The 72,089-nt window shown below is 37.4% G+C and overlaps 1 pseudogene; it reads left to right on the top strand.

The window, feature by feature from the left end:
* Positions 1 to 61,104: 61,104 nt before the first annotated feature.
* LOC122709775 lies at positions 61,105 to 61,220 on the top strand (annotated as a pseudogene).
* The last annotated feature ends 10,869 nt before the right edge of the window (positions 61,221 to 72,089 follow it).

Raw genomic sequence — 72,089 nt, 5'->3', positions numbered from 1 at the left:
GAAGCTGAACAAGCTAAAATTCAGTAAATATTCTCAAGCCCATCTTCTTGAACTGAAGACACAGGGAAATCTGCCATCTCCAAATCAGGAGACATAAGTGAATCTAGAGAGCCACAGCTGTGCTTGGAGTAAAAGCCACAGGAGCACTAAGCAGGTGGGAACAGTTAAATGGTAATTTTAAGATTACTAGAGGCTGAGTGATAACTAGTTGAAGAGAGAAAGTTCTGGGAACTACAGTTTTAGGGGTTCCCCACAATATTGGGGATTTTGCCTCAAGGAAACCATCAAATTCTCAAAGTGATGATCCAAAAAAGATCATCTAATAGGTCTGGGAGAGGGAGAAGAAAATTAATCATCTGAAGTGTAACCAAAGTGTTTTTTAGAACAGAAGGCTATTTGCCAATAAATAATGAGACCTAACTATAAGATCTAATCATAGGATACTTTGGCCACCTAATGCAAAGAGCCAACTCATTGGAAAAGATCCTGATGCTAGGAAAGATTGAAGGCAAAAGAACAAGAGAGCAGTGGAGGATGAGATGGTTGGATAGCATCACCCATTCAACGGACATGAAATTGGGCAAACTCCAGGAGATAGTGAGGGACAGGGAGGCCTGGTATGCTACTGCCCATGGGATCGCAAAGAGTTGTACATGACTTAGCAACTGAACAACAACAATCATAAGATGACAGGTTGCTTCCCTTTCTTCACTCCTTAACATTATAGTGTAGTAACTGTGTATTACAGCAGAAGGAATACTGAGGCAAAGACTTTACTAATGAGGAGATCATAGGGAAGTTTAAAGATAACTTGCCACGCTTCTCTGTCCATGGAATTCTCCAGGCAAGAATGCCGGAGTGGGTAGCCATTCCCTTCTCCAGGGGGTCAGGGATATTCCCAGCCCAGGTGTCGAGCCCAGGTCTCCCTCAGTGCAGGCAGATTCTTCACCATCTAAGCCACCAGGGAAGCCCCTTAAAGATAACAGAGGGGTACAAATAAAGATATTAGAGGAATATGAAGCCTCTGGAATTTACATTAGAGAAAATACTGAGCATAGCCCAATAAGTATCCACATGTACATAAAATCTCACAATAAAAACCTATTTTCCACATTTCCTATTTCTGAATACATCATAGTAAGCTTCCAACAACAACAAAATCACAAGGTTTGTGAAAGGCAGGAATAATTGTTGTCTGAAGAGATAGTGCAAGCATCTAACCCAGACTCAGATACGACCCAGACTGACTGGAAATATCAGGAAACAAGATAAAATAACTAAGATTAATAGGTTCAGGTTTCTAATGAAAAAAAGTAGGAACATGAAAGAAAAGTTAAGTAATATAAGATGAGAAATGTAAAATCTAAGAAAACAAATAAAATGAAAATCCAAGACATCAATAAATGATAATGGAAACAAAGAATATTTCTGATTGACTTACCAATAAATTAAACAAGACCAATGAAAGAATTGTTGAGCTTGACTGAGGTAAACAGATACCTCTCAAACTGAATGAAAATAGAGCAAAGTATCTCAAAACACAAAGACTATTTCAAACGGTGTTAGGATACATAATTGGATATTAGAAGAAGAAGAAAGTACAATGGTGCAGAAAACATTAGAAATAAAGATAGCCAAGAATACTTTAAGGTTAATGACAGACACAAAATCACAATACAGGAAGCTTAGAGAATTCAAAGCAGGATAAATTACCAAAAATACCACATCTAGCCATATTATATATTTAAAATGAAAAAAACTGAAGACAAATACAAAACTATGGAAGAATAAAAGGGGGAAAGTATGTTATCTTATTGGAACAAGAGCAAGAATTACAGTAGACATCTAGCCAGAAATTGTCAACAAAGGACAATAGAGTGACATATTAAAAGTGTTGAAAGAACATTTTATCAACCTAGACTCCTATATCCAGTGAAATTATCCTTCAAAATACAGGGTATATAAATAGTTTCAGAAACAAATAAATTAAGACAATGTATATCTAGGACACCCTTCAAGAAATGTTAAAAGAAGTTTTCAGAAAAAAAAAAGGGAAGAGTATGTAGAAAAGATGCCTAGGTCTATATAGGAAAAATAAGAGCACTGGAGAAGGAATAAATAAAAGTAAAGGATTTTTTAGTTCGCTGATTCCTAGAATTTTGATGTTCACTCGTGCCATCTTCTGTTTGACCACTTCCAATTTGCCTTGATTCATGGACCTAACATTCCAGGTTCCTATGCAATATTGCTCTTTACAGCATCGGATCTTGCTTTTATTACCAGTCACATCCACAACTGCGTATTGTTTTTGCTTTGGCTCCATCTCTTCATTCTTTCTGGAGTTATTTCTCCACTGATCTCCAGTAGCATATTGGGCACCTACCAACCTGAGGAGTTCCTCTTTCAGTATCTTATCATTTTGCCTTCTCATACTGTTCATGGGGTTCTTAAGGTAAGAATACTGAAGTGGTTTGCCATTCCCTTCTCCAGTGGACCATATTCTGTCAGACCTCTCCACCATGACCCGACCATCTTGGGTGGCCCCACAAGGCATGCCTTAGTTTCATTGAGTTAGACAAGACTGTGGTCCTGTGATCAGATTGGCTAGTTTTCTGTGATTATGGTTTTAGTGTGTCTGCCCTCTGGTGCCCTCTTGCAACATCTACCGTCTTACTTGTGTTTCTCTTACCTTGGACGTGGGCTATCTCTTCATGGCTGCTCCAGCAAAGCACAGCCGCTGCTCCTTACCTTGGCTGAGGTCACCCCTCCTGACCTTGAACATGGAGTAGCTCCTCTCTGGCCTCCTGCGAGGCCCAGCCGCCACTCCTTGGACGTGGGGTTGCTCCTCTCAGCCGCTGCCCCTGACCTTGGATGAGGGGTAGCTTCTCTTGGCCGCAGCCGCGACACAGAAAGTGAAGAGGAACTAAAAAGCCTCTTGATGAAAGTGAAAGAGGAGAGTGAAAAAGTCGGCTTAAAGCTCAACATTCAGAAAACTAAGATCATGGCATCTGGTCCCATCACTTCATGGCAAATAGATGGGGAAACAGTGGAAACAGTGTCAGACTTTATTTTGGGGGGCTCCAAAATCACTGCAGAAGGTGATTGCATCCACAAAATTAAAAGACGCTTACTCCTTGGAAGAAAAGTTATGACCAACCTAGATAGCATATTAAAAAGCAGAGACATTATTTTGCCAACAAAGGTCCATCTAGTCAAGGCTGTGGTTTTTCCAGTGGTCATGTATGGATGTGAGAGTTGGACTGTGAAGAAAGCTGAGCAACAAAGAATTGATGCTTTTGAACTGTGAGGTTGGAGAAAACTTTCGAGAGTCCCTTGGACTGCAAGGAGATCCAACCAGTCCATCCTAAAGGAGATCAGTCCTGGGTGTTCATTGGGAGGACTGATGCTAAAGTTGAAACTCCAATACTTTGGCCACCTCATGAGAAGAGTTGACTCATTGTAAAAGACCCTGATGCTGGGAGGGATTGTGGGCAGGAGGAGAAGGGGATGACAGAGGATGAGATGGCTGAATGGCATCACCAACTGTATGGACATGAGTTTGGGTAAACTCCGGGAGTTGGTGATGGACACGGAGTCCTAGCATGCTGTGGTTCATGGGGTCGCAAAGAGTCAGACACGACTGAGTGACTGAACTGAGCTGAACTGAAAGGTTTTTTTATAATTAATATAGTGGTTATATTATCACCATCTACATATAAAATGTATACATTTTCATACAATGTATATATACATGATATAGTCTCAATTAAAATAACAGAGAACAGTTTAAGGTAATAATAGTAGGAATGCATTGGCGACTATCACATGGATAAGTCAAGTGAATGACATCACTGTCATAAGGCACACAAGTGAGATACCAAAAATATACTAATATACCATTCAACTACCGATGAATTGTGATTTGAAAGTGAATTTGCAGGGACTTCTCTGGCAGTCCAGTGGTTAAGACTTCACACTCCAATGAAGGGATATGGATTAAATCCCTGGTCAGGGAGCTAAGCTCCCACATGACTCATGAACAAAAAAACCAAAGCATAAAATAGAAGCAATAGTACAGCAAATTTAATACAGATTTTTAAAAACAGTCCACATCCAGAAAAAAAAAAATCTGAAAAAAAAAAAAGAAAGAAAGTGAATTTACACCTGTTTTATATGTATATAAGACTCTAGGAAAAACACAATTACTTTAAAGAATTTTAATTAATTTGCTAAGTGAGAAGATAAAAGAATCACAGAAAGCTTTCAGTTAACATAAGAGTTGTTGGGAAAAAAAGCAAGGGGAAGAAAGAAACAGAGATAGCAACTAGAAAAAAGATACAAATATTGTAAATACTAAGATTCCCTTGAGAAGGGAATGGCAACACACTCCAATATTCTTTCCTGGAGCATTCCATGGACAGAGGAGCCTGGCCGGCTACAGTTCATGGGGTAGCAAAGAGTCAGACATGACTGAGTGACTAACACACAACACAGTCCAATTTGACTAATAAACACTTTAATTGAAAATCATCTAAATATACCAGTTTGAGAGTTTCAGAATGGGTAAAAACAAAGACTAAACCTTGCTTCATCTACAAAAATAAAAATAGAACATTTTAAATACAAAGACTCAGCTTAAAAATTAGGCTAATGCCCAGAATATCTAAAACCATATTGAAAAGAACAAATTTGGTAGATTGACAATACCTCACTTCAAGACTTACAATAAAGCTGCAGTCATCAAAACAGTGTGCTAGTGGTAAAAACACAAACAGAATAGTGGAATAGAATAGAAAGCCCAGAAATAGACCCAAATAAATATAGTCAACTAATCTTTGTAAAAGGAATAAAGTCAATACAATTGAAAAGATAGCCTTTTAAACAAATGGTACTGAGACAGTTGGACATTCACATGCAAAACAATAAATCTAGACACAGACCTTACACCATTCACAAAAATTGATGCAAAATGGATTATACACCTAAATGTAAAATGCAAAATTGCCAAAATCCTAGATATTAAGCGATGAGAAAGCCTTGGGTATAGTGATGACTTCTTAGCTACAACACCAAAGGCATGATCCATAAAAGAAAAACTGGATAAGCTGGGCTTCTTTAAAATGTAAAATTTCTGCTCTCAAAAGACAATGTTAAGGAAATGAGAAAACAAGCCACAGACTAGGAGAAAATATTTTCCAAAAACATAGCTGATAAAGGACCATCATTACAAAAAATGCAAGAAGAATTCTTAAAACTCAGTACTAAGAAAACAAACAATTCCATTAAAAATAGGCTAAGGATCTGGACCTGGAAGAAGATACAGAGATAGCAAATGAGTATATGAAAAGATGCTCCACATTATATCATTAAGAAATTGCAATTAAACAATGATACCACTATATACCAAATAGAGTGGCTAGAATCTAAAACACTGACATTACCAAATGCAGAAGAGTTGGGGAGAAATAAAAACTCTCATTCATTGTTAGTGGGGATGCAAAATGGAACAGTCCTTTAGGAAGATGGTTTAACAGTTTCTTATAGAACTAAACATACATTTAGCATGCAACTCAAAAAATGTAGTTGAAAACTAACTTCCACATAAGAATCTAAAGACAGATATTTATAATACTTTGTTCTTAACTACCAAAGCTTGAGTGCACCCAAGATGCCCCTTCAGTAGGTGAATAGATAAATAAACCGTGGTACATCCAAACAACTGAATGTTTTTAACACTAAAAAGTAATGAATGAAAAAAATAAAAAAAAAAAAAAAAGTAATGAATGATCAAGCCATGAAAAGGCATAGTGTAAGGCGAGCAAAAGTAACGCAGCTTAGATTAGGAGTAGGCCTTCCTACTTGGTAAGATTATCAGGCCACCTGGATACAACCAATTAGCCAATTAGGACCAATTAGCTTTCACTTAATACTGACCGCTGGTTGCCAATTAGGAAATTAGGAACGGGGTGGAAACCCCCAGGAAAGTCCCGCAAGCAAGAAAGTATTGACCAATGAAATTGCTTTGCAAACGTGTAACCAATCCGCTTCTCACCCTATAAATTTGTGTAACAGCTTGGGCTCGGGGCTCTCTGACTGGCACCACTGCGTTGGTTGCGGGCGGAGAGTCCTGGCTCGAGTCAGTAATAAACTTCCCTTCCTGCGAGTTGCATTGTCTTGGAGACCTTCTCTCTTCCCGCTCGGGGATTCGGACATCGGGCATAACAATAGAACTTAAATGCTTATTACTAAATGAAAGAAGCCAATCTGAAAAGGCTACATACTGTATGATTCTAACTATATGATATTTTGAAAAAGGCAAAGCTATTCTCAAAGCCAGGCTTCAGTAGTATGTGAACCATGAACTTCCAGATGTTCAAGCTGTATTTAGAAAAGGCAGAGGAACCAGAGATCAAACTGTCAACATCTGTTGGATCATCAAAAAAGCAAGAGAGTTCCAGAAAAACATCTGCTGCTACTGCTGCTAAGTCGCTTCAGTCATGTCCAACTCTGTGCAACCCCAGAGATGGCAGCCCACCAGGCTCCCCCGTCCCTGGGATTCTCCAGGCAAGAACACTGGAGTGGGTTGCCATTGCCTTCTCTGCCAGAAAAACATCTACTTTTGCTTTATTGAACTATGCCAAAGCCTTTGCCTGTGTGGATCACAACCAACTGTGGAAAATTCTTAGAGAGATGAATACCAGACCACCTGACCTACCTCCTGAGAAATCTGTATGCAGGTCAAGAAGCAACAGTTAGAACTGGTCATGGAACTATAAACTGATTCCAAATCAGGAAAGGAGCATGCAAGGCTGTATATTGTCACCTGGCTTATTTAACTTATATGCAGTGTATGTCATGCAAAATGCCAGGCTGGATGAAGCACAAGTGGAATCAAGATTGCTGGGAGAAATATCAATAGCCTCAGATACACAGATGACACCACACTTACGTCACAAGGTGAAGAAGAACTAAAGAGCCTCTTGATGGAAGTGAAAGAGGGAAGTGAAAAAGTTGGCTTAAAAGTCAACATTCAGAAAACTAAGGTCCCATCACTTCGTTGCAAATAGATGTGGAAACAATGGAAACAGAGACAGACAGTATTTTCTTGGGCTCCAAAATCACTGCAGATGGTGACACCAGCCATGAAATTAAAAGATGTTTGCTCCTTGGAAGAAAAGCTATAATCAACCTAAACAGCATATAAAAAACAGAGACATTACTTGACCAACAAAGGTCTCTCTAGTCAAAGATATGGTTTTTCCAGTAGTCATGTATGGATATGAGAGTTGGACTATAAAGAAAGCTGAGTGCCAAAGAATTGCTGCTTTTGAACTGTGGTGTTGGAGAAGACTCTTGAGAGTCCCTGCAAGGAGATCCAACCAGTCCATCCTAAAGGAAATCAGTCCTGAATATTAGTTGGAAGGACTTGATATTGAAGTTGAAACTCCAATACTTTGGCCACCTGATGTGAAGAACCAACTCATTGGAAAAGACCCTGATGCTGGGAAAGTTTGAAGGCAGGAGGAGAAGGGGACAACAGAGGATGAGATTGTTGGATGGCATCACCGACTCAATGGACATGAGTTTAGGTAAACTCCAGGAGTAGTTGATGGACAGGGACAGCCTGGTGTGCTGCAGTCCATGGGATCACAAAGAGTTGGACATGACTGAGTGACTGAACTGAACTGATGAGGACACTAATCTTTTAGTGTCCATTGCTGGATGTTGGGTAAAGGGGGTAGGAGGATCAATGAATGAATCATGGAGGGTTGTTATAGCAGTGAAAATACTCTTCATGATACTGTAATGATGGATATATGTAAACACACTCTTGTCAAAACCCATAGAAGAAGCATCAAGATTGAATCATATTTTTAACTATAGATTTTGGATGATTATGATGTGTTAATATAGATTTATAAATTGTACCACTCTGGTCAGGCCTGCTGATAGTGGGAGAGGCTGTTCATGTTGAGGAGATGAAGAACTTGGAAACTCTTTTTACTCACTGCTGAGCTTTCCTGGATCCCAAAATCACACCAAAAATAAAGTTTATTAAAAAAAAAAGGCGGGGGGGGGGGAGGTGGAAACTGGTTTAAACTCAGAACTGAAGAAGTTGTTTGGCTTCTGAAATTTGTAGCTGTAGAAGAGACTGTGTTCTATCCTCTCCACATAGTTTCAATGCCCTGAGTTATCTTTTCTGCCTCCACATTATTGGTCCTCCATTCTCAGGTCAGAAATTCTTTTAAAATTGTTGGAGGCACAATTAGTGATTTGAAATTTTCTCTTCCTGCAGAAGGTTATGCAGTTTGAATACTATCAAGTTTTAACTCTGTATAGCATTTCCCATGGAACTGTAGGTAGTATAGAATAATTAGCATAAGGCTAGACTTCAGTTATATTTTGGAGAAAGCATAAGTTTGAGATTTTGCTCTAAAACTTAACAACAAAAAAAACATATTTTCTCCCATGATTGAATATATTACATGTTAAAAGCTTTTTTAAAAGTTCAATTTGTATGCTATCTTTGATCATATTTAAGTAGTTATCTAGACTTCATGAGGGTTTTTTTTTTTAATTTGAGCTTTAATTTTCTCACCTAAGAAGTTGGAATCAATTAAAATTCCCTAATGATATTTAAGTAAAAAAATAAATAATATATGCACAAGCAACAAATGCAAGACTAAAATTCAATGGCATTTGTGTATTTTATTCTGAAGAACTATTTAAGTACATTCTTTCAAACCCAAATATTTGTATTTTAAACAGGATTGGACAATCCTTAGGGCAAGAACTATTACTTAAGTTTTCTTACACAAGGTATGTTTTCAGTTCTTATTCATTTTATTATTTTGTTCACACTACTTTTATTTAACCAACATCTTTCCCTACTCTTTCTTTCCTCCCTTCATGCCATTTCTGTTTAATAAAAAATTACCACTACACCTATGGAGATGTTCTAGAGGTAAATACATACAAAAGATAAAGTGTTAAACCGATAAATACCAAAGATACACATCAAAATTAGTTATCCTACAAGGATCACAAGTCGGTAGAGTATATCAACCTTCTTTATCTTATTTTTATGACTTGAGTTCTCTTGTTTTCCAATTTATAGCACAAATGAGTGATCAAGGATCAAAATATTCAGTTCTATTGAGTATACTTCACATGTTCAGTTTACTAGGTCTACTTTATAATAATTGTTAAAAAACACAGACCACAGCAATATTAATTACACTAAGTCAAATAAAAAAACAATGAATTGCTTGAAATAATGGTTAAATTATATGGAAATGGTGTGTACAAGTTTTTGATTATCTTAATCAAGACACTTTTTCTAAATATTATAGATATATTAAAAATCATATAACATTTATTTTACATATGCTTTTTTCAAATTATACAACCTTGAATGTGAAAACAGATATGATTTAAAATATCATATATTATTTTGTGATTTTTTAATAGGCTACTAGTCAGAGCATATTAGTCAAGGATTCCTTGGTGGCTCAGATGGTAAAGAATCCATTTGCAATGTGGGAGACCTGGATTTGATTCCTGGGTCGGGAAGTTCCCCTGGAGGAGGGGATGACAACACACTTCAGTACTCTTGCTTGGAGAACCGCATGGACAGAGGAGCCTGGTTGTGTAGAGTCCATGGGGTTGCAAAAGGTTGGACATGACTGAGAGACTAAGCACAGCACAGTCAGAGCATATAAAATTTTGTGATTTTGTAATAGGCTACTAGTCAGACCATTAGCTGGAGAAGGCAATGGCAACCTACTCCAGTACTCTTGCCTGGAAAATCCCATGCATGGAGGATCCTGGTTGTCTGTAGTCCATGGGGTCGCGAGGAGTCAGAAATGACTGAGCGACTTCACTTTCACTTTTCACTTTCATGCATTGAAGAAGGAAATGGCACCCACTCCAATGTTCTTGCCTGGAGAATCCCAGGGACGGTGGAGCCTGGTGGGCTGCCATCTCTGGGGTCCCACAGAGTCGGACACGACTGAAGCAGCTTAGCAGCAGCAGCAGCAGACCATTAGCATAAAGTTTATATTCATTTTATTATAAGATATATAATTTTGCAATAAGAAGTTCATGATCTGAGCCACAGTCATGAAGGTGTGATCACTCACCTAGAGCCAGACATCCTGGAGTGTGAAGTCAAGTGGGCTTTAGGAAGCATTACTATGAACAAAGTTAGTGGGGGTGATGGAATTCTAGCTGATCTATTTCAAATCCTGAAAGATGGTGCTGTTAAAGTGCTACACTCAATAGGTCAGCAAATTTGGAAAATTCAGCAGTGGCTACTAGACTGGAAAAGGTCAGTTTTCATTCCAATCCCAAAGAAGTGCAATGGTAAAGAATGTTCTAACTACCACACAATTTCACTCATTTCACATGCTAGCAAAGTAATGCTCAAACTACAAACTACTTCAAACTAGGCTTCAACAATATGTGAACCAAGAACTTTCAGATGTACAATCTGCATTTAGAAAAGAGAGAAGAACCAGAGATCAAATTGCCAACATCTGTTTTATCATAGAGGAAGCAAGGGGATTACAGAAAAACATCTACTTCTCCTTCATTGACTACGGTAAAGTCTTTGACTCTGTGGATCACAACAAACTGTGGAAAATTCTTCAAGAGATGGGAATACCATCTGATTCCTGAGAAACCTGTATGTAGGTCAAGAAGAAACAGTTAGAACTGGATATGGAACAAGTGACTGATTCAAAACTGGGAAATGAGTATGTCAAGGCTGTATATTGTCACCCTGCATATTTAACTTATATGCAGAGTATGTCATGTGAAATGCCGGGCTGGATGAAGCACAAGCTGGAATCAAGACTGCCAGGAGAAATATCAACAACCTCAGACATGCATATGACAACACTCTAAGGTCAGAAAGTGAAGGGGAACTGGTGTGCCTCTTGATGAATGTGAAAGAGGAGAGTGTAAAAGCTGGCTTAAAACCCAACATTCAAAAACCTAAAATCATGGCAGCCAGTCCCATCATTTCATGACAAATAGATGGGAAAACAATGGAAATAGTGACAGACTGTATTTTCTTAAGCTCCAAAACCACTGAGGACAGTGACTGCAGACATGAAATTAAAAGATGCTTGTTCTTTGGAAGAAAAGCTATGACAAACCTAGAAAGTATATTAAAAGGCTAAGATATCACTTTGCTGACAAAGGTTTGCATAGTCAAAGTTATGGTTTTTCCAGTAATTATGTATGGATGTGCAAGCTGGACCATAAAGAAGGCTGAGTGCTGAAGAATTGTTGCTTTCAAATTATGGTACTGCAAAAGACTCTTGAGAATCCCTTGGACATCAAGGGAATCAAACCAGTAAATCCTAAGAAAATCAACCCTGAGTATTCACTGGATGCTAAAGCTGAAGCTCCAATCCTTTGGCCACCTGATACATAGAGCCAACTCACTGGAAAAGTCCCTGATGCTGGGAAAGATTGAGGACAGAAGGAATGGAGGATGACAGAGGGTGAGACGGTTGGATGTCATAATCTTCTCAATGGACATGAGTTTGAACAAACTCTGGCAGATAGTGAAGGACAGGGAAGCCTGGTGTGCTGCAGTCCATGGGGTCACAAAAGGTTGGATAGGACTGAGCAACTGAACAGCAACAAATGTACATTCTAAATTTTTACAAAATGTAGAAAAGCATTATGACTCCCTTAGGTCAGTCTTTAGTCCCTCATTATCTATCCAGTAGCCACTAGTCAGATGTGGGTATTGAACACTTGAAATACATCTAGTCACAATTGACATAGGCTGTGAGTACGAATAGACGACAAAGATTTAGTTTGAAAATATGTAAAATGGACATTTATTTTATATTGGTTACATGTTGAAAAAATGATATTTTGGATTAACAATCAACCCTCAGTATCCACAGGTCTCTCATCAGTGGATTCAACTAGCCATAGATGGAAGTCAAGATCTTCCTTTGATTGAATCCATGAATGAGAACCTGTGAATATTTAGGACTAACTGTACCTTGAAAACAGCGCAAAAGCGCGCCGGCTACGACAGACCGCGCAGAAGCGTGGCGGTGAGGAGCTACCCCTCGCCCAAGGTCAGGGGTAGCGACCCAGAGCGAGCGCAGGAGCAGCGGCCGAGAGGAGCTTCCCCAAGTCCGAGGTCAGGGGCGGCAGCCAAGAGGAACTACCCCACCCCGGAAGTCAGGAGCCCCCGCCGAGAGGAGCTACCCAACGCCCAAGGTCAGGGGCGGAGGCCGAGAGGAGCAACCCCGCCTCCAAGGAGCAGCTGCTGCGCAGGCGCAGGAGGGCCGAGAGGAGCTACTCCACGTTCAAGGTCAGGAGGGGCGGCCGTGAGAAGATACCCCTCGTCCACGGTGAGGAGCAGCGGCTGCGCTTGGCTGGAGCAGCCATGAAGAGAGACCCCACGTGCCATGTGGGGCCACCCAAGATGGTCGGGTCATGGTGGAGAGGTCTGACAGAATATGGTCCACTGGAGAAGGGAATGGCAAAACACTTCAGAATTCTTGCCTTGACAACCCCACGAACAGTATGAGAAGGCAAAATGATACGATACTGAAAGAGGAACTCCCCAGGTTGGTAGGTGCCCAATATAATACTGGAGATCAGTGGAGAAATAACTCCAGAAAGAATGAAAGGATGGAGAGAAAGCAAAAACAATACCCAGTTGTGGTTATGACTGGTGATAGAAGCAAGATCCGATGGTGTAAAGAGCAATATTGCATAGGAACCTGGAATGTTAGGTCCATGAATCAAGGCAAATTGGAAGTGGTCAAACAGGAGATGGCAAGGGTGATTGTTGACATTCTAGGAATCAGGGAACTAAAATGGACTGGAATGGGTGAAAGTAACTCAGATGACCATTATATCTACTACTGTAGGCAGGAATCCCTTATAAGAAATGGAGTAGCCATCATAGTTAACAAGAGTCCAAAATGCGGTACTTGAATGCAATCTTAAAAATGACAGAATGATCTCTGTTCGTTTCCAAGGAAAACCATTCAATATCCTGGTAATCCAAGCCTATGCCCAGCCAGTAATGGCGAAGAAGCTGAAGTCGAACGGTTCTATGAAGACCTATAAGACCTTTTAGAACTAACACCTGAAAAAGATTTTGTTTTTATTATAGGGGACTGGAATGCAAAAGTAGGAAGTCAAGAAACACCTGGAGGAACAGACAAATTTGGCCTTGGAGTACGGAATGAAGTACGGCAAAGGCTAATAGAGTTTTGCCAAGAGAATGCACTGGTCATAGCAAACACCCTCTTCCAACAACACAAGAGAAAACTCTACACATGGACATCACCAGATGGTCAAAACGAAATCAGATTGATTATATTCTTTGCAGCCAAAGATGGAGAAGCTCTAAACAGTCAGAAAAAACAAGACCTAGAGCTCACTGTGACTCAGATCATGAACTTATTGACAAATTCAGACTTAAATTGAAAAAAGCAGGGAAAACCACCAGACCTTTCAGGTATGACCTAAATCAAACCCCTTATGAATATACAGTAGAAGTGAGAAATAGTTTTAAGGGACCAGATCTGACAGTCAGAGCTCCTGATGAACTATGGATGGAGGTTCATGACATTGTACAGGAGACAGGGATCAAGACCATCCCCATGGAAAAGAAACCCCAAAAGGCAAAATGGTTGTTTGAGGAGGGCTTACAAATAGCTGATAAAGAAGAGAAGTGAAATTAAAGGAGAAAAGGAAAGATATTCCCATTTGAATGCAGAGTTCCAAAGAATAGCAAGGGGAGATATGAAAGCCTTCCTCAGAGATCAATGCAAAGAAATAGAAGAAAACAACAGAATGGGAAATACTAGAGAGCTCTTCAAGAAAAATAGAGATACCAAGGGAACATTTCATGCAAAGATGGGTTCGATAAAGGACAGAAATGGTATGGACCTAACAGAAGCAGAAGATATTAAGAAGAAGTGACAAGAATACACAGAAGAACTGTATATAAAAGATCTTCACGACCCAGATAATCACAATGGTGTAATCACTCACCTAGAGCCAGACATCCTGGAATGTGAAGTCAAGTGGGACTTAGAAAGCATCACTACAAACAAAGCTAGTGGAGGTGATGGAATTCCAGTTGAGCTATTTCAAATCCTGAAAGATGATGCTGTTACCAAAGTGCTGCACTCAATATGCCAGCACATTTGGAAAACTCAGCAGTGGTCACAGGACTGGAAAAGTCAGTTTTCATTCCAGTCCCAAAGAAAGGCAATCCCAAAGAATGCTCAAACTACCACACAATTGCACTCATCTCACACGCTAGTAAAGTAATGCTCAAAATTCTCCAAGCCAGGCTTCAGAAATATGTGAACTGTGAACTTCCAGATGTTCAAGCTGGATTTGGAATAAGGCAGAGGAACCAGAGATCAAACTGCCAACATCCACTGGATCATCAAACAAGCAAGAGAGTTCCAGAAAAACATCTACTTCTGCTTTATTGGCTATGCCAAAGCCTTTGACTGTGTGGATCACAATAAACTGTGGAAAATTCTGATGGGAATACCAGAACACCTGACCTGCCTCTTGAGAAACCTGTATGCAGGTCAGGAAGGAACAGTTAGAACCGGACATATAACAACAGACTGGTTCCAAATAGGAAAAGGAGTACGTCAAGGCTGTATATTGTCACCCTGCTTATTTAACTTATATGCAGAGTACATCATGAGAAACGCTGGGCTGGAAGAAGCACAAGCGGGAAACAAGATTGCCGGGAGAAACATCAATAACCTCAGATATGCCTCAGATGACACCACCCTTATGGCAGAAAGTGAAGAGGAACTAAAAAGCCTCTTGATGAAAGTGAAAGAGGAGAGTGAAAAAGTTGGCTTAAAACTCAACATTCAGAAAACTAAGATCATGTCTTCTGGTCCCATCACTTCATGGCAAATAGACGGGGAAACAGTGGAAACCATGTCAGACTTTATTTTTTTGGGCTCCAAAATCACTGCAGATGGTGATTGCAGCCATGAAATTTAAAGACGCTTACTTCTTGGAAGGAAAGTTATGACCAACCTAGACAGCATTATAAAAAGCAGAGACATTACTTTTCCAACAAAGGTCCATCTAGTCAAGGCTATGATTTTTCCAGTGGTCATGTATGGATGTGAGAGTTGGACGGTGAAGAAAGTTGAGTGCCGAAGAATTGATGCTTTTGAACTGTGGTGTTGGAGAAGACTCTTGAGAGTCCCTTGGACTGCAAGGGGATCCAACTAGTCCATCCTAAAGGAGATCAGTCCTGGGTGTTCACTGGAAGGACTGATGCTGAAGCTGAAACTCCAATAATTTGGCCACCTCATTCAAAGAGTTCACGCATTGGAAAAGACCCTGATGCTGGGAGGGATTGTTGGCAGGAGGAGAAGGGGATGACAAAGTATGACATGGCTGGATGGCATCACTGACTCGATAGGCATGAGTTTGAGTAAACTCCGGGAGTTGGTGATGGACAGGGAGACCTGGCGTGCTGCAATTCATGGGGTCGCAAAGAGTTGGACACGACTGGGCGACTGAATTGAACTGAACTGAACTGAACTGGTGAACACTCTCACAAAATCCTCAAGGACATAGCACATTAATCTTCTGACCCTTGAGTTAATACCATACAATGCACTTAATTGTATTATGCCAATGCATTGAATACAATGCTACTAATTATTTCTCTTGGAATCAAAAACCATTGATGGTCTGGTTGTTTTTGTTGTTCAGTCATTAAGTCATGTCCAACTCTTTTGCATCCCCATGGACTGTAGCCCACCAGGCTCCTCTATCGATGGGATTTCCCAGGCAAGCGCTCTGGAGTGGGCTGTCATTTCCGACTCCAGATGATCCATTATGTTCAGCTTAAAGCTGAGGTGTCTAATATGTTCTCAGGGGTAAGTATATTTTTTGTATCATTTATAAAATGTTGAAAAATATAAACTTAAGTAATTGAATAATTTTTCAAACTAAAAATAGACCATCTAGAATGTTTCATTTATTGTTTTATAAAAGTTATAGATGACCAAAAAAGTCCAAACTTTATAAAAAAAAAAAAAATCAAACCTGTGTTGATGAAGAATGAATTGTACTGCTAATTTAAATTATAATATTAAATTACTATCATGAGCTTCCTTTTATTTTTAATGTGACTATTAGAATATTGAAAAGTACATATATGGCTTTCATTATATCTCTTATGAATAGCTTCTCTTGAAGAAAAAAAATCACAAAACTCGTAATCAGTCAAACTTTTATCAGCACTGCAGTAATGGCTCAGCTGATGCCTCATAAGATTCGATAAATTCACCCAAAGTTTATTTTTTTTAATCTTAGTGATATGATTTGGCTGTTTTTTGACAAAGTGAATTTGTCTTTGAGCTTTGGCATTGAGAAGACATGAGTCAGAAAGCCTCATTGTGAACCTGTCAAAACTTTAATTCAAAAACAGCATGCATGAGAGTTGTCTGAGTAATAGTTTTTGGTATTTTCAGCTTTGGCTACAAGAATAGATAACAATCATTAACTGTAAAAGACTGAAACATTTATCAAATTAGTACAGCTACTTATTTCCATTTAATTAAAATTCATGGGTTTTCATTTGTAAATTTTCTTAAACTATCTGAGATCCATAAAATCTTTCAAAGTTCAAAGATAGATGTCATGAATTCAGTAAAAATTTATGAAACATTTTGTGGATTTGCTCACTTTTCTTTCTTAAAGAGAGGAGTTAAAGACCTCATCATTTTCCTGAAGAACATGAGATAAAAAAATTTAATTTCCTACTTTAGAACTAACTTAATTTCTTTCCAATACTGTGACTTCTCTTTGCTTGAGATAAAGACTGTGCATAAATTTCTCAAATTTAGCCTGTGCTAAATTATTTTTGTTTCTGAGTTTTACGAAATTGACCGTAAATGTTGAAAGTTCATAAATCGTCAATGCAGGGAGTAGAATGTAAGGGATTGGTTTCTTTTCTTTTCTTTTTTTTCGGGGGGGAGGGGTTGGTTTCTGAATGAAAATTATAGCAATTTTTATGACTTAAGGGATTCCCAGTTGGTACTAGTGGTAAAGAATCCACCTACCAAAGCAGAAGATGTAAGAAACACAGTTTCCATTCCTGAGTCGGGAAGATCCCCTAGAGAAGGAAATGGCATCCCACTCCAGTATTCTTGCTAAGAGAATTCCATGAATGGAGTCAAATAACTAACTAAACAATATTTTTTAAAAAGAAGAGTCACTATGTCTAAGTGGGGCTTCCCTTGTAGCTCAGTTGGTAAAGAATCTGCCTGCAGTGCAGAGGACCCGGGTTTGATCACTGAATTGGGAAGATTCCCTGGAGAAGGAAATGGTGACCAACTCCAGTATTCTTGCCTGGAAAAATCTCATGGACCGAGGAGCCTGGTGGGCTGCAGTCCATGAGGTTGCAAAGAGTCGGGCATGACTGAGCGACTAACACTAACACACTTATTCAAGACTTAGCTAAATTAATTTCATATGATGGCATTCACCAAGTTTTATCTAAAGGAAACTTCCTTTTTTGGTATTCTTAGACATCTTCAACTTCAGACACATAAGCTAATACAGAGCAAAGCTTCCCTTAGGATCAAAAATAAAATAAAATCTAAATTAAAAATAAAATTAAATTATCTAATTTAATTTTAGATAAATTAGATAAATAATTTAGATAAATTAGATTTAGATAAACTTAGATAATTTTAGATAAATTAGATAAATAATTTAAATCTAAATTTAAAATAAAAACAAACAATTTCCTGCTGCCATTGCAGACTTTAGCATGTGAAACAGTGATTTTTCCTATCACAGGAGCCATATTCGCTTTAGGGAGCACTTATTTCACAAATTTACCCCCAAACTCAGTATAGTTAAACACACAACACTTCAACAGAAAAAAAGGCCCATAGTCTTAGAAAAACTGAGCCATTTTTGAAAATAAAACTCATGGTTTTATTTCTGTTTATGTCTATGCAGCATAGTAAAACAGTCAATGGTCAATCCAACAATTTCAAAAATTTGAATTCCAGATATGTATTTATTAGTAAATAATGGGTTGTTTGGGTTTCCAAATTGTTCCTCTCATGTAACAATAGCTCAGATTATAGTGGGATTAGAGAAAAGCAGCCATTGCTACACAGGTGGTGGGATATGCAGAATCATCTGAGTCTCATGGTGCGAATAACTCAGAAAGGCACCAGCCTGGGCTGCAGTGGAGTCCTAGAGAGCAATGACTAGGAGATGCCACTTAGATAGTGTATCACCTGTCAATAACAGGAGTACAGAGACAAGAGTTTGGTCTGGAAAATGGGGTGGATACCAAGAGTCTTGCTTTTGATATTTAACTAATCTCTACAGTAAAGCCATAAACCCTATCCATATAACATAGTTTGAGACCACTTCAATGGCTCAGGGATATCACAACTATTTTCATAATAATACCAAGACTTCGTACTTTTTTGTTTCACTGCCTTTTTTTTTTTTTTTTTTTTTTACGAGTGTGGAGTGGAGTTTTCAGAGGTTATATGAAATATAAAAGGTAAATACACATAAAAAGTAAATGAAATACAGAAAGTGTGGGCTTCGCTGGTGGTTCAGTAGTAAAGAATCCACCTGCCAATACAGAAGAATTCAGATTTGATCTCTGGGTCTGGAAGATCCCCTGGAGAAATAAACGGCAACCCAGTCTAATATTCTTGCCTGGGAAATTCCATGGACAGAAGAGCCTAGTGGGCTACAGCCCATGGGGTTGCAAAAGTCGGACATAACAACTAAACAACATAAAAAACAACATAAAGTGTGATAAGTGAATTCAAGAGCAAATATAAAAATACAGCCAGATATTAACATTTGCAGCAACGTGAAGGAGTGTCATTCCCTCACAATTTTTTTTTTGTTTTCTAAAATACAGTTATTTATTTTTAATTGTTTTAATTTTTACTTTTTTCCTTCCAGTTTGTTGAGCTATATATAGAATAAAAGTTTAATGTATACAGCATAATGATTTGGTGGCACTAGTGGTAAAGAGGCTTCTCTGGTAGCTCAGATGGTAAAGCATCTGCCTACAATGAGGGAGACCTGGGTTCAATCCCTGGGTCGGGAAGATCCCCTGGAGAAGGAAATGGCAACCCACTCCAGTACTCTTGCCTGGAAAATCCCATGGACAGAGGAGCCTAGTGGGCTACAGCCCATGGGGTCGCAAAGAGTCAGACACAACTGACGTGATTTAGTATGCATGCACATGACAAGTTTATCATGATAAATTTAGTGGATATCCACCATCTCATATAGATGCAAAATTAAAGAAACAGAAAAAAAATTTTTTTCCTTGTGATAAGAACTCTTAGGATTTACTTTCTAAACAACTTCCAATATAACATACAGCATTATATGTATCATGTTATATATTACATACCTAGTACTTATTTACCTTATAACTGGAAGTTTGTACATTTTGACCACTTTCCTCCAATCCTCCTTCCCCCTGTCTCTGGTAAGTTCCCCTCAGTTCAGTTTGGTCGCTCAGTCATGTCCGACTCTTTGTGAACCCATGAATCGCAGCACTCCAGGCCTCCCTATCCATCACCAACTCCTGGAGTTTACTCAAACTCCGTCAAGTTTGAGTCCATTGAGTCAGTGATGCCATCCAGCAATCTCATCCTTTGTCGTCCCCTTCTTCTCCTGCCCCCAATCCCTCCCAGCATCAGGGTCTTTTCCAATGAATCAACACTTCGCGTGAAGTGGCCAAAGTATTGGAATTTCAGCTTCAGCATCAGCCCTTCCAATGAACACCCAGGACTGATCTCTTTAGGATGGACTGGTTGGATCTCCTTGCAGTCCAAGGGACTCTCAAGAGTCTTCTCCAACACCACAGTTCAAAAGCATCAATTATTCTGTGCTCAGCTTTCTTCACAGTACAACTCTCACATCCATACATGACCACTGGAAAAACCACAGCCTTGACTAGATGGACCTTTGTTGGAAAAGTAATGTCTCTGCTTTTTATAATGCTGTCTAGGTTGGTCATAACTTTCCTTCCAAGAAGTAAGCGTCTTTAAATTTCATGGCTGCAATCACCATCTGCAGTGATTTTGGAGCCCAAAAAAATAAAGTCTGACATGGTTTCCACTGTTTCCCCATCTATTTGCCATGAAGTGATGGAACCAGAAGACATGATCTTAGTTTTCTGAATGATGAGCTTTAAGCCAACTTTTTCACTCTCCTCTTTCACTTTCATCAAGAGGCTTTTTAGTTCCTCTTCACTTTCTGCCATAAGGGTGGTGTCATCTGAGGCATATCTGAGGTTATTGATATTTCTCCCAGCAATCTTGATTCCAGCGAGTGCTTCTTCCAGCTCAGCGTTTCTCATGATGTACTCTGCATATAAGTTAAATAAGCAGGGTGACAATATACAGCCTTGACATACTCCTTTTCCTATTTGGTTTTTTTTTTTTTTTTTTCCCTTTTTTTTCTTTCTTTTTTTTTTTTTAATTTTTTTATTAGTTGGATCCTTTTCCTATTTGGAGCCAGTCTATTGTATCATGTCCGGTTCTAGCTGTTGCTTCCTGACCTGCATACAGGTTTCTCAAGAGGCAGGTCAGGTGTTCTGGTATTCCCATCAGAATTTTCCACAGTTTATTGTGATCCACACAGTCAAAGGCTTTGGCATAGTCAATAAAGCAGAAGTAGATGTTTTTCTGGAACTCTCTTGCTTGTTTGATGATCCAGTGGATGTTGGCAATTTGATCTCTGGTTCCTCTGCCTTATTCCAAATCCAGCTTGAACATCTGGAAGTTCACAGTTCACATATTTCTGAAGCCTGGCTTGGAGAATTTTGAGCATTACTTTACTAGCGTGTGAGATGAGTGCAATTGTGTGGTAGTTTGAGCATTCTTTGGGATTGCCTTTCTTTGGGACTGGAATGAAAACTGACCTTTTCCAGTCCTGTGACCACTGCTGAGTTTTCCAAATGTGCTGGCATATTGAGTGCAGCACTTTGGTAACAGCATCATCTTTCAGGATTTGAAATAGCTCAACTGGAATTCCATCACCTTCACTAGCTTTGTTTGTAGTGATGCTTTCTAAGTCCCACTTGACTTCATATTCCAGGATGTCTGGCTCTAGGTGAGTGATTACACCATCGTGATTATCTGGGTCGTGAAGATCTTTTATATACAGTTCTTCTGTGTATTCTTGCCACTTCTTCTTAATATCTTCTGCTTCTGTTAGGTCCATACCATTTCTGCCCTAGATCAAACCAGTCTTTGCATGAAATGTTCCCTTGTTATCTCTAATTTTCTTGAAGAGCTCTCTAGTATTTCCCATTCTGTTGTTTTCTTCTTTTTCTTTGCACTGATCACTGAGGAAGGCTTTCATATCTCTCCTTGCTATTCTTTGGAACTCTGAATTCAGATGGGTATATCTTTCCTTTTCTCCTTTGCTTTTTGCTTCTCTTCTTTTCACAGCTTTTTGTAATGCATCCTCAGGCAGCCATTGTGCTTTTTTGCATTTCTTTTCCATGTGTATCATCTTAATCCTTGTCTCCTGTGCAATGTCATGAACCTCCATCCATAGTTCATCAGACACTCTTTCTATCAGCTCTAGTCCCTTAAATCTATTTCTCACTTCCACTATATCATCATAAGGGATTTGATTTAGGTCATACCTGAGTGGTCTAGTGGTTTTCCCTACTTTCTTCAACTTAAGTCTGAATTTGACAATAAGGAGTTCATGATCTGAGCCACAGTCAGCTCCCGGTCTTGTTTTTGTTGACTATATAGAACTTCTCCATCTTTGGCTGCAAGGATTATAATCAATCTGATTTCGGTGTTGACCATCTGGTGATGTCCATGTGTAGAGTCTTCTCTTGTGTTGTTGGAAGAGGGTGTTTGCTATGACCAGTGCATTCTCTTGGCAAAACTCTATTAGCCTTTGCCGTACTTCATTCCATACTCCAAGGCCAAATTTGCCTGTTACTCCAGGTGTTTCTTGACTTCCTACTTTTGCATTCCAGTCCCCTATAATGAAAAGGAAATATTTTTCGGGTGTTAGTTCTAAAAGGTCTTGTAGGTCTTCATAGAACCGTTCAACTTCAGCTTCTTCAGCATTATTGGTAGGGGCATAGGCTTGGATTACTGGGATATTGAATGGTTTTCCTTGGAAATGAACAGAGATCATTCTGAACTCAGTGAAACTAAGCCGTGCCATGTGGGCCCACCCAAGTTGTATGGGTCATGGTGGAGAGGTCTGACAGAATGTGGTCCACTGTAGAAGGGAATCACAAACCACTTTGGTATTCTTGCCTTGAGAACCCCATGAACAGTATGAGAAGGCAAAATGATAGGATATTGAAAGAGGAACTCCCCAGGTCGGCAGGTGCCCAATATGCTACTGGAGATCAGTGGAGAAATAACTCCAGAAAGAATGAAGGGATGGAGCCAAAGCAAAAACAATACCCAGTTGTGGATGGGACTGGTGATAGAAGGAAGGTCTGATGCTGTAAAGAGCAATACTGCATAGGAACCTGGAATGTTAGGTTCATGAATCAAGACAAATTGGAAGTGGTCAAACAGGAGATGGCAAGAGTGAACGTCAACATTCTAGGAATCAACAAACTAAAATGGACTGGAATGGGTGAATTTAACTCAAATGACCATTATATTTACTACTGTGGGCAGGAATCCCTTAGAAGAAATCGAGTAGTCATCATGGTCAACAAAAGAGTCTGAAATGCAGTACTTGGATGCAGTCTCAAAAATGAAGAATGATCTCTGTTAGTTTCCAAGGCAAACCATTCACTGCCTCTGATAAGCATAAATCTTATTTCTTTTCTTATGAGTTTGTTTGTTTGTTTTTGAAGTTTAACTGGCCCACAACACCATGTTAGTTTCAGTTACACACATAGTGATTTGATATTTCTATACATTTCAAAATGATCACTGTGATAGTCTAGTTAGCATCTATCAGCATACAGGGATATTACATAATGATTGACCATATTCCTCACACTGAACATTTTATACCTGTGACATTTATTTTGTAACTGGAAGCTTGCACCTCTTAACTTCCCACACCTATTTTTCTCCTCCCAGTTCTCCTCCCTTCAGGCAACCATCTGTTTATTCTCTGTATCTGTGACTCTGTTTCTGTTTCTTTATGTTTGTTCTTATTTTTTCTTTTTGATTTCATACGTATGCTAATTGTCTTTTTCTATCCAACTTACTTTAAGTAGCACAATAATTTTTAGGTCCAACAACACATTGTTGCAAACATCAAGATTGCACTGTGTTTTACGGCTGAGTGGCACTCCATAAATATATACCACTTAATATTTATCCATTTATCTATTGATGGGTACATAGGTTGTTCCTGCATCTTGGGTATTGTAAATACAGCTACAATGAACATACACGTGTGTGTATCTTTAGGAATTGGAGTTTTCATTTTATTCAGATAAATAAATACTCAGGAGTGGAGTTGCTGGATTGTATAGTAGTTCTATTTTTAAATGTTTGAGGAATTTTCATACTGTTTTCCATAGTGGATGTACAAATTTGCGTTCCCACCTACAGGGTTCCCTTTGCTCCAAATCCTAACCAGCAGTTGTTTCTTGCTGTCTTGAAAATAACCATCCTGAGAGATGTGAGATATTTCACTGTGGTTTTGATTTGTATTCCCCTGATATTAGTGATGCTCAGCATCTTTTATATATATATATATATATATATATATATATATATATATATTTATATATATATATATATATATATATATATATATATATACACGTATATATGTATATATATATAACCATCTCAAAATACAGTTATTTAAAAATATATTAACATATAATGGATGTATTAATACTATTGTAAGTGAATTAATAAATACTTAAAATTTTTCTTAGATTAAATTTGGAATGTGGTAAATATTAATAGAAATAACCCATATAAACAAGTCTATGAAATGCTCAATAACTTTTAAAATTACAAAGGATTCACGAGTCAAAAAGTTGGGGAATCATCATTTTCCATTAACAGATAAAAACTGAAAATTAATATTCTCAAAAGATATAGAAAATACATATTATAAAACTAAACATATTTTCTGATAAATAAATGAGCAGGAATTATTCTTATCATCTTCATCACAGTTTTATTCAAACTATATTCAGATGTATAAAGGACAGCTTTTACCTAGCTGAAAATTTACACTTTCAAATAATTAATAATTTGGACTTTTCAAATTTAATGACCCTTTTTATTTTTTAAAGACAGTCAATATATGTAATATCCAAGGTTTGGATTCCTACTGGTTACTGGATTTGAAAGACTTTTTAGAGACTCTCTCTCCTGAATTAAATGTTTTCAGAATACCACTTCTTTCTTCTCTTCAAAGATCATCTGGGATATGAGGATGTCCACTCTCTCTTTATGAAAGCAGAGAAGATCTGTGCTTGTATCCAGATGGTGTCTTACAAATTCACTATCTACTACAGTTCCCATCTGGACTGTTATCTGGGTTGGCAGCTCGCAAGTGTGATATTCATAGCTTCCACTGGGAATTTTGAGTTATATTGGGATACAGTATCTGAGTGAATGTTCGGCTATTTTCACTTGCTTTCTGCATCCTCTTCTCTCTGATTAGTTCTTGGGGTGTCCACAGACTCTTTCAGAGCTTGCACATTTTTTCATTAGGGACAGAAATGAATCCCCTCACACTAGGGGCAGTGTTTGCTGTTGGATTCTACAATATTCTTCAACATTTTTACAGGAGTTTTTGTTTTGTTTTAATTTTTATTGGAGTATAGTTGATTTACAGTGATGCATTATTTTAGGTGTACAGAAAAGTGAGCCAGTTTTATATATATATATATATATATATATATATATATATATATATACATATACATATATTCATTCATTTTTAGATTCTTTTTTCCCTTTTAGATCATTACAGAGTACTGAGTAGAGTTTCCTGCACTATAAAGCAGGTCCTCATTAGTTATCAATTTTATATGTAGCAGTGTGCATATGTCAGCCCCAACCTCCCAAATTATCCTTGCTCCCCTTATCCCTTGATGTTCAAGAGTTCTGAAAACAACACTTTCTCAATGATCAGTTTGAAGGGGTGGATGCAAGAAACCAAAACCTGGTATGTTAATCACTGTCCTACTGTTATCTTCCTTCTATACCCACTCCCCATCTGTGCATACAGAGAGACAAGCTTTACTGCCCCTCCAGTTTTATGGGACCACATTTGACTCCCTCCTTTTCTTTCTTAATTCCATTTTTCCTGATAAGCTCTCATACTAATAAGAGAAGACAAATCATAATATAATATTTCAAAAATTGTATATTATGTTTAGATTTTTATATAATCTGAGAAGAGATGAAAAATATATTCTAAAATCTATAGAACACTTTATACCAAATAATACCAACCATTATACCAAATAAAAAAACACTGAAAGCTTTTATAAGAATGTGAAGAACAAAACATGGATGTTAACTATCTGTAATATTAAATGTTTGCCTGCTGGTCTTATGTAACACATTAAAAAAAAAAAAGAGGTGTAAATAGGATGGAAGAGACTTAACGGATATATTTATACTGATGTTATAGTTCTGACAAAATGTGGTCCACTGGAGAAGGGGATGGAAAAGCACTTAAGTATTCTTGCCTTGAGAACCCCATGAAGAGTATGAAAAAGCAAAATGAGGACACTGAAAGATGATCTCCCCTGGTCCGTGGGTGCCCAATATGCTACTGGAGAAGAGTGGAGAAATAACTACAGAAAGAATGAAGAGATGGAGCCAAGGCAAAAACAACACCCGGTTGTGGATGTGCCTGGTGATGGAAGTAATATCTGATGCTGTAAAGAACAGTATCACATAAGAACTTGGAATGTTAGGTCCATGAATCAACTCAGATTGGAAGTGGTCAAATAAAAGATGGCAACAGTAAAATCAACATTTTAGAAATCAGCTAATTTATATTATATTTATAAGTAAAAGGGACTGGAATGGGTGAATTAACTCAGATGACCATTATATCTACTACTGTGGGCAAGAGCCCTTAGAAGAGACGGAGTAGCCATCATAGTCAACAAAAGAATCCAAAATGCAGTACTCGGATGCAATCTCAAAAATGACAGAATGAACTATGCTTGTTTCCAAGGCAAACCAGTCAGTATCACAGTAATCCAAGTCTATGTCCTGATCAATAATGCTGAAGAAGCTGAAGTTGAATGGTTCTATGAAGACCTACAAGACCATCTAGAACTAACATCCCCCCCCCCCCCCCCCCGCCTCCAGAAAACAAAAGTGCTTTTCATTATAGGGGACTGGAATGCAAAAGTAGGAAGTGAAGAGATACCTGGAGTAATGGGCAAATTTGGCCTTTGAGTGCAAAATGAATCAGGGAAAAGGCTAATAGAGTTTTACAAAGATAATGCATTGGTCATAGCAAATACACTCTTCCAACAATACAAGAGGAGACTCTACACATGGACATCACCAGATGGTGAATACCAAAATCAGATTTATTATATTCTTTGCAACCAAAGTTGGAGAAGCTCTATACAGTCAGCAAAAACAAGACCAGGAGCTGACTGTGGCTCAGATCATGAACTTCTTATTGCAAATTACAGAGTAAAATTGAAGAAAGTAGGGAAAACCAGTAGACCATTGAGGTATGACCTAAATCAAATCCCTTATGATTATAAGGTGGAAGTGAAAACTAGATTCAAGGGATTAGATTTGACAGACAGAGTGCCTGAAGAACTATGGGAGGAGGTTGGTGAGATACACAGGAGGTAGTGATCAAGACCATCTCCAAGAAAAAGAAATGCAAAAAGGCAAAATGGTTGTCTTAGGAGGCCTTGTATAACCATGAAAAGAATAGAAGCTAAAGGTTAAGGTTAAAGGGAAAGATATACCCATTTGAAAGCAGAATTCCAAAGAATAGCAAGGAGAGATAAGAAAGCCTTACTCAGTGATCAATGCAAAGAAATAGAGGAAAACAATACAATGGGAAAGACTAGAGATCTATTCAAGAAAACTAGAGATATCAAGGGAATACTTCATGCAAAGATGGGCACAATAAAGGACAGAAATGGTATGAACCTAGCAGAAGCAGAAGATATTAAGAAGAGGTGGCAACAATAACAGAACTATACAAAAAAGTCTTCATGACCCAGATAACCACCATGGTGTGATCACTCACCTAGAGCCAGACATCTTGTAATGCAAAGTCAAGTGGGCCTTAGGGAGCATCACTAGGAACAAAGCTAGTAGAAGTGATGGAATTCAGTTGAGCTATTTCAAATCCTGAAATATGATGCTGTGAAAGTGCTGCACTCAAATGTCAGCAAATTTCGAAAACTCAGCAGAGGCCACAGGACTGGAAAAGGTCAGTTTTCATTTCAATCTCAAAGAAAGGCAATGCCAATTACTGTCCAAACTATCACACAGTTGCACTCATCTCACACCCTAGCAAAGAAATGCTCAAAATTCTCTAAGCCAGGCTTCAAAAGTACATGAACTGTGAACTTCCGGATGTTCAAGCTGGATTTAGAAAAGGCAGAGGAACCAGAGATCAAATTGTCAGCATCTGTTGGATCATCAAAAAAGCAAGAAAGTTCCAGAAAAACATTTCCTTCTGCTTTATTGGCTACACCAAAGACTTTGACTATGTGGATCACAACAAATTGTGGAAAATTCTTAAAGAGATCGGCATACTTGACCACCTAACCTGCCTCCTGAGAAATATGAATGCAGGTCAAGGAGTAACAGTTAAAACTGGACATGGAAAAACAGACTGGTTCCAAATTGGAAAGGAGCATATTGAAACTGTACATTGTCACCCTGCTTATTCAACTTGTATGCAGAGTATATCATGCAATATGCTGGGCTGGGTGAAGCATAAACTGGAAATAAGAATGCCAGGAGAAGTATCAATAACCACAGATATGCAGATGACACCACTCTTACGGCAGAAAGCCAAGAAGAACTAAAGAGCTTCTTGATGAAAGTGAAAAGAGCAGAGTGAAAAAGCTGGCTTAAAACTTAACATTCAGAAAACTAAGATCATGGTATCTGGTCGCATCATTTTATAGAAAATAGATGGGGAAACAATGGAAACATGGACAGACTTTCTTTTTTAGGGCTTCAAAATCACTGCAGATGGTGACACCAGCCAGAAAATTAAAAGACCCTTGCTCCTTGGAAAAAAAAGCTGTGACCAACATAGATAACATATTAAAAAGCAGAGACAGTACTTTGCCAACAAAGGTCCATCTAGTAAAAGCTTTGGTTTTTCCAGTAGTCAGGTATGGATGTAAGAGTTGAACTATAAAGAAAGCTGAGTGCCAAAGAATTGATGCTTTTGAGAGTCCCTTGGACTGCAAGGAGACCCAACCAGTCCATCCTACACGAAATCAGTCCTGAATATTCATTGGAAGGACTGATGCTGAAGCTGAAGCTACAGCATTTTGGCTACCTAACATGAAGTACTGACTATTTGAAAAGACCCTGATCCTGCCAGAGACTGAAGGTAGAAGGAGAAGAGGATGACAGAGGATGAGATGGTTGGATGGCATCACAGACTGGATGGACATGAGTTTGAGTAGGCTCCAGGAGTTGGTCATGGACAGGGCAGCGTGCTGCAGTCCATGGGGTTGTAAAGAGTTGGATATGACTGAGCAACTAACCTTAATTGAACTGAATGTTATCGCCAATTTGGAATGACCAAGAGAATTTTTGTTTACATTGATAGATGTGTAAAATATTTTAGTAAGATAGTCTGCTATAAAATAAATATGAGAATGTCAGAGCTTCAGAATGCCTTTAAAAAAGCAAGTAAATTAAAAATAAAGCTCAGGGTAGCAATTAAAGATCAGTGCAGGTAATAATTTTCCTGGTCCCTCTTTAATTTCCCCCTTCCCTCTCCTTTCTCAGAATCTAGAGTTAACAAGCTAGAGAGGAAAAACAAGTAAACAAAGAAGAAGCCAGAAGTTTAAGAGGAGACCTTTGTTGACCAAATAATTCCTTCCTGCAGTACCTATCTGCAGAAGGCAGATATACCTAAAATCAATTTCACAGCTTTCATTACATAATGGTGCCAGACAATTTAATTTGTGAAATGAGATGATGTCTTTGTTTATAATGTAAAAACATGATATGTGATTGCAAAAATCCTGACACCACCTGAATTTTCATGAAAGGCACTGGGAAAATAATTCTACTCAATGTGCTTTAAAGATACATGGAAGTCAAAACTAAGTTGCTTTGTAATCTCATCTATGAGTAATACTAGTTTAATTTACTTTTTATATTATTGTATAAAAGTATATGGCTTTTACTGTCTGACTTTTTTAAGTCATAAAAAAGTTTACATATTTTACATAAATGATCAAATTATGGATCTTTGGCAAATGTTAGGAAAATTTGGAAGTAATCTTTAAAAACTTTTAACTTTTGATATCAAAATACACGTGTGTATGTATATTAACTAGAAGGAATTTCAGGTACTTTTGCAATGTAGTACAGGTTATTTTAAATAATGAAAAAAGTAGTTACAATAGGAAAACATAAACTTTTACATCTTTAAGATATTTACACTCTTTATTATATATGCCTACAAAATCTTATCTCATAACATGGAGCCCAATGGCCATGAACTCTGTCAAACCTTTTTCCTAAGCTTCAAAATAGAATTAAATGCCTCCTCTTTGTGTTCCCTTTGCTCCCCTTAAATAATGTCTGTGTTTTGTGGTACTGCAGTGGGATCATCTGCCTCTTCTGTTAGATAAGGCTCCCTAAGAATAGAACTAATTTCCTTTTAATTTTTGTATTCCCTGTGTTTCATATATTCTAGATATCAATTAGAAAAACAAGCATAATAATTCTGTTGAAAAAAATACTAATATATAACTTAGAATTCTTAGTCATCAATTTTTTACTATTAATGTTTGATGTTTTTTTCTAAATTTACTACATTCCTTTTGCTATTTATTACATCATTTAGCATTGCTTCATTACATGGTTATACATTATCGATGCTTAAAAATCTTCAAGACTGATCCCTTTGGCTTCTATTTTCAAAGGGTTAAATTTATATAAACCAAGAAAACTACTATAAGATGTATATTAAAATTATGATACATTTGAGTGACATTGATATTATATGTTTTATAACAAAGTATACTGTAATTTTATTTTCTGACATTAAATAATGGAAACTTTAAAATATTTGCCTGTCACCCTGTGAAAAATGAGAATATATTTCCTTTGAAAAAGTAAAACAGCCATAAATCTGTGTAATGGTTGATAATAGAGCCAATATTTTAAAGAAAACAAGATAGTGGCTTAATATATTCCAAGTGAACTTTAAATTTTATAAATAAAATATAGCTAAGAAATAGAGTCATATTTCAAAGGGAGAATAAAACATAGTACACATAAAACAGATGCAAACTAAAAAAACATGATGAAGATCTCTGGAAGATATTTTACAATATCATAGTATACCTTGATATGATCTACATACAATATGTCTGATAATGACATTTATTGCCCCAATTTAGCAAATGTAAGAAATACACTTGGTGCATTTACCCTATTTTTCTCTTTTTAAAAATGTCTATGTCTTCTTGGAGTTTACAATATGTGAAATTTATAATACATATAATGTACTGTATCTATGACCTTACCTTCCCCCTCCTTTTCACTTCCTTCCTTCTACTTTTCACCCACCTATTTTTTCTCTTTCTTTTCTTTTTTAAACTTCTGTCTTTTTCTAAATGAAACCCAGTTTCTTGCCTCCTTTGACCTTACAATGCACAGTAGACACACCTACTTCAAGTCCAAGAATAGGTTTTGATTGACTGAAGTCAATCATTATGGTTCTATACCCTTTATCAGTGATGGTTTAAATGCTACTAAAGGTTACAATTTTGGCTAATGAGAACAAAGGGAAAGTTCTGGAGGGCTTCTGGGAAACGTGTCCTTTCTCCTATTCATTATGGGAGAGTGCCTTTTATAACCTTGGCTTACAGGGACAAAATGAGATGTTTGGACAAAGATGAACCAGACTAGGATAATATAACACAAGCTACCAAAGCAAAATGATTGTGAAAATCTGGGTCCCTGAAGCCATTATTGAGCCATGATGTCTCAGTCAGATTGAGCTGCTCTAACAGGATACTCAGAGAAGGCAATGGCAATCCACTCCAGTCCTCTTGCCTGGAAAATCCCATGGACGCAGGAGCCTTGCAGGCTGCAGTCCATGGGGTGGCGAAGAGCCGGAAATGACTGAGCGACTTCACTTTCACTTTTCACTTTCAAGCATTGGAGAAGAAAGTGGCAACCCACTCCAGTGTTCTTGCCTGGAGAATTTCAGGGACGGCGGAGCCTGGTGGGCTGCCGTCTCTGGGGTCGCACAGAGTCGGACACGACTGAAGCGACTTAGCAGCAGCAGCAGCAACGGAATACTAGGCTTCACAGTTGGCTCAGTGGGTAAAGAATCAATTTTTGGTTCAATTTTTGGGTGGGGAAGATCCCTGGAGGAGGGCATGGCAACCCACTGCAGTATTCTTGCCTGGAGAATCCCATGGACAAGAGGAGCCTGGGGAATTACAGTCCATAGCGTTGCAAATAGTTGATCACGACTGAAACAACAGCATGCACAGCAGAATACCATGGACTAGTTGATAACAAACATTTATTTCTCAGAGTTCTAAAGGCGACAAAACTGGTGAGGGCCTTCTTCCTGACTTGCAAACAGCTGTGTTCCTGTTGTATCTTCCCAAGGTAAAGAAAGAGAGAAGGGGTGGAAACAAGCTCTCTCATGTCTCTTCCTATAAGGACACTACCCCCATCAAGAGTGCTCCAATCTCCTGTCCTAATCACCTCCAAATGTCTGTCCCTAAATACCATTACATTAGGGATTAGGGTTTCAACATACGAATTTTAGGGAAAGACTTTAATTTTAGGGAAACAGAAACATGCAGTCCATAGCACATGGGTTCAACATGTCCTGGAGCTCCCCAACCTGGACTTCTTTTATAAAACAATAGTTTCTTTGCTGTTCAGATAAATTTGAATCTCACTTTTTAACATGTAACTGAAAAAATTCTATTGGAAATAAAACAGTTGTACAGCAACATCACAGGTAATAACATTGGAGATCGATGTAGTAATTCTCTGAATGTGTTGTCTTTTTTTTGGTAACTTTCTTCATTGAGACTCCTTTGAAATCCTCATGCATTAAGAATGCCTTTTCTTTTCTTGGTAATTGTCATATTTTCTTGGTGAAATTAACATTTCCTATTTTTAACCTTTTCTTAAAGATGAAGCATAGTGTACATTCTGTGCCTTAAACATAAGTACAGACAGCACACTTGCACAACAAACAAAGCACACGATAATTAAAATGCAAGGGACATCAAATACGAGAAAATTTTCAGAACCCTGGAAGCCTCTTTCATACGTCTGTCCAATCTATTTTTATAGGTTATTTCTTTTATATACGGCATGTTTCTAAAACCATACATTTTTGTAAGTAGCCACCAATTACTCATTTTTTTGCTGTATGACATTCTCTTTTATGCATATACCATCATTTATCATCAATTTTATTATTATTCATATATATATATGTTATTCATATTATTATTCATATATATATGTTAAATATATAATTATTATGATTAATTTATTAAAAGTTATCATCAAAAATATGAAAATGCAAGTTACAAACCATAGAAGATACTTGAAATATATAAAACTCACAGAGATCTCACATCCAGAATACATAAAGAATTCCTATAATTCTTTAAGATAGAGACAGATAAAATGATAACCTTTCAAGTGCTGTACAATGGGAGATACCTAAGTTTTCAATAAAATCCTATTAAAATTATTTTTCTTCATAGCAATCAGGAAAATGCATATAAAAATATAATTAAATACCTAAGTTTTCAATAAAATCCTATTAAAATTATTTTTCTTCATAGCAATCAGGAAAATGCATATAAAAACATAATTAAATTCCACTATATACTACATTCCCAAGAACTCCCAAAAGAAGTAACAATGTAAGTATTAGCAAACAAGTAGAACAATAGGAAGTTTTAAACTGTGCCACTGGGATTGGGAAATAGAATGGTATTTTAGAAAATATTTTCCTTGCTCTTACAAATCTGACCATATGCATTTTCTGACTGGAAAATTTCATTCCTAGGTATATCCTCACCTGGTGGCCATTTGGTTCAAGGGACATGTGCATGAATATTTTTAGTAGAATAAATTTGATTGGCCCATAAAACTAGAAAGTACTTTTTTAAAATAATCTGAATGTATGCTTTAAAATCATTCAAATTTCTGTATCAGTTCAGTAGTATGGGTGGTGTAATAATTTAGAAAAGACAAAACTCTAAAGGATGGAGAAAAATAAGGATTAAGAGTTTAATGTTGAACCTTTACTGAAATTCCCAGAAAGTATTATGTTCAAAAACAAAGAACATGAAACCTAGCTTTGGCAATCATAGAATCCATGATTATGTTTATTGAGCCACCTCTCATTCTCCACAACAACAATTTTTCACACTTTCAACTATTCTCATGCCTAATGTAGCAGTCATGGATGTGTATTGCTCAGATCTCCCTTCAAGAGAAATGCACTGGGAGCAATGTGTTGGTTTACTGACCTCAGCTGCCAAAATTTTGAATCCATCACAGCATTCACATACAGGATATATTTCTCCCTGGGCTGCTCCTAGACAATGATTTTGCATGGCAGAGAAAAGAGAGCACTGTTTCTGTCTGACAAAGGAGTTTTCAAATATGCACTCCTTGCCCTGGGACTTGCCATCAAGACTGATTGAGAATTTCTTAGAATTGTGCTGCAGTCTGCAACTCCTCCTATTCAATCATCCTTCTTTCTTGTCTCCTTCAATATTTAGTTGTCAGACCTGCATTTGGTCTAAAAACTGTCCTTGCTTACTGCTACTACTTCTGTCCTTTCCCCCTTCATTGGTTTTTCCTCGAATAAATCTTTTGCACATCCAAGTCCATCTTGGTGTTTATAAGAGGACTTGAACAAGTATGTGTAACCAATGTCTTCCCCCCAAATTCTGAAAAATAGTGTCTCACAGTCTTACCTTACAGAATCAACAGAAATTAATACTTTTTCCCCAGAGATTCAAAAAGCAAACATTTTTATCGATTAGTTCCTTCAAGATTATTTTAAAAAGTCAATCTGCTTTAGATTAAAGGCGATGGAAAATTATTTGCCACACATTTCAGTGAGTGTTTAAATCTAATTTTTATGCCCTTAAATTTGAGCTAGAGCTTCTGAGGCTAGATCACATGAAGCCTTGCAGATTTCAACCAAGTCTCTTACAACACTCTTTCAGGGGAGGCGTGGGGCACTGTAAGAAGTTAGTTTACCCTGACACTAGAAAGAAATCACATACTGGCCCTTGATCCATAATCCCAGCTAAATCTGGCCTTCTGGATAGATTTCCAACAATGCACACGACATGAAGGAAGTGATCTTGGAAGGTCTGGACCCACCCATCTACCAACAATCTCTCGGTGGCACATGGTGCAGAAGAATTGCACTTTTAAACTGACCCTAAATTCCAGACCTTCAAAATCTTAAGTTATAAGAATATAGAGTGAAATTATTATTGATTTAAGTTTTTACGTTTCAGAACAGTTGGATGACATGAACACTCTTCCTGTCTACGGGCCATTTCTTAGTCTTGTATTCTGTCCTTAACCCTATTGCTTTCTAAAGAATAATGTCTCCTTTGTCTCTAATTATCTAAATTCACACTCTCTTCTGATACAATATACTTAAATCTTAATAACACAGACCCTGTGAACTAGAATTGTTGATCTAACAAACAGACTTCAATATTTCAGTGACTTAATAACATAAAGATACACGTCTTGCTGTTCTTTGAGTTCTGGGGGAGAGTTAAGACTGTCAGAGGAGCTCTACTATATGATCATTTAAAGACTTGTACGCCTCTCATCTTGTGTCTGCATCCTCTAGAGATTTTCACAGTCTACATCTATCATACAGAAGAGGGAAGAGACAGAAAGAGGGGAAGGTGGCAAAGAAGATTTTACACACCAGGCATGATAGAGGGACACTTCATAATCTACTGCTTATAACAGAGTCAAATGGCCACACCTACATGCAAGGGATCCTAAAACACAGTCAACTTGCAAAACCAAGAACACGAAAAAATGGTTCTTGAAAAACAGATTCTATCTGCAAGATTAAGCAAGTTATTTGTTAAAATGCCCTAAATAACTGTGAAACCTGAACATTTTGTAATGCTCATTTAAAAGTTAGTAAATAATTTACAAATTTTTGGTTGAGCAGTGTAACATGTGGGACCTTAGTTCCCTGACCAGGTATTGAACCTATGCCACCTGCATTGGAAGATGAAGTCTTAACCACTGAATCACTGGGGAAGTCCCAAGAATTAGTAAATAATTTTATGAATTCCCACTATCAGATAACTCTACGAGATCAGGTATATAAATGTTCTCTTCCTCCTTTTCCCTTCATTTCCTTCACCCTCAAGGTATCCCTGGAACTACTCATAGAACATAGACCACTATAACAAATGATGTACATTTATTGAAAGCATGATTTAATCAATTAGTATGATTTCTTTCAAAAGTATTCAAAGTCATTATTTTTACTGTAAGATCAGTTGTCCTGTGGCATTGATTGAGCAGTCTAACCTTTTCTTACTAATAAGGGATGCCAGAATTTTAATATGTTGTACATGAATGGATGCATTTCAGGTATCTCTATTCCATCTACATGTTCACTCACTATCCTTTTTATACTATTTCAATTTCCATAACTATATAATATTTCTTTATATGACAAAGAACAAGTGCCACACACCCAAATTATTCTTCTACAAAACCATATTGGTTGTGTTTGATCTTATTACTACATTTTACATCCAACTTGGTAAATCAAAACTCTTTGAGCTAAAATGACAACGTGAGGGGTTCTGTGTACCTCTCTTCATAAAACACCTCTAAGTGGTTAAGGTCTCTGGAAATTGTCTTAAGGGCAGATAGAAAAAAGAAGAATTAGTTATTCAAAAAATTCTGTTAATCTTATTAAAAGCAGCAAGAGTCTGTGGCACTTGAGCAATAAACTTTCCCCTCTCACTCATCACTTATGCAGCAGGTGTGGCCAAGGAAATAGGGCTCTTTCTCCTCTCATTTCTTGGCTAATGGGTGGATAACATGGATAAATGTTAACTCTAACTGTCTCTTGTTGTTCAGTCTCTCAGTTGTGTCCGACTCTGCTGCCCTATGGCCGCATGAAAGGTTTCACTGTCCTTCACTATCTACTAAAGTTTATTCAAACTCATGTTCATTGAGTTGCTGATGCCATCCATCCAGCTTGTCCTCTGTCATCCCCTTCTCCTCCTGCCTTCAATTTTTCCCCAAATCAGGGATTTTTGTAATGACTCGACATTTCCCATCAGGTGGCCCAAGTATTGGAGCTTCAGCTTTAGCATCAGTGCTTTCAATAAATATTCAGGGTTGATTTACTTTAGGATTGACTGGTTTGATTTCCTTGCAGTCCAAGGGACTCCCAAGAGTCTTCTCCAGTAACAGAGTTCGAAGCATCAATTCTTCAGTGCTCAGCCATTTTTTGTCCAGTTCTCACATCCATGCATGACTCCTGGAAAAACAATAGCTTTGACAAGACGGACCTTTGTTGGCAAAATAATGTCTCTGCTTTTTAATATGTTGGGTAAGTTTGTCATAGCTTTCCTTCCAAGAAGCAAGCAGCTTCCAATTTCATGGTTGCTGTCACCATACTCAGTGATTTTGGAGCCCAAGAAAAGAAAGTCTGTTACTGTTTCCACTGTCTCTCCATCTATTTGCTATAAAGGGATGGGACGGGATGCCATGATCTTTGTTTTTGAATGTTGTGTTTTAAGTGAGCTTTTTCACTCTCCTCTTTCACTTTCATCAAGAGGCACATTAGTTCCCCTTCACTTTCTGACATTAGAGTGGTGTCATCTGCATATCTGAGGTTATTGATATTTCCCCCAAAATTCTTGATTCCAGCCTGTGTTTTATCCAGCCCAGCATTTTGCATCATGTACTCTGCAAATAAGTTAAATAAGCAGAGTGACAATATAAAACCTTGACATACTTCTTTCCCAATTTTGAACCAGCCAGTTGTTCCATGTCTGGTTCTATGGTTTGGTATTCCCATATCTTCAAGAATTTCCCACAGTTTGTTGTGATCCACACAGTCACAGGTTTTAGCATAGTCAGTGAAGCAAAAGTGGATGTTTTCTCTGGAATTCTCTTCCTTTTTCTACAATTTAATGGACATTTAAAATTTGATCTCTGGTTCCTCTGCTTTTTCTAAATCCAGCTTGAACATCTGGAAGTTCTCAATTCACATACTGTTGAAGCCTGTGCTGCATTGTGCTTAGCTGCTCAGTTGTGTCTGATTCTTTGTGACCTCATGTACTATAGCCTGCCAGGTTCCTCTGTCCATGAGGATTCTCCAGGCAAGAGTACTGAAGTGGATTGCCATACCCTATTCCAGGACTGTTGAAGCCTAGCTTGAAGTATTTTGAGCATTACCTTACGAGTATGTGAAATAAGTGCAATTTTGTGGTAGTTTGAACATTCTTTGGCATTGTCCTTCACTGGGATTGGAATGAAAACTGACCTTTTCCAGTCCTGTGGCCACTGCTGAGTTTTCCAAATTTGTTGGCATATTGAGTGCAGCACTTTAACAGCATCATCTTCTAGGATTTGAAATAGCTCAACTGGAATTTCATCATCCCCACTAGTTTTGTTCAGAGTGATCCTTCCTAAGGCCCACTTGACTTTGCACTGCAGGATGTCTGGCTCCATCATGTTTAGCTGGGTCATTAAGATCTTTTCTGTATAGTTCTCCTGTGTGTTCTTGCTACCTGTTTTTAATATCTTCTGCTTCTGTTAGGTCCATACCATTTCTGTCCTTTATTGTGCCCATCTTTGCATGAAATGTTCCTTTGGTATCTAATTTTCTTGAAGAGATCTCTAGTCTTTCCTATTCTACTGTTTTCTTCTATTTCTTTGCATTGTTCACTTAAGAAAGCTTTCTTATCCCTCCTTGCTGTTCTTTGGAACTCTGCATTCAGACGGATATATTTTTCCTTTTCTCCTTTGCCTTTTGCTTCTCTTCTTTTCTCAGCTATTTTTAAGTTCTCCTCAGACAACCATTTTGCCTTTTTGCATGTCTTTTTCTTGGGGATGTTTTTTATCACTGCCTCCTTTACAGTGTTGTGAACATTCACCCATAATTCTTCAGGCACTCTGTCTATCATATCTAATTCCTTGAATATATTTGTCACTTTTGCTATATAATCATAAGAGATTTCACTTAGGTTATACTTGAATGGCCTAATGGTTTTCCCTACTTTCTTTAAGTCTGAATTTTGCAAAAAGCTGTTCATGAGTTATATTTTATATGATGGGAATTTTTAAGACTTCAAACCTGAGAGACAGTATTTTAAATAACCTGAGAAGGTGGAAGGAAGAGACAGGTTATATAGAAGTGAAGATCAAAAACTATTGTTAGTTAAGGAAAACCACATATCTCAAGTTAAGGAATTTACCACTTTTCTGTGTATGGGAAGATGCAAATATCTGTGCTTATTGAATTCATCCCTTTTATATGCATCTCAGCTATCTGGGGCCAGCATCCTGAGATCTGATTTTTCACATCCTTAGTTCATGGCTGACAGTAGGGAGTGGTGGCAGCCAGATAGCTGCCTTAGGTATTGTTTTTTGTTTTTTTTTTCTGGGCACCCACTATGCTCAGAAATTCACATTTGGAGGGCTGGAATTGCTAATGTTTGTGAGCTCCTTGTTTATTGCTATCGCAGGAAATACTCCATTTCTCAGCCCCCAGGAGTATCAAGGATTTCTCATCCTCCTAAACTCCCAGTTGCAGAGGCTAAATTCTCAGTAGTTATTGCCAAGAAAATAAGGGCTTCCTTCCGCTGCTTAGCTGCGACTTGTAAGGCAGAGATATATCCCCTGGAATGGCAGGCTGAGAATATTGTGAGTCTGCTCATTCTCATTCCTGTTTACCCATGGGGTAATCTTCTATTCTGTGAGAGACAAGCAAGCAGGAAAAATATTAATAGCTATTGTTCCCATTTACCACTGTACTGTAGAGCAGAGGTATTATTCCAAGAGAAGGGGCCATTGTTCCCTACCCCAGCTCTAGACAAAGATTCAAAAATTTTTCCCAGAGGAATAGGAAGTCCATAATAGAACAGAACTCTGAGATCTTCCATGGAAAATGCCTTTATTTGAAAAAGAGTGTGGTGAAGTTCAAGCCCCAAAGAATTCCCAAAACAATGGAAATTTTGACAGTAAAGAATAAGAGCAATAGGCTATACCTTAGTCCATATAGTTTACCGGAAAGAATCAGAATGAGCCCTTCTAGAATTAGTATAAATCCCAAAGGCCAGTTCTTAAAAGAAGCCCAAATCTGATAGGATCAGATTATGGAGGAATCTGGGCCTTCCTGATGGTTCAACCAGTAAAGAATCTGCCTGCAGTGCTGGAGATGAGGGTTCAATCCCCTGGATTGGGAAGATCCCCTGGAGAAGGAAATCACAACCCACTCCTTCATACTTGCCTGGGAAATCCCATGGGCAGAGGAACCTGGCAGGGCTACAGTCCATGGAGTTGCAAGAGTTGGGCATGATTTTGCGACTAAACCATCACCAATGAAGTGATCTATGTCCCATGGCATCATCAAAAACAAAGGAATAATCAGCCTGAAATGAGTAAAACTAACTGGAACACCAGCAGAGGCAAACAGCTTAAATAAGAGCTCAGGGAAGGAGATACTCAAAGACAGTCATGCAAAAACCAGTCATCCCAGCATGATTGTGTGTATGCCCCAGGTTGTAACCTTCGAGCATTAATACCAGAGACATTACAAAGAAGGTGAAAGAGATTTCAATGAAACGTTCAGAATATCAATGCTTCTAAATTGCACCTAAACATTTTCCAGGATAGACCATATGTTAAGCTACGAAACAATCTTCAACACACTTAAAAGTTTTGAAATCATACAAAGTATGTGCTCACACTACAAAAAAATGAAATCAGAAATAATTAACTGAAAGAAATTTTTGAAACACACGAATACACTGATATTAAACAACACACTCCTAAATAACCAATGAATCAAAGAGGAAAGTACAAGGAGAGATAGAAAATATAATGAGATGAATAAAGATTGAAGGTACAGTGTACCCAGACTGATGCGATTCAGCTAAAGAAATGCTTAGAGAGATATTTAAATGTGTAATCATCTACATAAGAAAGAAAAAATACCTCTAATCAGTAGTATAATCTTCTACCTTAAGACACAGAAAAAAATTGAAAAAACAAAAAGCAAACTCTGCCAAAAAAGGAAATAAACAATGAAGAGTGTTGCTGTCACTGTTTAGTCGCTAAGTCATGTCTGACTCTTGCAATCCCATGGACTGTAGTCCGCCAGGCTCCCTTGTCCATGGGATTCTCCTAGATGAGAATATTAGAGTGGGTTACCATTTCCCTCTCCAGGGGTAGAACCTGCAGCTTCTGCCATGTCTATTGAATTGTAGGGAGAGGGATAAATTCGGAGTTTAGGATCAACGTATACACACTACTATATATATGATATAATCAACCAGGCCTTACTGTATAGCACAGGGAACTCTACTCAATATGCTGTAATAGCCTATGTAAGAAAAGAATTTTGAGAAGAATGGATATATGTGTATGTATAACTGAATCACTTTGCTGTACAGCTGAAACTAACAAAACATTATAAATCAACTGTACTCTAACATAAAATAAAAACTGAATTAAAATAAAAAGGAGCTGAATCCATGGATGTCTAAATGTCTAGGAAGCAGCATAGTTTTTCGGTGCATAAGAAGCAAATGGATTGGACAGAGTTCCACGATTGGATAGTTTCCTCACTACTCTGTCACAAGCTCTTGGAGCCACAGTCCCAGCGGGGCTCTCTGAGGTCTGAACAGGAGTGCCTGGGCCCGGATGGCTGGGCTTCTCAAGGAGAAGCTGGCACTAGCAGCAGAGGCGGTCAGGTAGTTTGGTGGGAGGGTCCTAGGATGCATTGATGACCATGAGTAAACTTGTCCAAAACTGCATATGACAATTTGCAGGGACTCCTAAAGAAAATAGGAGATACTTTGCAGTGGGAAAAAAAAGACACTATGATTCGATCACTAGTGTTTATTATTCCCTTAGAGTAGTAAAGCTCAAGAACACTCAGGTGCAAAGAGAAGTAGAGAAGTCAGTCATCACCAGCAGATGTTTTCAGTGGGTTTTGTGGAAGCAGAATCACTCACTCTGAGATCCTGGTTCAAGCTATGGACTTAAATGGGTGCATTTTAAATATACTTATTTATTTTACTTCTTTATTTGGCTGTGCTGGGTCTTAGTTGCATCACTCGGGATGTAGAGTTGCTGCATATGGGATCTAGTACCCTGGCCAAGGATTGAACTTAGGTCCTCTGCATTGGAAGTATAGAGTCTTAGCCACTGACCACCAGGATAGTCCCAAATGTGATTTTTAAAAGAAAGGTGAGCAGAGAAATGTCAGAAAAAGATCTTAAGAAACATCCTCATTCATTTACATTAATATATTTTTCTATAACCACTGAGACTCCAAACTTTTGATTTTTGGTGAATAAGAGTTGAGAAAGGGGAGAAAATGAATCAAATGAAGTAGAATGTGTCTCTAGAGATAAAGCCATATAAGTCATAGGATACAGATGAGAAGCTTTAAGTATTACTCGTAAGAGGACATTACTGTAGAGACATACATATTAAGTTCTGCTTAATTTAAAGATAGAGACATATTGGCACTGTTAAGGTCAATTTAATTAAAACTGGAAAATATCAGTGTTTGAAATTCTATATTTCATTTCAGTGGCCCTGATCACAAGCACTCTAGAAAAATTCTTTAGTCTATTTTCAGCAATATATTTTATCAATTATAGGTTTTGTTACTGTTAAAAGGTATGAGCCACATAATTTTGTATCTTTTGAAATCCCATTTTAAGCAACTTTTCTTTCTTTGTTCTACAATATTCAGCAGCAGAAAAACTTATTTTAAATATATGTCATATGTTAGATGAATCACTGAGTAATTTACACTACACTTTAGTTTCAAATATTTCCTTTTTTATATTGCCAGATTACTAAGAATAAGAACAAGACAACACTTTTCCTTGGAGCTGTGCTAAAGAAGCTAAATAAAATCAAGGAGTAATTTCTGTAATCTGGATTTAAAAGAGTTGCAGCTACTGAAATAGGTGGTGTAAAAGTGAATGGTATAAAATCAATATGAATCAAGACTTCCTTGACTTCATCAAGTTTATCACATAGCTTTACCTTCTAACACTTCCAATTTAGATTAGTCTGGAGGACACACTGAAATGCTGAATGGGTTATATAAGCCAAAAAAAGAGGGAAATTAGCATTTGGAGGATTTGTATAACCAAGGGGATAATATTGTTAACTGCTAAAATTTAAGGATTATTTAAAATAATAGAATATTTTTTAAATTTGATTCTTTCTAGAATTGAAAACAAATCCTTTATAGTCTTCCTAGATGCCAAGTTTTACTAAACTAATGACCAAGTTGAGCAAAACTGGAAAAACATTTTTCTTTATCTATTTCTAAGAGCTGGAATAAGATAACAATGTTAAATACCAAGGAATGTTTGTAAAATGGAGAAAGTTCAAGCAATTGTTAAAAACATGGTAATATCCTCCTAGAAAATCAACCCTTTATTTGTGCACAATTAGTATTTGAAGTAAATAAAAAGACAAAGACTAGAATGTGCCAACCATTTATTCTGTACCAACATGGGATCAAAGGAAATCAAAATGGAGAAATAAAATAAAATTAGAAGATACTGTTCAAAGCTTAAGAATGTAATGATACTATTGGAAGAAGCCAATGATCCTTATAAATTCTGATACCCTGGAAAAAGAATTTGAAATACTTGCAAAGCTGCAAGCAAGGACAAATGAAAGCAGAAAGCAACTGTGTGTGTGTTTACTAATGAAGTCCAGGGCAGATTCCCACAGAGGCTTCTGCTCGTTTCACTCATCCTTTCATAAACTTCTATTAAGGGAACATTCTGTCTGTCTCCATGATAAGTAAGGTCAGACATAAAATAACGAAAGCACGTTTCTTCCCATAAGAATTTGTAGCTTGGTTAGCCATAAAAAGATCTGACCTGAAATGTGTGATATGGGAAGGATGAACTAGTTTCCAGCATAGAGAGGAAAAAGGAAACAGGAACATTGGGACCAAAAAGCAGTGATTATATCTGCTTAACTGTGATGAATTACAATAGAAATAAAACAATATTTTAAAGATTCCAACAATGCTATACTTCTGTTTTATAAATTAGGAAACTGGAACCAATGAGCTTACTTAATGTGATATATATGAAAGTGGAGCTCTGAGAGTCATCCCATGTTATTCTAACTTCAGAGCATCTCTGAGTTTCACTCTGAGCCTTGAATAATACCTGGAAGGAAAAAGCCAGCAAAGATAGAACAAAGGAAGGTCCTAGGACCGGAGTGAGAACCTCAGGTAAAACAAACAGCACTCCCGGCTGGCCCAATTTACATAGGACAGGCCCAGGGAGAGAAAAATGTATAAAAAGAGGAGCCAAAGCTCTCTCTCTCCCATGTGGGCCCTCTTCTCTTCGCGTCTTTGGGTCGACATGCCCTCACGCCTCGAAGATGGATTTTCCTGCTATTATTTAAATAAAATAGAGCTGTAACACTGATTTATCTAAGAGCTATAGCACGGTCTGTCCAATACCTGAGAGCTGTGACAGACCGAGGTCGGCTTTAATGTCCATCACTCCAAATCTTTGTTGTGACGAGGCAAAGAACCGAGGAGCATACACTCGCCTGACAGAACTGAACTATCAGAACGTCTTGAGGAACTTTCTTTCTTTCTTTTTTTGCCACACGGCATGTGGGATCTTAATTCCCTAGCCGGGGATCAAACCTGCACTCCTCCAGTGGAAGCGCAGAGTCTTAACCACTGGGCTGCCAGGGAAGTCTCTTACAGAATTATCTGACATGAGTATAGTGCAAGAGAAAATAGAATGGCCAGAAAGAAAGAATGGGAAACTAAAATGTGTATCAAATCTATTCAAGTACAGCTCTTATGATTAATGCCTCTTTTCTTGATTGAGTTGCTCAATTTGTTACAGTAGTATCAACAGAATTTACTGGCTTTATCTTTAAGGTGTTGATGTGATTTTTTTACTGTGTCGATTTTGGTAAGCTGAAGCTATGTTTTCCCAATTCTCGTCCTCCTATGGTTCTGGGTTAGTGTTGCCCAGAAGAGAAATAAGCAGGAGATTTGGAAGGCAGGAGTGAAGCAGTAAGCATTATACTGTAGGCAAAATCCAACACGTTGTTTCTGATTGAAGCAGTAAGCATTATACTGTAGGCAAAATCCAACACGTTGTTTCTGATTGGCTGGCTCATCTCCGTGACATGAAGGAGCCACACCCTCATTCCTGGTCATTCCTCATTACACTTCTCAGAGCTCTGGGCCAGGTGTGTGAGTGCAACCCTAGCATGAAAGGCAGCAACTTCTGCAGGTGGCCTATGTAGTAAGGGTTAGGTGCATTCAGAGTCAGACAAATTATGCTTGTGGGTTTCCGACTTTCCCTGAAGATTACAATTTATTTTTGCAGGTCTCAGTTTGTTCCTGATTTTCTTCTTTACACCGCCTGAAAATGGCCCGCTTTACTGAATTTAATTCAGGGCTGCCCATCAGCAAAAACAGAGATCACAGCACTTCAGAGACTGCTGCAGTTGCCCTTGTCATCCTACCCACCGACTACTCCCATTCAGAGTTTGATTTCCCCCATTTCTTCCATAATTCTGTAAGGTATCAAGCCTATTGTAAGTTATGTATTGTATGATACTTACCAGACCCTAACAGATATAGGCATGAAGTGAAGAGGGTTCATTTTTTCTAATTTAACCAAGAGTTTGATTCTTAATTTTCTATTAGTCAAATATACTTCCAAAATGAATTCAAGAACTCACTTAAGTGCTATTTATAGTGCTTATATCAGTAATGGTAAAAATTATATTGGAGAGAAGATCATTAAAATAATACAAGTTGTATTTCCTTTCTTGGTCCAAGGACCATAGAATGAATGTGGTATATTTTCTTCTGATAAGGGCAGACTCTACTCAATAAAAACTTGGGTTTGACCACCCATCATATTATTTACCATATGATCTAACGATCCCACTCCTGGGCATATCTTCAGAGAAAACTCTAATTTGAAAAGATATTTGCACCCCAGTGCTCGTTGCAGCACTATTTACAATAACTAAAATATGGAAGCAACTTAAATGTCCATAGATAGATAAATGAATAAAGATGATGTGGTATATATATATATATGTGTGTGTGTGTGTGTGTGTGTGTGTGTGTGTATAATGGAATTGTATTCAGCCACAAAAAAGAATGAAAAATGCTAATTGCAGCAACTTGAATGGACATAGAGATTATTATACTAAATGAAGTAAGCCAGATAAAGACAAATATCATATAGTAATATTTATATGGGGAATCTTAAAAGAAATGATACAAAAGAACTTATTTACAAAACAGGAATAGATCCACAGACATAGAAAAGAATTTATGGTTATCAAAAGAGAAAAAGGAGGGGAGGAATAAATGAGGAGTTTGGGATTAACATATACACACTATTCAGTTTGCTGTATACCTAAAACTAACACAACAGTGTAAATCTGTCAGGAAGCAATTAACAGGAGGCTTCCCGTGCGCTGTTATGGATCTGTCAGGAAACCTTTGGCCCTTATTAATTCCTGAATATTCAGGAATTAAAAGGAGAAGAACGCCTTTCCCGGGTCTGGGGCTAAGGAATTCAGGCATTTCCTTTGTAAGTTTCTCATTATGGTGATAAGTACCCTCTTCTCTCTTTAATAGGGATCGCCTTGTGTTTTGTAAGTCTGGAATTTTAATCTTTATTTTGCTGAGAATAACTACAGTATATATGCCCACGCCATGTTGATTAAAACACCTTTGCTCCATCAGAGCTTTGGCCCCCGTGTCTGTCTGTCTGTCAGTCTTTCTTTTTCTTCCTCTCTTTCTCTTTATCTCTCTATTTCTGGCTGATTCCCTGGAGTGTGAAAGCCGGCTGCGTAACCCAGGGAATATTAGCCTCTTTCCTTCTTTCAGTTTCTCATCATCGACTCCAGACCACCAGGTTCCGGTCCATTAAAGGACCAACATAAATCAACTATGCTTCAATTTTAAAAAGGCAATCTATTATTGTTTTGATCTGTTCTTTGTTCTGTGGTTATCTGCTTTTTAGTGCTTCATTCCTTTTAATGTATTAATATTCATATAATCTGGAAATGCAACTTGATAGAAAGATGTTTGACATGATAGGCTAGTCATTATTAGAACCTGGAGGCAACACCCATACCTTAAATCTGTGATGGCTTCATGAAGAATAAAGAAAATGACAACAAAGATACAATTGAAACAAATATCACATTCAACAGTATGTATTTTTTGTATGTATGCTCATTTAATCTCTACTACAGAACATTTAGAAGTTGATATTATTAATCTGTTCCAACACAATTTTTTTTAAATTTTTCTAAATCATCAGCTCATAAGTGGAAGAAAAAACATTTGAATGCAGATCTGCCTATTGTCCAAGGCATATACTTTACCCCAAAATTCTCTGCTTCTCTTCAAAATTTACCTATCTTTTCTATCTTTCAAAACTCAACTTTTCTTTAAGTACATATGTTTTCTTTATTTTTACATCCCTGAATATAAATCATTTACTTAAACCCACATGAATCCTATTAAAGCCGTGAAAGATTAAATGTTGCTGTTGTTACGATTCCTAAGAGTAATATACAAACTGTTATGCATGACTACCTTATAATATTTTTTCCAAAAATATATTATATTTTGGACTGGGATGTTTTGGCCTTCATAAAAACAAAAGATAATCAATGACAACAAAACAGAGAAGCAGAGAGACAAGTTGGGTAGTCTGGGTCTTGAATTTATAATGGGATATTGATAGAGTTAAAACCTTTTGGAAGTGCTTTCTCAACCCAGCCAATTTGGAAATAGATAAGAACTGTCTCTGTCATGACATAACAGTACTTCACTTGTCAAACATTTAAAGAGCAAAATAAAGAGATACATGTGTTGGCTTTAGTCCCAGTATGAAACCAGTTTGCCCACTGATTACTAGAAGTACTTTTATAAATGCAGTCTGCTTACCCACTCATCCATCAACATTAACAAGGCTTTTTTTCACTGAGAGGTTATGCTGGTTTGGGTTGGGGGAAAACAACCTATTCCATTTTTGCATTTCCAAAGTATAAAACAAAGATTAAGTATTGGAAACTATAACTTCTCTTTGATAATATGTCCATGAATCTATTTTCCCAAAATGCAAAAATTGTTGGTGATTTTGATGTCTCAGATTTAAAATTATAGAATATGAGGGAGAGAATATGTAAGAGAAAAAGCTACAAAGACCGAGCATGAGTGATAAATGATAAACATATCTTGTAATTTAACAATGGATAGCTATAAAGAAACCTGTCATACCTATTTCTCTTACAGAGAAATTTTAGTCTCAATTAGGTAATTCAACATTTCTTCTTAATATAGCCATACTTCTTAATATAAAACAATAAAGTTCAGAACATAATAAGAAATAACTTGTTTTTTAGCATAACCTGATAATTCAGTTAATCTTTGTCTTCTTCCTTTAAAACATGTAAGAAGACTCCAGTTGAAAAACTTATATTTATTCTATAAGTTCATTATGTGAAAGAAAAAAAGATTATTTTTTTCTTCTTGTCAGTATTATTGGAATTTTCTCTAGTTGGTGTACATTTCTTCTTCCATTATTTTATTTGTGGGTCTATATGCATGCATGCACCTTTGTGTTTAACCTGTACAACTGAGTAGCCAGAATTTTAGGAGTTGTAATTTGAGATGGGGTATGAATAGAACTGATGATATGCTTCACATATATTCCCACTATTTTTAAAGAACTAGCTTGCAACCTATGAGAGCAGAAAGGCTAGATAAATATATACTTTAAATGAGAGGCCGCATATATAGAAAATGCAAATATTTTCCTCTGCTGTATGGAAAGTTCCTCTCAATTCCTTCACTAGGTACCAGTTCAAAAACAATGAGTTTCTTAAATCCCTTAATCTGGGTTAATGTGTTTCATTAGATGCTTCTTTCTTCTCAAAATTTATCTCAGTTCAAAAGAAGAGCTGGACAAAATTTGTAAGACCTGTGGGGGAAACGATGTTATTGGGTTTGCACTGTGGCCCCTCCAGTGAACAGAGACCAGTACTGTTCTCATAAATGTAGATTGAAACAATATTAAATGAAAAAAAAAAATCCACAGCTAATGGTATGATCTGTCCTAGAATTGAAATTTGCTCATTTTAAAAGAGAAAGACAAAAGTGCTGAGAGCAGACAAAGGAGAGAAAGGCTCTGTTCCATGTTACCAAATGAAGTATTCCCTGACATTAAACTATAAGAAGAAAACCTCAACTTTTGTGTTAATTTTGCTACTTTTGTATTTTGGAAAGGCATAAAGGCTCAGACTCACTTTCCAGCAAGAAAGATAGAGATGAAGGGGAAAAATGAGAAAGAGAGAGAGGAAATGAAAGAAGATACAAGAAGGGAGAGAGGGCTGGAGGGGAGGGAGGAAGCAAATGGATAGTCCAGGCTGACAAGGACTGAAAATGCTTCTCTTTCTTGGTGACTAGCTGGTCTCTTCTGACCTTATCATGGGTTGCAGAGTGAATCCTTCAACAACCAGAGCAGAAACAACTGAAGACTGATAAAGATAGTATTTTCCTTATGGCATTGCTATAAGGTTTAAAAGATTTCCTAAAGTTCAAATTCCTAGCTAGTTTCTGGAATGTAGTAAACCTACGATAAAATAACTCACTAAAACATGATTCATGTTTAGCTAATTGAAGACTTCGGAGATTTTTTATCAATAGATATTAGATATCATTGTCATTGCCATTCTTGATGCTCTTATTGTTTTTATTGTTCCAAAGTAGTCAGAATGCTTGAAAGGGTGGGATTGTGCTCCTGATGCATTGCTGCAGTCATAAAATCACTGAGTGATAATGTGCAACATTTAACGTAAGAACTATAGCAATTAGTCTAAACTAGCTGACCAGGCATAATTTGCTGAGAACAAAAATACAAAAACAAAGAGAACCACAAATTAAAAAAGTATATATCTATATCTATATATAGAGATAGAGATATGTTATTATATATGTACACCAACTAGAGAAAATTCCAATAATACTGACAAGAAGAAAAAAATGATCTTTTTTTCCCTTCACGTAGCTTATAGAATAAATATAAGTTTTTAAACTGGAATCTTTTTCTATGTTTTATCTTCTAGAACATAGGTGCTACAAAGGAGTTGATGATATATTTGAGATTCCCTGATGGTTCTCTCATAAAGAATCTGCCTGCCAATGTAGGAGATGCAGGTTCAATCCCCAGGTCAAGAAGACTCCTAGAGGAGGAAAGAGCAACCCACTTCAATATTCTTGCTTGGGAAATCCCATGGACAGAGGAGCCTGGTGTGCTACAGTCCCTGGGGTCACAAAAGAGTTGAACAGGACTTAGTGACTAAACAACAACAATATAATATTGAGCCTAAATATGAATTTTCCTCTTAGAGTTTTAAGAACCAACTAACTAGAGATTACACAAATATATTAAAAATAGGAAGAGTTTTTTCTAGTGTGTGTAGATTTTATTACCCAATATTAATAATAAGCACCAGTAATATTTGGTTGACATCAAATATAGGTAGTTAGAAATTACTGTTATTTCTATTAGAATATTTGCTATTATCTCAAGTTGAAGATTTTTTAACCATTCATTTAACTGAGAAAGGCTAAGTTGAAGGTAAAGAATCAATCATACATTTTTAGGTCTTAATTCCATTCTTTTTTTTTTTTTTTTTTTTGGCGGTTGTGCCCAGGAGGCAAGTGGGCACTTGTCTCCTTAGTTCCCCAACCAGGGATCAAACCCATGCCTCTTGCAACAGAAGTATGGAGTCCTAACCTCTGGATCACCAGGGAACTCCTTATTTCATTGTAAATTTCCTTGAGTGAGACAAAATTTAAGTTTATAACTAAAAATTTTATGGTAAGTAAATAAACTACTTAGAAAAACAATTTAAATTAAAACAGCTGGATAATTCATAATTTATTTCTGAATGAAATCAACTCAACATGAAATCCAGTGGTAGTGGTGGTTTAGTTGCTTAGTCGTTTCTGACTCTTTGCAACCCCATGAACTGTAGGCCACTAGGCTCCTCTGTCCATGGGATTTCCCAGGCAAGAATACTGGAGTGGGTTGCCATTTCCTTCTCCAAGGGATCTTCCTGACCCAGGGATCGAACCCAGGTCCTCTGCATTGCAGGTAGATTCTTTATTGACTGAGCCACCAGGGAAGCCCTGAAATTCAATAGACAGATGTAATTTTCTAATTACTGAGACAAAAGTCTCAGTAACTTTGTCTTCAAAGCTAAATTCCTCCAAAATGTATTTTTTCATAAAATTACTTGCAACTTTAAAAGTATTTCTAGTAAAATTAAGTGGAAAAGCCATAAATATCTAATAAACAATGGTATAAGAGTTTAAATTTGATGATTACATTTTGTCAAATATTTACTACTTACAGGTAACAGTTAATCAGGGTGTTAGGGTTTTTTAAAGGCCTAGGACACTGAATGACTTACATAGACAAAACTGTATCAGGGATCTCTGTGCTATGATAGTATTCCTCAGAAATGTGGAAGTGCTCGTACTATTTTCTTTTCAAAGAAAAGATGATCATAAATCTATGATCATATCTTGATACCCAAAGCCAGGAATGTAAGCAGATATCTATAAAGAAATAGGAGCAGAAAGCTGGAAATGGTTCTTAATCCAACTTCTTTTTTTTTCCTACCGCGTGTGGCAATGTGAATCAAAAGAGTTCATTAAAAAAGAAAAATCTCAGCAAGCATTCTGATAACAGTTCATGCTACAGCTCTTTCATGTTACTAGAGGGAAATTGAAAAGAATTTGCCCTACATACTTAAAAAATTGAGTTTCTTTTGTGGCTGTACTCTGATTTTATTATTATATTTTTCTTTTGTAGTTGAAAAATAATCCTAGATTCTATCTTACATTCCAGTTCCCAACCAGCAGCATTCTGTATTTAAAATGCCACTTGCACACTGTTATAAAAACAATCTCATATATCAAACCACCTGCATAAAAATATTTGATGAAATATATCACCATCTAACTATTGTAAACTGATCAAAATTTTGGTATCAGTATTATGAGTTTTATTAGACAGAAAGTGACAGATGTTTTTACATATTGAAAGTCAAATGTTAAAATATATATGTACAATAAAAACCTCAGTTAGCACTACATTGTATTATATTGTTGCAGCACAGTTGTATAACTTCATGTTTATTAAAACATGGTTTATTAAACAAATTTAATAAATGGCAAGTAACAGCTGCTGTAGCTACTCTAGTGATTCAATTTATAACCCTCTTCTTTAGCATATGATGTGGACAGAATTGCAGCCTACAGTATTACATATAACAACTTCTCTGAATGTGCCATGTATTACTTTTCACTAAGGAGACAAGGTATTTTAAAATGATATGGCTAAAAAGATTCAAGCCATGATCACCAAAATTCTTTTTATCTATCTAAAATACTTTAATCGCCTGATAATTCAACTGGTGAAAGTCATCTAAATGCTTTTATCTTTTGTTTTAATGTTTGGGTTTGTTAATGGATGAGCTGAAAAAAGGAGGCAGCCAGTAAATCTGTCAGCATCAGAGTAGAGAATAATCAAGAGTTCATCAAAATGTGTTAACAGAGTAAGAAGCCAGAAAAGGGAGAAAAAATAAAGAGGGAAAGTCATACCCTCTCTGGAAGATGACAGACAAACATTCACATGACACTATGACCAATAAACTATGAGGAACATTTATTCCAATAGAATGAAACCCAGAGGAGAGAAGAACACCATCACTTCATAGCAAATAGAAGGAGAAAAAGTGGAAACAATGACAGATTTTACTTTTTTGGGCTCCAAAATCACTGTGGACAGTGACTGCAGTCACAAAATTAAAAAATGCTTGCTCCTTGGAAAAAAAGCAATGACAAATCTAGACATCATATTAAAAAGCAGAGACATCACTTTGCAAAGAAAGGTCTGTATAGTCAAAGATATGGTTTTTCCAGTAGTCATGTATGGATGTGAGAGTTGGACCATAAAGAAGGCTGAGCGCCGAGAAATTGATTCTGTCAAACTGTGGCGTTGGAGAAGATTCTTGAGAGTCCCTTAGACTACAGGGAGATTAAACCTAAGGAAATCAACTCTGAATATTCATTGGAAAGACTGATGTTGAGGCTGAAGCTCCTCTACTTTGGCCACCTGATGTGAAGAGCCAACTCATTGGAAAAGACCCCGATGATGGGAAAGACTGAGGGCAAATGAGAATGGGGCAACAGAGGATGAAATTGGTGGATGGCATCACTGACTCAATGAACGTGAGCTTGAGCAAACTCCGGGAGATGATGCAGGACAGGGAAGCCTAGTGTGCTGTAATCCATAGAGTCGCAAAGAGTCTAACATGACTTAGCGACAGAACAACAAGAGAAACTTGCAGGCTTCCCTAGTTGCTCAGTGGTAAAGAGGCCGCATGCCAATGCAGGAGACTTGGTTCAATCCCAGGGTCAGGAAGGGCACCGGGAAAAGGAAATGGCAACCCACTCCAGCATTCTTGCCTGGGAAATCCCATGGACAGAAGAGCCTGGCAGTCTATAGTCCATAGAATTGCCAAAGAGTTGGACATGACTTAGCGACTGAACAACAACATATATTTATATGTATATATTATAAACATTAATATCAAAATTTTATTAATTCTATAATTAATATGCAAAATATAAATTTTTAAATAACTTTAGTTTACTTAGCAATTTTTCTTGATTTTGTAAAAAAAAACTAAAACCTTAAATTAGCAAATCATTGTGGGGTAAATGGATTAAAGAGCAGCAATACCAAAGAATTCTTTATATAGTAGTCAACGCTTATAAGTGATATGTTAGGTATATTTTATTTATTGCATTCTGTTTTTTTCATTTTATTATTTTCCTTCTATTGCTTTATAATTTTCCTGTGATATAATTTTTAGCTTTCATCTTCTGTCTCTAGAGTGTATTTACAGGGTGTTTTTCATTTTATTAATAATTACATTTTCAGAAGTATTTATTATTTGAAGCTTTTATATTTTAGAGTCAAATGTAAAGCATGCTTTATATTACAACTAATTAGGTGAATATCAAGTTTTTCCCTCAATCCCTATTGCTTTCATCCCACCTGTTACTTTTTAATGTTTTATTCATAGTATATTATTCATATAATTTTGGAGAAATTTACATTTACCTTTTCTTTACAGTAATATTTATGAGTTATTTTATCTCATTTCTAGTTTAAATTATTTAAGTACACATAGACCACCTTTTTATACCCTGGCTTTCTCATTCTTACCTATACTTGTTAAATTATTTTTAGTAAGGTTAAAAGACCATTCTATAGCTTTATACATTTAAAAATTGTGATTTAACTCTTGAATGTTAATCTTTTTCTAAACTTTATTAGTGTGGCTCTACTAATTTTAAGAAATGGTTTCATCAAAAACTGAAACTAACACTTCTTCTTTAGGTTTACACAAAAAATAGCAACCTCACCAATTTTCATACCCTACTTTCCTTCTTTAAAAAATTTCTCCTTTTAAAGCAAATCTTTACAAGTTTCTTCAAAAAGGATCTTTTAATAATAAGATTTATACAAAAAGTGTTTGTTCCTGAAAGATAGTGTGCTTCTGCACAGGTTCTAGTTGGGGGACAATTTTCTCTCATACTTCAAAGTTATCTCCCATTGTCTTCTGGCTGCCTTTGTTATTGCCCTTATTATTCTTGTTTTTTAACAAGAAATTATCACCTGATTGCTCTTTCTTTGTAGGCATTCAACTCTTCATTTTGGTGATTTTTAGAATCTTCTCTTTGATTTGATCTATCTTCTGAGTTTTATCTTTATGTCTCTGGGTATAGATCTGTGTTTGTTATGCCTGCTTGCAAACCATCAAGCTTTCTGAAACTGAGGACCTATGTCTTTCATCAATACTAGAACAGTGTCCGTTGTTTTGTATTTTCAAAATTCCACCTATTCCATTCTCTTTATCCTCTTATTTTTGCTCATGTGTATGTTTTATATGTATGTTTTACATTTTATATCAAAATATTTATTTCTCAGTTTCCTATCCTAGTTTCACTCTCCTTCACATTTCTCATCTATTGTCTCTATCTCCTATCTTAGGTTTTCTTTTTTTCAGATGTGTCATCCAGTTTACTCGCTCCTCATCTTGTATATTTATTTATTTAGGGCCTTCATTGCTGTCCACAGGCTTTCTCTAGTTGTGGTGAAAGTGGGCTTCTCTTTCTTGCAGTGTGTGGACTTCTCATTTCTGTGACTTCTCTTCCTGAGGAGCACAGACCCTAGAGCTTCAACTGTTGTGGTGCATAGGCTTAATTGCTTCAGGGCATGTGCAAACTTCCTGGACCAGGGATCGAACCCCTGTCCCCTGCATTGGCAGGTAGATTCTTAATCACTAGACCACCAGGGAAGTCCTTACTTCCTTATCTTTGGCTTATCCCATCCACTGAATGATTTAAAGTTAGTTCTTACATTTTTAATTTCTTAAAGTTCTATTTGATTTTAATCAAATATGCTGGATCACATTGATAGATATTTACTTTTCATCATAATTTTTATTTTCTTTTTTTCATAGTTTATTTTAGCAACAAAAAAGTCCTTCTTATCCATGATAGTATATTTTGCTAATTTTGATGATCATTTTTTCTCTTGTGTATTTAAAGATGTTTGATTATTAGTTTATGTTTCTTGCCATCTTATTAAAGGAATTTTGAGGTGTCTGCAATTAAAATGCACCCCCTAAAGAAGACTTTAGTTTTCTTGTGCTAATATCCTAATAGCACTTAAAGAAAAGTGAAAGTGTTAGTTGTTCAGTCATGTCTGACTCTTTGTGACCTCATGGACTATAGCCCACCAGACTCCTCTGTCCATGGAATTCTCCAGGCAAAAATACTGGAGTAGGCTGCTACTCCCTTCATCAGGAAAAGAATTTAAACATGGGGACAATTAAAATGTATGTTTTAAGTTGGACTTTTTCTGGCCACAAGACATTTTCTTGCTACAAGACTTTTTCTTGCCCTAAATTCAAGTGAGAGTAAGCTTTTCTTTAGAGATTTTCAAGTGAAATTTTTTCTACTCTATAAAGGCCAAGATAATTATAGCTCACACTATTGCCCTTTGTAGAGTTTTGTGTGTTTTTTTTTTTTTTTTTTTTTCTTTTTAAAATCAGTCCACTGTGAATGTGGCCTCTCAGTGGTTCCAACAGGAATGAGCAAATGTGTCATAATAACCACAAGATTCTCTTTGCCCCAGTGGAGTTAAAGTTTATCACTTCTGAATAATTTCTTTTCTTTCACATCACCTCAGGTATGTATTTAGGAAGATGAATCTGCCTCTGACAGTATATCTAGGTGTATTCCCCAAAAAGAAGTCTCTCTGATCATTTAGTATACAGTATTTTTAAAATAGTAAATTAATTTAGTTCTTAGTATGCAAAACTACTCCCATATTTTTCTCTTTATTTATCTCCTAACTATTGACTTCACGCTTTACTAGGTTTATCAAGATGAGTCTATTTCATTAAACTGTCGTTCAACATGAATTGGTAAGATAAAGTTTGGAAAGAACTTTTTTTAACTCCAAATAAGAGTAGTTTTTACAGGCTTAAAGAAGACAGAAGTTTACCTCTGTTATGTAACATAGGCATTCTAAGACAGGTATGCTGGCTTCAATATCATCAGGGACCTAGGATTCTCCACACCAGATTTCTACTTCACAGTCCAAGATGGCCGTGTTAGCTTCAACTATCACACTGGAACTAAACCCAACAGAAAAAGATAACATTGGGACCCTGCCTTTGTCATAGGATATATACACTAACTCTACTCATATGACATTGGCCATGACCAGAAAACTGTCACATTACAACACTTAGCCTCAAGGTGTTAGAAAATACCAGCTTTATGCTAGCTAATCTTGTGCCTAATTTATATTCAAAGATCCTATTAGTGAAGAATAATACATAGAAACTAGGGAAGAACCATCACTTTCACTCCCAAATAAGCAATTCCAAAGTTGTCCCCAATTGTTGTACCCAACTTCAAGTCCAGGATGCCTAGGGATGTTCATTTCTTTCCATCAAGCTAGGATTTGACTTTTAATGGGCTAGTTATTTATACAACTGTGGAAAAACATAAGAGCAATAATCATAAAATTTTCCAAATATTAAGCAGTTAACAGGTGGTGGCACAGTAAGTTCTTAAGCTTGTCCAACTGGCAGCCCCTGATTCAACTTTCTGAGGAAAACTCCTTTGTATTCTGTAGTCACAGTCTCTGTTCTTGGGAGGTTGTCCCCTGTCCAATAGCCTCCAAGGCCCCACCTGAATATGCCCTTAGAGTTTTCAGAGCTACAGATGGTGCAGATTTGGGAGCCCTTTCAAAAGCAGTAAAGTAATTAGCTTCCAACTAATAAAAATAAATGGGAAAAAAATTTTTTAAAAAAGCACGTTGATTTTAAAGTTTGAATTTTCACAAATTTTGTGATTTTTTTTTTTTTTTTTGGTAACAATAATGCCCCGTTAGAAGACTTTGACGTGTTTTCTTGGTTTCATGTACAAGAAAGCATAGCCAAATGTTTTTGCCTAGACATAGTTTTTAACCCTAAAAGCTGATTTCATATATACTGGCTCCTGAACCCTTCTCTTGCATGTGTACTAAGTCACTTCAGTCATGTCTGACTCTTTGCAAACCTATGGACTATAGCCCACTAAGTTCCTCTGTCCATGGGATTGTCCAGGCAAGAATACTGGAGTGGGTTGCCATGACCTCCACCAGGGTATCTTCCCGACCCAGGGATCAAACCTCCATTTCCTGCAGCTCCTATTTTGTGGATTCTTTACCACCGGGACCAGGGATGCCCCAAACCTTTCTCATCTCACATTTGTGTTTTTTGTTTTCGTTTTTTATTTTTTTTTTCCCAAAGAAGCTGCATCCCTTAGTTACAAAACAGTAGTCTTGGGTAGAAAGACAAAACACTGACTTTGTCTCTCCCTTTGGGAGAATTGCATAAGGGGAAAGAAACTCTTAACCAGTGAAGGTACCTATCTGCTGCTGCAAACTGCAACTAGAGAGCAACTAGGAAGAAGGGAGGCGTAGAGAATATTTTCTGCGGTCTCTTCCCTTAAGGTTTCAAGGACTGTACATGTCACTTCCACTTCATCGTATCAGATAGAACATATTCATATGACCATACTCACCTTTAACGGAGCCAGTCAAAAGGTCACTTTATTTCTGGCAACCATTTGCCAAAAGAAAGCTTGGGGGTTTTACTACAATGTAAGTGAAGAGAAAAACATTCAAAGAGCAGTATCTGCCCTCAGATGACTTCTTTGTTTTTAGCCCAAATAAGAGATTGGGTCATGGAGCTGATGCCTGAATTCAAGCCCTAGATCTGCTATTTCTAGTAACCTCTGTCAAGTTTGTTTCAAATAAGGATAATGTTATTGCCCTATGCTTCAGAGTTGTCATATGGATAACATAACGTTAACAAAATGCTGTACAAGGTACCTAGAATAGTCAAATTCATAGATTCAGAAAATACATTGGCAGATGCCAGGGGCTGAGGTGAGGAGGTAGGGAGGGAATGGGGATTTAGTGTTAAATGGGGAGATGGTTTCAGTTAAGGAAAGTAAAAATTTGGAAGATGGATGATGGCGAGAATTGAGCAATGTGAATGTCCTTAGTGCCATTGAACTGCACAGTTAAATATGGCTAAAATCATGTTTTATATTATGTGACTTTTACCACCACAACAAAAAACATTAAAAAATTACGTCAGCAGAGTGTCTAGCACTAACTACAGAGCTCTAGGAATATTTTCTATTTATTTTTATTTAATTGGAGGCTAATTACTTTACAATATTGTGGTGGTTTTAGCCATACATTCACATGAATCACCCATGGGTGTACATGTGTTCCCCATCCAGACCCTCCTTTCTACCTCACTCCCCATTCCATCTCTCAGGGTCATCCCAGTGCACCAGCCCTGAGCACCCTGCCTCATGCATTGAACCTGGACAGGTGATCTATTTCACGTATGACAATATATTTGTTTCAATGCTATTCTCTCAAATCATCCCACCCTCACCTTCTCCCACAGAGTCCAACAATCTGTTCTTTACATCTGTGTCTCTTTTGCTGTCTCACATACAGGGTCATCGTTACCATCTTTCTAAATTCAATATATATGCATTAATATACTGTATTGGTGTTTTTCTTTCTGACTTACTTTTCTCTGTGTAATAGGCTCCAGTTTCATCCACTTCATTAGAACTGATTCAAATGCATTCTTTTTAATAGCTGAGTAATATTCCATGCTTTCTTATCCATTCGTCTGCTGATGGACATCTAGGTTGCTTCCATGTCCTGGTTATTGTAAACAGTGCTGTGATGAACATTGGGGTACACATGTCTCTTTCAATTCTGATTTCCTTGGTGTGTATGCCCAGCAGTGGGATTGCTGGGTCATATGGGAGTTCTATTTCCAGCTTTTTAAGGAGTCTCCACACTGTTCTCCATAGTGGTTATACTAGTTTGCATTCCCACCAACAGTGTAAGAGGGTTCCTTTTTCTCCACACCCTCTCCAGCATTTATTGTTTGTAGATTTTTTGATAGCAGCCATTCTGACCAGCGTAAGATGGTACCTCATTGGGGTTTTGATTTTCATTTCTCTGATAATGAGTGATGTTGAGCTTATATTCATGTGTTTGTTAGCTATTTGTATATCTTCTTTGGAGAAATGTCTGTTTAATTCTTTGGCCTGTTTTTTGATTGGGTGGCTTATTTTTCTGGAATTAAGGTACAGGAGCTGCTTGTATATTTTTGAGATTAATCTTTTGTCAGTTGCTTAATTTGCAATTATTTTCTCCCATTCTGAAGGCTGTCTTTTCACCTGGATTATAGTTTCCTTCGTTGTGCAAAAGCTTTTAAGTTTAATTAGGTCCCATTTGTTTATTTTTGTTTTTATTTCCATTACTCTGGGAGGTGGGTCATAGAGGATCCTGCTGTGATTTATGTCAGAGAGTGTTTTGACAAAGGAGGCAAGAATATACAATGAAGAAAAGATAATCTCTTTAACAAGTGGTGCTGGGAAAACTGGTCAACCACTTGTAAAAGAATGAAACTAGAACACTTTCTAATACCATACACAAAAATAAACTCAAAATGGATTAAAGATCTAAATGTAGGACCAGAAACCATAAAACTCCTAGAGGAAAACATACTAGAAATATTAGGTATTTAAGCTAATTATGATGCTTATAATAATGATGATAATTATTGCATGGTTTGTCCCATATCCTTTAGATTTACTTTAAGATACAGTGGGATGAAGCTGAAAATAACATTTCCTGTCAATCCCCTATATCTATATAACCAGTAACTACTATGTACCAGGTACTGTTTGAGTCACTGAGTTGAAGCAGTGAAGAAAACAAAGATCCTGTGCTAATGGAACTTCTGACAGTCATCTCTATTGAGCCTCATTTCCAATGGGATGACACCCCAGTCCTCTGGGTAGATATAGTAAATGAAAAACTATAATTTTCTAGCATGCATTGCTATCAAAGATTTCCCTGAAGTCACATGCCTGCCTTTTCTCAAGGAACTGTACTCCCAGAATAAGCCAACAGTTTACCTGATTCTTCCCTTAGTTATCTAAAGGACCTCTTATTCTTTGCCTGGATTTACAATTATTTTCATAGGTTAGAAACACAAGTGATGCTCACCCTGTGTTTTTAAGCCTGATCTATATGGTGAAGAAGGTATTCAACATCCTCCTACCTTATTCAGGTAGACTCAAAGTGCACTTTGTGATCAAATCTTGGAAGATTATTTTCAGCCTATATCTGTTTGCCTTATAAATACTGTTGAATCACCCAAGGTTTTACCAGTCGGTGTTTTGCCAGTCTTTACTTTCTATAGTTTTAAAATTTTGTCTCCCTCCAGAAGAATTTTAATTAGAATTTTAGAGAAAACAATGTGGCTCCATTAAAAAGACACCATTTGAATCAGATTGCCATCATTTTCAGATAAAATATTAAATATGTTAAAATCTTGACTACTCATTTGACTTCATTTTCTTCCTGTAATATTTTAGCATGTCTCATTTGTTTTTTAACATTGTGAAGAAATTCTAGCCAAACTTACTTATGCAGCAGCCTTAACATGTAGGTAATTTTATCATTTAGTTGAAACATTCTTTCCAAAATATGACAATATGTTTCTTAATATACCCACTATATTATATTCATATTATTAAATTTATAACTTAATTACAAGCTTACCTAACCTCTAAAATATAGAGTTTTTAGATTATTTCTGACTTCAAGCACATTTTTAAAATGAGAATATTGTCTATTGAAGGTATGACTTTATGTAATAAAAAATAATTATGTGATATTTACTTGAGTCTTGCAACCCAAAGTCTCATTCCCAAGGATATCAGGACCAAAATAAATTAGAGCAATAATCACTATAAATCTAGGGATCATTCTGTAACATTGGACAAAAGATAAAAAACAAACTGGCTTTAAAATTAGATTCAGTGTTGTGTGAAAGGAGAAGGTTGGCACTCCCCTTGACAAGGATGGAAGAGGCCTGACAATATGCATATGGCTAAGGCACTGCCACCTACTATGTGACATCTGACCACTGTTTTTATTGGGGTTGACATATACACATCACTATATATAAAATAGAAAACTAATTAGAACCTACTGTATAACACAGGGAACTTTACTCAATACTCTTGATGATCTATATAGGAAAATCTGAAAGAGAGTTGATATATATATATGTATAACTGATTTCATTTTGCTATATACATGAAACTAACACAACATTGTAAATCAACTGTACTCCATAAAAATATATATACCAGAACACACTCAACAGTTAAATACATGAGAAATGAACCTTTTAAAAATAAAAATAAATGGAATAAAACTAAATTTTAAATAAAATGAAAAATAATAGTTTATAAAGGGTGTTAGTTATCTACAGAATTGTGACTTATTTTATAGATGTAGAATACTTCTTTTACGTTGAGTAAATAATGCAAAAGTAAAATGTTCAAGGTGTGTGTCTTTCAAAAAGATTGGCTCTGAGGAATTTTAATCACTAAAATCTATATCTCAAGCTGAAACACAAGCAATATTTTCCCATTGGGAAATAGGAAGATTCATATTGTAATAATTAGTAATTTTTATCAAAAGAGCTGGAATCCAAGCCCCCTTAACTGTCTGTTTGTACATCTTTTAGATGTTAGGAAAAAAAAAAAAAGGAAGAATAGAACATAAACAAGAATTCTATTTTTATGCAGCTATATTCATTATATCTCTTAAATATTCAAGAGGGCATGCCAAGTAAGCAGAGGGATATATGAATTGGAAATTCTGTGGTGAGCTCAGGTGTGAAGATACAAATTTAGGAGATATTGGCATGTGTATGATATTTATGACCTGTGGACTAAAAATAGATCACCTAGGAAAAAGTAAAGTTAGCAAAAAATTTGACTGTACTTTAGATTAAACTTATTTTGTTGAACACATTTATCTCTGTTTTCTTTTAAAGCCCCACTAAATAAGGGTAATGTAATTAAAATTCTTTCTCTCTACCAAGACAACACTATCAAGAGATAAACAGCAAGTGGCAAGTGCAAGTGTGGTCAATAACTTTGGGAAGATAGCACTTGAAAGAGGTAGGAGGCTGGGAAACTGGATACTAAGTGTTGTAAGGGTGAGGTCAATAAGAACAATTTACTCCTCTAGAAAACTCTAGGAAAAATGTCACAAAAATCATTTACTACAAAATTTACAGGTGAGGCAGCAAGTTGAAATAGGAAGACTGTTGAAATTCTCCTGAATAGAAGAACAACTAGAACTTCACATCCTGGGACTTCCCTGGAGTTCCAGTAAAGACACCGTGATTCCACTGCAGGGGCACAGTGGGGAACTAAGATCTTGCTAGCCATGCGGCTTGGCCAAAATAAAATAAGTGACTGGGAAGTTGTTAAAATACAATTTAAAAAAATTAACTTCACAACACTTCCTCAGCCTGTTCTAGAAAAGTTTAACTAGGAAGCTACATGAATTAGAGAGGGCTTGGTTAGTACACATACCATCTTGCATTTCAGAAGGTGAGAAGCTAGAAAATCCCTCTGCTAGACTTTCTTGCAGCTGAGATTCATAGTAAAGGCCAAAGCTGTCCTGCTTCTTCACCTCTGATGACACACATAGACGGAAGAAGTTAGTGATTTCCCAAGGCTGCTAACTAGCTTCCATGTCCAGTCACTGGCTGTGTGAATGCCATGTTTGCCCAGGAGGTACAGATGGTTCTAGAATCAACAGTGAGGTGGCCTCTTGATTCCTGCTTCTTGATATTGCAATAAGGTCTCTGGGCTCTGTTTTCCTGATCCCAGGATTATGTTAGAGAGTTTAGTCCTGGGGTCAACAGGGCCAGTGATAAACACCTGATTTCTAACCTTCTTAAGAGTAACAGATATCATGCATCCTTTCACAGGCTAGTTCTGTAGTGTTTTCCTAGGGATCATTTTTGAGAACCTTACCTGGAACTACTTCTCCAATCTCCCCAATGTATTTTTCTAAACAAAAATTTTTCTTTTCTGTGTTAAATTCCTTCAGTTTAAAAAGGCCAGAGAAATTTCCCTTATAGATAAAGTAGTTGGAAAGATGCCATACTTCAAAGAGGAGGTTTACAGAATGTCGAGATATAGGATGGTCAGACTCCCATTCTTACCCCATTGGCTCCATTTCTTTCCAAGTATAATAGAAAGCTGCAAAACCCTCTTTACTACTAATGCACAGGCATACAAACATTGTGTGCATACACACACACACACACACACACACAGAGTTATGTTTGTTTTCTGACAGAGTACACTACAGTTTCCCAGTTGATGATCCATGGATATGTACAGAATCCAACTGGCTTTTAGTAACTTATCCTTAAGCATGAATTGACAAACAAAAATGATCAAATATTTGAGCAAGCCTTCTACATGTAAGGCTTCCCATGTGGCACAGTGGTAAAGAATCCACCTGCCGATGCAAAAAGACACAAGAGACAGAAGTTCAATCCCTAAGTCAGGAAGATCCCCTGGAGGAGGAAATGGCAACCCACTCCAGTATACTTGCTTGTAGAACCCAATGAACAGAGGAGCCTGGTGGGCTACAGTTCGTGCGGTCACAAAGAATCAGACATGACTAACTATGCACAAACCTCACCATCTACATGTAAGACAGAGATTTTAAAAAAAAAAAAATAGGGAAGAAAGAGAGAAAGGAAGGAAGCGGGGAGGGAGAGAAGAAAGACATGATGTGTGATTCAGAAGAATATTTCGAAAATAACTAGGGGACTTCCCTGATGGTCCAGTGTTTGGGGGACTGCCTTGCAATGCAAGGAGCACAGGTTCAGTTTCTGGTCAGGAACTGGGGTCCCACATGCTGCAGAGCAGCTCAGCCCTCATGCCACGACCGCTGAGCCCACACTCTCCGGATGCCATGTGCCACAACTAGAGAGTCCATGTGTGGGAACGAAAGATCCCGCTTGACGCAAGGAAGATCCTGTGTGCAGCAACTAAGACCTGATACAGCCAAACAAATAAATAATTGTAAAAAAAAAAAACTATAATTAATTACTGCTGTACTGAAGAGCAGAAGTATCATCCAGACAACTGATGTTTAGAGTAGGCTTTCAAAAGAAGCAGCCGTCAACACTCTGAAGGAGCAACCATTAACTGAAGAAGAAATTTAAGAAAGCGTGTCATAAAATGTGGAGCAGAGATTTCCGTGTTGGCCAAAACACATTTTCTTTTCCTTCTGGGCACAAACTAGAGCACATTTCCCAGAGCCCTTGCAATTCATGGCAGCTGTGCCTTAGACCCACAGCGGCATGTGGTCTGGGAATCAGCCCCTATAAAAACCATCCGTGCTTGCGTCCATGCTCTCTCTGGGGCCTTTTTTCCTGAACGGTGACATCCAGAATGGGTCCCTGCATGAATGTGGGCAACAGAGCCGTCTCTCACCACTGTTTGGACTTGATGCACACAAGGACTAAATAAATCCATTTGATTTTGTGGTTGATATTTTATAGCAGTTAGCTTAACCCAACTGATTCGGAAGTCAAGTAAAGTGATCAATGAGACTACCCTTCCAAATTAAGCTGACAGAGAAAGTGAAGCAAGTCTCAATGGTTGGGTGCACTGCAGGAAGGCAAACTATTATAACATTAGTCTCTTTTCTTCACCTAATTTCATCCCCTTTGTGTATCTTCCCCTTTATTAGACTCACTTTAAGAAGGAGTTCACAGATATACAAGCACCACAGGGTACCTTATTCCCTTCATTCAAGTGCTGTGTTCTGAAAGTGGTATGCATGCTAGCAGCGGATTCTTCTGGGGACAGTGACTCCTGAAATATCAAAAGGCACTTAGAATGGAACAGCCAGCTGCAATCATTGCCAGATGTCAGATTCTGTTACAAAGCTGTTCCAGCAACCTTGCAAGGGAGAGCCTGACCTCAGCATAAAGCACCTGCCCATGCTGACCAGATAGCATAATAAAGAAGACAGAACATTGTGGAAACGTGTGTGCCTATCTTTGTGCAGGCTTGCAAACACGCTCAACAATTGCCTCTCTAACCCTCCCAGTACATGAAGTATTGAATTCAACTCAGGTTAAATTTATATATAACAACACAGAGGATGTTCCAGGTTGTTTTCCTTGCTCCATCAGTGTTCTCACACTCATCTCAGAAACTTGGCCTGAGAATCAGTTTTCCCCAAAGTAATCCCAAGTACCTTCAAGCAGGGATACCATTTTGCCAGAAGTCATCTTCTAAGTCTGAGAAGAGTTAAAACTAAACTTCAGAACTCCTGAATCTTCTTTATTTGATTAAATATTACCATCATCTGCTCAGTACACACACACACATACATGCACACACCCTGGCAATACAATTATGGTAGAAGGAGAGTAAGTGGAGAATAAAATGGTTTGGCTTTACTGCTAACAGTAAAGAATCAAATGCATTCTGATCTTAGTCCTAAATAACAACATGATTATTATCTATTAAACACAGTGAAACAAAGAAGTCTATGATGATGATTTTGCAAAAGTAGTATGAGGTAATGAGGAACACAGGAGGCTATTTAGACAAATCCAAAATATTAACTGATGTGTCCTAATATTTTCAAGATTCTTCATGTACACAATGGAATGTTACTCAGCTATTAAAAAGAATGCATTTGAATCAGTTCTAATGAGGTGAATGAAACCAGAGCCTATTATACAGAGTGAAGCAAGTCAGAAAGAAAAACGTCAATACAGTATATTATCATATGTATATATATATATATGGAATTTAGAAAGATGGTAACGATGACCCTATATGTGAGACAGCAGAAGAGACACAGATATAAAGACCAGACTTTTGGATTCTGTGGGAGAAGGCAAGGAGGGTGGGATGATTTGAGAGAATAGCATTGAAACATGTATGTTACCATATGTGAAACAGATTACCACTCCAATTTTTTTGCATTAAACAGGGCACTCAAAGTCAGTGCACTGGGACAACCCAGAGGGATGGGGTGGGGAGGGAGGTGGCAGACGGATTTGGGAAAGAGGAGACATGTACACCTATGGCTGATTCATGTCATTGTATAGCAAAAACCACCACGACATTGTAAAGTAATCAGTCTCCAATTAAAATAAATTAATAAATTTTAAAAATAAAATAAAACAAAAAACATTCTTCCATAAGAACTATAGGATGATTCAAGATTCATGTTGCTCAGACTGTCTTAGGTTCCATTTCTGAAGTATTTTTAACACCACAAGTCTTGTCAAAACTACAGCTACACATATATAGTTAAATGGGTGTTTGAAGAGAAGGGTTAACAGCAAGTCTAAATTATTTTTCTGTGGGAAGAATGACCTCAGAATTACCTCTCTTAGCATTTTTTCCCTGTAAACCTAATATTTTAAGTTAAACGTAGGACATAAGCACTGTCACTAAGAAATGATGTTTATTGTAAAAATGATTCAAATTTGATCAACTGTATTTGGGCTTGCTAGGCTGAGAGTGAGCTATTAAAACCTGTTGATGCATAGACCTCAGATTATGTGTGAGGTGGACAACTTTTCATCAAATTGTTCCTTGGGGGACATGAAAACTTTGTTCAAGGATGTTAGAAGATACTGGTCCAATGTCGAGTAAGCCTAATCAAATTCAGGACAGTTTCTGCATCAACCCACATGGTTTCATACTTTACAAAACAACTGATGCTTGGGTGGCCTGTACATTATGTTCTTAAGTATTGTAAGGATACCTTTTGAAGACAGCATTCCTGTAACTGTCAGTATGTTGGGATTCTTGCCCATATCTTTGTATAAAATAAAAGTGAACATGGTGTCAGATTATGGACCACACTTATGTGAAGGGGAATGCCAAGCCATATCTGCAACTCTCTCCTATGTTATGTAGAGCAGGTGTGAAAGTCATGCACAGTTTTTTGTTTTTTTTTTATCTGTGCTATCATTATTTGCTAGAGTAAATGACACAGATGGTTTAAATGTTATAACAACATGTCCAGTAATAATTAAACTGTATCTTCACATTCTGAGCAATGAATGGTATTTCTAATTTAACTTATGTTTGCAAATGTTTATTCTTGCTAAAGATATATAATTTTGGGGGGATTAAAAAATACTATAATTGCTCCATGATTTAAAAATGTATTTTCTCTTCATTTTTTACTTTTTGTGTCTTTAATAAATACATAACTGCATTTTAAAACACTGTGTGGTAAGCTAGTCTTTTTTAATTCACAAAATTTTATTTAAGACATTTCTTAATTTATTACAATTTTGGTTACAGTATGATTTATAAGCAAATTTTATATCATAGTTTTAAAAGATTTATGCATTGCCTTTTAACTATATAAAGATTTTCTTTATTATCTACTTTATTCTTTACATATGACCATGTTAAACCAAGAACTGTATACCCTGAGGTTGATGACAACTACAAGAACTAGCTGGCTTATGCTGGATAAAAATGCTGGCCTATTTTTCAATAGGACTTCTCTGGTGGCTCAGATAATAAAGAACCTGCCTACAATACAGGGGACCCAGGTTCAAACCCTGGTTCAGGAAGATGCCCTGGAGAAGGGAATGGCAATCCACTCCACTATTCTTGCCTGGAAAATTCCATGAACAGAGGATCTTGGGGGACTACAGTCCATGGGATAGCAGTTTGACATGACTGAGAAACTAACACACGTTTGTCCATAGAGGCCAGAAATCTCACTTAAGACATGGAATCTGCAAACATCGACAGCCATGATAGAATCCACTGAATTTTAAATGGTGTCCTTTGTCCTCTTTCTCCATTAGTTAACATTGAAATTAACAAACACCTCTATCTCTAGCTTAGTAGGTTAGGGCCATGGTCATCCATAAGCTCTCACAAATACACATGTCATACCACTGGGTTCAATGTCACAGAGCATGTGAGCAGAAATGACTGCCCACTTCAGGTTTAATCTTAAAACATGTTTTAAATTTTTGTTCTTCCTCTATCCCCACCTTTGAAAGGTTCTTGTTGACTTCCGGAGGAGACGAATTCAATCCGGGGCCACAGACGAGGCTGGATCATTCAGAGCTTTTGTGTAATAAAGTTTTATTAAAGTATAAAGGAGATAGAGAAAGCTTCTGACATAGGCATCAGAAGGGGGCAGAAAGAGTACCCCCTGCTAGTCTTTGGCTGTCTGTTATATAGTCACTCGCAGTCTGTTAATGAAAAGAAAGGAATGTGTTTAAGATAATTCATCCCAGGCCATAAAACGATTGACTTGAATCTTGTAGAAGGGCAGATTACCACACAAATAGTTTCATTTACATAGATTAGGGGAACAATATCTGAGTATAACATACTGGTTTGTCAAGTAGTTTGAGCCATTTGGCGGAGCAACTTGAAGGCAGAGTCTGGGGTACATTAACATAGCTTAAGACAAACATTTCCATAAGAAAAAAAATGTATTGGCTAACTCAAGGTTTTGAGACTAGCTAGCTTCAGGTGAAACCAGGTGTCATGGCAACACAGCATTTTAAGAGAAACCTCCTTTTAAATTTGTATAGAGAAGGAAAAAAAATTTCTAGTTTGTTTCCTCCTGCTGCTTAAGAGAGATAAAAATGTCTGGCACTTGCAGCCTATTTCCTCTGTTTGGAGACCCCTGGCCTTCCTGCCTGTTACCCTCTCATTCCCCCCTTTTCTTTTAGGAGAATTATGTTGCCTAGGGAAAAGGGGCGTCATTCTCGTTCCATAACTGCTTCCGAGTTGACAAGGGGCATTGTCCCTAAATTGGTGAGGCAACATATTCTCCTAATCCTCATGCTGAGGATGTCTGATCCAGGGCCCCAAATAGCAGTCGGAGGAAGCTGCGGCCATAGCAGGAGTTTGAGCAACTATTTGTAACTTAAAAGCTTTCATGCGACCAGAAACAAATCCAGTTACACAGTTACAGATGCAGGGAGCAAACAGCAAAAACACAACAATCAGAATTATTGTAATTAAGATAGCTTTCCACCATGGGGAACTAGTTAACGTCTAACAAAGTGAAGCAATTGAGGCTTCAGGAGTATCCATGGCCCCAGTCATCTTGTTCATGTGTTTAGTAAAATAAATAACATTAGTGCTCGTATCAGGTACATATGTACAGCATTGGGTATGAATGATGGCACAAGTTCCTCCTTGTGCAGCTGTCAGAATATCTAAAGCCAACCTGCTTTGTAAAACCACCTTTCTAATTTGTGCTTATTCAGCATTAAGAGCTGAAATAGCTTTTTGAGAATCTTGTAATGCCTGTTGAGTAAAATTAGTCAAAGCATCCACTCGTAGCATAACATCTGTAGTTCCCAAAGAGGGGACAAACACTGCAGCCAAATAATCATACCAGTGAAATACAGACATTGCCCACCGAGTTTTAAGGTGGGGTAAATTAGCAGGCTTCTCTGGAAGCTCTGAAAATATAAAGCCGTGAGTAAAGTCTAGACCCAGGGTGCATCTCCCTATCCAGCCAGGGGGAAGCCAAGCCCATAGGTAAGAGCCACATATCCAGTAAGTCCCGTTTGGAGCAAGCCAGCGTGACTGAGATACCCAGTCGCAATTAGTGCCTGGCCAGACAAAGGGAGGACCTGAACTGGGGTTGGAAAACACGGGAATGATTACGTTACATATTTCCTGAGGCAAAAATCCCAATTGTTTCCAATCATTGTAATTAAGTTGTTGGCTAACTTTGGGGGATGGCTCTGTTTGTTCCCAGCATATAGGGGCAGTAGATATTAGATGTCCTTTTTCAGGAGTTAGATACAACCTCATCCCATATTTGATAAATGTCAGGTAAAAAGCCATCAGATCTAGACCTATTTGTCTTATGTGCAGCAAAATAGTCATTAAACCGAGACAATGTATAATCAAAATTAAAAGTCACGTTATGTCCATAGTTAAAGTATGAAGTATTGCACCAGTCCATTTTAGGGTTGTTAGATGTCATCAGACGAAGAAGAGGCATCACATATGATTGTTGTCGAAGGTATTCGCAGACTTGGAGAAAGTCTTTTCCTTGAAGTCGAGATGTCCACCATGGGAAGCCTTCCACTGATGAAGAGGGGAGTGCTCCGCAGACCCAGCAGTTAGACCGATTGTGGAATGCAGCATAGGAGTGAGCCCAGGACAGGAAGGCATTGTCTTGAGGATCAAAAGGCAGACTCAGGATTTCTGGAGTCAGCAGAAGTAGGCTCACATAGATTATCAGGCCCATCTGAAAAGTACAAAGCCAGAGCATAGAAAGTAAAATCATAAAATGACATCACTTAGTTCTGGTCAGGGTGCCACCTCTTGACTCGAGTGTGATGTACCCACGAATCAATTCCTGGCACTTTGACAGCTGTGGGAGAAGAAAGAATAACCTGGTAAGGGCCTTCCCAGAGGGGCTCAAGGGATGGGCCCCCAGGCCCCAGTGGTTTTATGAGGACCTCGGTTCCTGGCTCAAATAGAGGCTTGCTGGATTCAGAGGCTGGGTCAGGAGTCATCTCCCGGAGTTCTGTTAATGCCTGTTGAAAAGCTGAGCGCTGAGTTACATAACTAGTTAATTCCAAGGCTTCAGGGTCTATAACAATGTCTGTGCATAAGAAAGGCCTTCCATAAATACATTCAAAGGGGGATAGTACCTCCTTTTGGGGGCAGTTCGAACCCTCATTAAAGCTATGGGTAGGACTTTAATCCAGTTGTCCTGCATCTCTTGACTTAATTTGCACAGATGTCTTTTGATAATGTCATTAGCTTCTTCAACCTTTCCTGAGGATTGGGGTCTCCAGGAACAGTGTAAGTGATACTCTATTCCTAGAGCTTTAGACACCCCCTGAGTTACAGCAGCTTTAAAGGCGGAGCCATTGTCACTCTGAAGGCTCCTGGCAGCCCAAACCTGGGGATGATTTCATGGATTAAAATCTTTATAACCTCCTTAGCCTGCTCACTACGACAGGGGAACGCCTCAATCCATCCAGTAAAAGTATCCACCCAAACTTGTAAGCAAGAATATCCATTAGCTTTTGGCATATGAGTAAAATCAATTACCCAGTCCTCTCCAGGATACTTTCCACTTCGTTGTAATCCAGATTTCGCTAGCTTTTCAGTCTTTGGGTTATTTTTCTGACAAACCTCACACCTTTTGATAATGTTCTTTAAAGTTTTCATTACATTTTTACCTCCAAACAAACGAGAAGCCATTTGGTAAGTACACCCAAATGAAAACTCTGGTGTAAACCCTTAAGAATTTTCCACTGAGCATTTTCAGGAATTATTAATCGTCCATCCTCGGACTGTAACCATCCTTTATCAGTAATCTTTGTTCCTCTTTTCTCATATCTTTCTAATTCTTCCTCAGTATATTGTGGTTTTTCCTATTCCACAGGACCTGTCCAGATCAAAGGCATCTGTAGTGGAGGGGTTTCGTAAAGTGCTGCTTTTTTGGCTTGAGAGTCAGCTAACATATTACCTGTGGCTATTTTACTTCCATCCCTACTGTGCCCTTTGCAACGCATAACCGCTACTTGTTTAGGACAATATATAGCATTGAAAAGTCTCTCGATCGCTCTGAAATGCTTAATAGGTTCTCCTGTTGCTGTTTTAAACTGTCTTTCTTTCCATATTGCAGCCTGAGCATGTAAAGTCAAATAAGCATACTTAGAATCAGTGTAGATATTTACTTGCTGCCCTTTGCTTAACTCTAGGACTTGGGTCAGAGCCACAAGCTCTGCCAACTGGATACTGGTTCCTTGGGGGAGAGATTTTGCTACTAAAACCTGTTCAGCAGTCACCACGGCATAACCTGCTTTATGCTTTCCATCCCGAACAAAAGAACTGCCACCTGCAAATATTTCCATGTCAGGATTGTCCAATGGAGTATCCATTAGATACTCCCAAGCTGCATAGTTTAAAGTTAAGAATTG

Source organism: Cervus elaphus, chromosome 15, assembly GCF_910594005.1.
Source record: "Cervus elaphus chromosome 15, mCerEla1.1, whole genome shotgun sequence".
In the NCBI taxonomy this organism is placed as follows: domain Eukaryota; kingdom Metazoa; phylum Chordata; class Mammalia; order Artiodactyla; family Cervidae; genus Cervus; species Cervus elaphus.
Note: the sequence above shows the minus strand (reverse complement) of the source record. Positions and strands in the feature narration are given on the sequence as shown.